Source organism: Capra hircus, chromosome 2 (assembly GCF_001704415.2).
Source record: "Capra hircus breed San Clemente chromosome 2, ASM170441v1, whole genome shotgun sequence".
Taxonomy (NCBI): Eukaryota; Metazoa; Chordata; class Mammalia; order Artiodactyla; family Bovidae; genus Capra; species Capra hircus.
The window spans coordinates 120,302,177-120,374,265 of NC_030809.1; positions in this window are offsets into that span (position 1 = coordinate 120,302,177).

Consider the following 72,089-nt stretch of genomic DNA (forward strand, 5'->3'; position numbering starts at 1 on the left):
GAAAAGGTTAAAAAATTTTGAATGATGTCTTCAAGATACATATCCCACATTTTCCCTAAATAGTCCCAATTTGCACCTATTTATAAGGTGTAGTTATTAATACAATCCCTTTTTACACTTAGAGTGTCTCAATTTAGAACAAAATGTTATGGGCATATAAAGAGCATGGAAGGGGAGAAAAGGTAAACAGGACAAGTGGAAATGAAGAAATAAATGTGGAAAAATCAGAAATAGAAGTTTGATTACTTGAATATAGTTTGTGTTGTCAATTTAACATTGAAAACATATAAAGATTTTAAATGTTAAATGAAGTCAATAAAACTAAAATTATGTTTATTAGTTAGTATAATGATACAGAAGCAATTTAGAATGACATAACAATGCAATAATAGTTTCTTAGTGGGTTAAGGAAAAAAGAATTGCAAACATCTCTTAAACCCTTTTCATGAGTTATATTATTGATACTGCTAGTATTATTCTAAGAAAGCTTTGTATGAAATACAGAATAAAGCAAATGAATAACTGTACTTATGTCATTAAGAACCAAGATTTTCAGCAGGAGAGAAGAGATGATGAAGAAGTAAGTTTCAGTAAATATTTAATTAGCTGTCAATTTGAATAAGAAGCTCCAATATGAACTCAGGGTAAATGTTTTATATGTGTGTGTATATATGTGTGTGTCTGTATGTGTAAATATATATATGTATATATATTTAAAGGACTTTAGGTTTCTAGAACAACTATAGATTCATAGCAAAATTGAGAGGAAAATACAGATATTTTCCCATATATGCCCTGCCTCCACATATGTGCAGCCTCCCCTGTTATCAATATCACTCACCAGAGTAGAATATTTGCTATAATTGATAAACCCACATTGATAGATCATAATCACCCAAAACCCATAAGTTATACTAGGATTTACTCTTGATGCTTTCCATTCTGCGTATGCTAAGTTGCTTCAGTTGTGTTTGACTCTTTGTGACGCTATGGACTGTAGCCCACCAGACTCCTCTGTCCATGAGATTCCCTAGGCAAGAATATTGGAATGGGTTGCCGTTCACTTCTCCAAGGGATCTCCCGACCCAGGGATCAAACCAACGTCTCATGTCTCCTGCATAGGCAGGTGGGTTCTTTACCAATAGGGCACCTGGGAAGCCCACATCCATTCTATGAGTTTGAATAAATATACACTGACATATTTTCATCATTATCATACAGACATTATAAAAATTCTTCATTCTCTACCTATACATTCCTCCAAATTCAACACCTGGCAGCTACAATCTTTTTACTATCTCCCTAATTTTGCTATTTCTAGAAGATCAAATAGCTAGAATTCTTTGTTATGCAGCTCTTCTCACAATAGTTTATTTCACGTAGTAATATGCATTTAGTATTTCTTCATATCTTTTAATGACTTGTTAGCTCATTTCTTTTAAACAGTGAATAATATTTTATCATTTGGATACACCACTGTTTATTTACCATTAATCTACTGAAGGGTATCTTGACTGCTTACAAGTTTTGGCCATTATAAATAAAACTGCTATAAATATCTATGTGCTGGTCTTTGTGTGGACATAAGTTTTCAACTTATGTGCTGTATGGATCACAACAAACTGTGGAAAATTCTTAAAGAGATGGGAATAGCAGACCACCTAACCTGCCTCCTGAGAAATCTGTATGAAGATCAAGAAGCAAAAGTTAGAACTAGACATGGAACAACAGACTGGTTCCAAATTGGCAAAGGAGTATGTCAAGACTGTATATTATCACCCTGTTTATTTAACTTCTATGCAGAGTACATCATGCAAAATGCCATGCTTTTTGAAACACAAGCTGAAATCAAGATTGGGAGAAATATCAATAACCTCAGATAGACAGGTGACACCACCTTTATGGCAGAAAGCAAGTTCAGTTCAGTTCAGTTCAGTCGCTCAGTCATGTCCGACTCTTTGCGACCCCATGAATCGCAGCACACCAGGCCTCCCTGTCCATCACCAACTCCCGGAATTCACTCAGACTCACGTCCATCGAGTCAGTGATGCCATCCAGCCATCTCATCCTCTGTCGTCCCCTTCTCCTACTGCCCCCAATCCCTCCCAGTATCAGAGTCTTTTCCAATGAGTCAACTCCCCTTCGCATGAGGTGGCCAAAGTACTGGAGCTTCAGCTTTAGCATCATTCCCTCCAAAGAAATCCCAGGGCTGATCTCCTTCAGAATGGACTGGTTGGATCTCCTTGCAGTCCAAGGGACTCTCAAGAGTCTTCTCCAACACCACAGTTCAAAAGCATCAATTCTTCAGTGCTCAGCCTTCTTCACAGGCCAATTCTCACATCCATACATGACCACTGGAAAAACCATAGCCTTGACTAGACGGACCTTTGTTGGCAAAGTAACGTCTCTGCTTTTGAATATGCTATCTAGGTTGGTCATAACTTTTCTTCCAAGGAGTAAGCATCTTTTAATTTAATGGCTGCAGTTACCATCTGCAGTGATTTTGGAGCCCCCAAAAATAAAGTCTGACACTATTTCCACTGTTTTCCCATCTATTCCCCATGAAGTGATGGGACCGGATGCCGTGATCTTCGTTTTCTAAATGTTGAGCTTTAAGCCAACTTTTTCACTCTCCTCTTTCACTTTCATCAAGAGGCTTTTGAGTTCCTCTTCACTTTCTGCCATAAGGGTGGTGTCATCTGCATATCTGAGGTTATTGATATTTCTCCCGGCAATCTTGATTCCAGCTTGTGCTTCTTCCAGCCCAGCATTTCTCATGATGTACTCTACATATAAGTTAAGTAAGCAGGGTGACAATATACAGCCTTGACGTATTCCTTTTCCTATTTGGAACCAGTCTGTTGTTCCATGTCCAGTTCTAACTGTTGCTTCCTGACCTGCATACAGATTTCTCAAGAGGCAGGTTAGGTGATCTGGTATTCCCATCTCTTTCAGAATTTTCCACAGTTTATTGTGATCCACACAGTCAAAGGCTTTGGCATAGTCAATAAAGCAGAAATAGATGCTTTTCTGCAACTCTTGCTTTTTCCACGATCCAGCGGATGTTGGCAATTTGATCTCTGAAGCAAAGAAGAACTAAAAATCCCCTTGATGAAAGTGAAAAAGTTGGCTTAAAACTCAACAATCAGAAAACTAAGATCATAGCATCTGGTCCCATCAATTCATTACAAATAGATGGGGAAACAATGGAAATAATGACAGACTTTATTTTGGGGGGGCTCCAAAATCACTGCAGATGATGACTGCAGCCATGAAATTAAAAGAGGCTTGCTCCTTGGAAGAAAAGTTGTGACCAACCTAGATAGCATATTAAAAAAACAGAGACATTATATTGCTGACAAACGTCTGTCTAGTTAAAGCTATGGTTTTTTCATTAGTCATGTTTGGATGTGAGTGTTGGACTATACAGAAAGCTGAGCACCGAATAATTTATGCTTTTGAACTGTGGTATTGGAGAAGACTCTTGAGCATCCCTTGGACTGCAAGGAGATCCAACCTGTCCATCCTAAAGGAGATCTGTCCTAAATATTCATTGGAAGGACTGATGCTGAAGCTGAAACTCTAATACTTTGGCCACCTGATACTAAGAACTGACTCTTTGGAAAAGACCTTGATGCTGGGGAAGATTGAAGGCAAGAGGAGAAGGGGACGACAGAAGGTGAGATGGTTGGATAGAATCACCAGCTCAATGGACATGAGTCTGAGCAAGCGCCAGTAGCTGGTGATGGACAGGGAAGCATGGCATGCTGCAGTCCATGGGGTTGCAAAGGGTCAGACATGACTGAGCTACTGAACTGAACTGAAGTGTTCAACTTCTTTGGGTAAATACAGGGAGCACTATTGCTGGGTCATATAATAAGAGTGTATTTAGTTCTGTAAGAAACTGTCCAACTCTCTTCCAGAGTGTCTGTACCATTCTCTATTTCAACCAGCAGAGAATGAAAGTTCCCGTGACTCCACATCCTCACCAGCATTTGCTGTCAGTATTACAGATTTTGGCCATATTTATAGGTGTGTAAATGCTGTTTCCCATCTGTATTTCTTTCTTTTTTTCACATCTGTATTTCTTCAGTTCGGTGTCTGTTAAGGTCTTTGGTCCATTTTTTCATCAGGTCTTTTTTTATTTTTTGAGTTTTAACCATTCTTTGTATATTTTAAGTAACAGTTCTTTTTTCAGATGTACTGTCTCCCAACCTGTGGGTTTGTTTTTTTTTTTTTTTTTTTCTCATTCTCTTGATATTGCCTTTTGCTGAGCAAATATATATATATTTAATTTTAGTGAAGTCTAGCTTATCAATTATTTCTTTCACGGATTATGCCTTTAAAGTTGTGTCTAAAAAGTCATTGTCACAGTCAAGTTCATCTAGTTTTTCTCCTTTTTATTTTCTGGGGGTTTTGTAGCTCTGTGTTTTACAGTTGGTCTATGATCCATTTTGAGTTAATTTGTAGTGAGTGTAAGGACTGTATCTAGATTTATTTTTGGCAAGTGAATTTTCAGTTGTGCCAGCACCATTTATTGAAAAACTGTGCTCCATTGTATTGCTTTTGCTCCTTTGTCCACGATCAGTTGGCCGTATTTATGGGGGTCTATTTCTGGGTTCTCTATTTTGTTCCTTCGATCTGTTTGTCTATTCTTTTGCCACACTCTTGATTACTATAGATTTATAGTGAATCTTGAAACTGGGTATTATGAGTCTCCCAGTTTTATTTTTCTTTTTCAATATTGTGCTGGCTATTTTGGGTCTTTCATTTCTGGATTTGTTTGTTGATACATGCAGATTAACTTATTGAAATTTCAGAATTGTGCTGAATCTATAGATCAAGTTGGGAAGACCTGACATCTTGTCAATATTGAGTTTTCCTATCCATGAATGTGTTATATTTCTTCATTTTTCATTTATCAGAGCTTTGTGGTTTTCCTTAAATAGGTCCTAAACATATTTTGTTATACATATACCAAAGTATTCATTCTTCTTGGGTGCTAAATGTAAATGTCATTGTGTTTTTTATTTCCAGTTCTATGTGTTTATTGCTGCTATATATTGATAAGGAAGCAATTGACTTTTGTATATAAACCTTTTATTCTACAACCTTGTTTATTAGTTCTAAGAGTTTTTGTTGAATCTTTCAGATTTTCTATATAGATGATTATGTCATCAGTGAACAAAGACAACTTTTATGTCTTCCTTTCCAATCTGTATACCTTTTCTTACTTATTACTTTAGCTAGAACATCCAATACATTGTTGAGAAGAAGTGGTGAGAGAAGTCATCCTTGCCTTGTACGTGATCTAGTGGGAAAGCTTCTAGCCTCTCACTATTAAGTATAAGGTTAGATGTGGGGTTTCTGGTGGTAGTCTATTGGGTTGAGAAATTTCTCCTCGATTTCTAAATTTTCATTAAAGGATATTGGATTTTGTTAAGTGCTTTTTCTTCAACTATTGGTATGATTATGTGATTTTCTTCTTTGTCTCATGATGTGATGGGTTACATTAGTTGATTTTCAAATGTTGAATCAGCCTTGCATATCTGGGGTAAATCCCACTTGGTCATGATGTATACGGAGAAGGCAATGGCAACCCTCTCCAGTACTCTTGCCTAGAAAATCCCATGGGCGGAGGAGCCTGGTAGGCTGCAGTCCATGAGGTCATGAAGAGTTGGACACGACTGAGCAACTTCACTTTCAATTTTCACTTTCACATGTTGGAGAAGGAAATGGCAGCCCACTCCAGTGTTCTTGCCTGAAGAATCCCAGGGACAGGGGAGCCTGGTGGGCTGCCGTCTATGGGGTTGCACAGAGTCAGACACGACTGAAGCGACTTAGCAGCAGCAGAAGCATGATGTATAATCATTCTTATATTTGGGGGAATTCCATTTGCTAATATTTCATTGAGAATTTTAGCATTTGTGTTCTAAGGGGTGATACTCTGTCATTTTGCTTTATTGTAATATCTTTGTCTGGATTTGGTATCAGGGTAATTCTGGTCTCATGAGTTGTGAAATATTCTCTCTGCTTCTATCTTCTGAAAGAGATTGTAGAGAATTGGCATAATTTATTCCTTAAATGTTTGGTGAAATTTACCAGAAACCCATCTGGGCCTGATGTTTTCTTTTTTGGAAGATTATTAATTAAAGATTCAATTTCTTTAATAGATATAGGCTTATTCAGAGGGTCTATTTCTTCTTTTGTGAATTTTGGTAGTTGGAGTCTTTCAAGGAATTGGTCTACTTCATCTAGGTTATCAAATTTGTAGATATAGAGTTGTGCAGAATATTCCCTGAATATTTTCCTTTTATTACCCATGGGATCTGTAGTGATGCCAACACTTCCATTTCTGATATTAGTAATTTGCGTTCTCTCCATTTTTGCTTAGTTAGTCTGGCTAAAGGCTGTCAATGTTATTTGATTTTTTTCCAGAGAACTATATTTTGGTTTTATTGATTTTCTCTGTTTATTTATTTTTCAGTTTTGTGGACTTCCACTCTAATTCTTAGTACTTCTGTTTTTCATTTGCTTACTTTGGATTTAAAATGCTCTTATTTTTCTAGTTTGCCAATATTTCTCAAAAACCAACAAAAACATACTTCTGAATTCTGTACACTGAAAAAAGCTAGAGACCAGTTCAGTATCTCTGAGCATCCCTAGTGTCCACATTGTGATCATTAATATAAATTATTTCTAAAAGGAGCAAGGATCCTTGGAGAAATAAGTGCCTCTAGGTCCAGGTTAGGAAAAGCCAAGGTAGCCTGGACTTCTTGATATGCCAGGAAGTAAAAAAGCTATCAATGATGACCAACATCTAGCAAAAGGGTTCAGGGGACACCTTGAATGGTCTTCCACTGACAAAAATGGATGGAGAGGAGGGAATTATGCATTTCTCCTGCCTTTCTTTAACTTTACCTCAGTGTAAGCAATTACTTTATGTTGGAAAACTTCTCTTTATGGAAGTGTTATATGTTAATAAAGAAGGTTTTTAAAACTAGAATATAGCTCTTTTGAATTCTTAATTTATTAGTCAAGCTGGGAAATAACCATAAATAGCTAAAATTGTAAAATTATTTTCCTTAGGTTGTTTATAACTCCAGAGGACATACAAACCACCACCTCTGAAGTAATCTGATAACACATTTTGATCTGACGATGCCACAGAATACCTGGGATGTCACAGGAATGCAATGATCACAATTCAGAAAGTGAGAAATCTGTAGGAAAATCACCTTTTTATTTTTATTCTATAAATCTAAAGGCACTTAAGAAACATATCAAACAATTGCAATATTTGAATTATTTGTATCTTGATTCAAACAAACAAATTATGAAAAACAAAACAAAAAAAAGTAATCACATAAGATTATAACCAGAGAAGTGTGAATACTAGTTGGATATTTTTTTCATCTATCGGTTCATCTTTTTATTTCTTGTAACGATATTTTGGTTACTTTTTTTTTAAGAGCCCTGCACATTTTTTATTGGGGGAAAAAGAAAATAAATGCAAGTAATTGTAAATAACCTCTCTTCTGTAGCAATCTAATGATATGGCTGCTTTTCTTAAATTTCTATATAAGGACAGAGCTTCTGGAACCCTGTCTCCAACTAACACCATCAATTTAAGCACTCAGCACAATCTGATCATAATATGCTTCACAGTTACAGCATGTAATTATGGTTAATGTACTCTGCAAACAAGCAAACAAAAGTCTCAAATACTCTATTGAAATTTCCTATAGATCAAAGAAACAATTTTTTTCTTCTATGGAACACGTGCCTCTTGGTCTTGTTACATTTTCTCCTGTAATATCCTATATATATGGTCAGATACAAAAGGACTGATGCCATAAAGGTAAGCTTTTAACTCTAGAAAGACGGTGAGCAAAGGATGGTTGTGCTGTTGTATTGCAAATAGGAACCAGAAAAAAAAAAAATTTCAGAATATGTGAGAGTAGTAGGTCCTGACTGTCATTGGGATATAGGAAAATCAGTTTACATACCAGAATGGGGTGGTTACAAACAGGAGGAAAGCTGGAACAGGTGCTGAGAATCTAAGTTTAGCTGAGCAATAAGAATGGAATCCAGGTTAAAGATAGAGTCAGGAGAACAGATGGAACAAAAGTCGAGCAGTGAGCAGTGGTGAATAACCAGAATGGGAACAGTGTCAGAACCAGAACAAAGGAAAATACAGAAATCAATTCTCTGAAGAAGCAACAGAGATCAGACTCTTACAGGCTTGCTATGAAGAAAATTTCTCTGAAGGCATGGGATAATTTTTGAAAAGCAATGGCCAGAGGCTGTTATTCACAACTCCACTTGCCTTAAAAGAAATTTGGTTCTCAGTAGCTAGGAAATTATATGCTGCTCACCATCATGACTGGGGTTTTCCAGGTGGTGCTAGTGGTAAAGGACCTGCCTGCTAATGCAGGAGACATAAGAGACACGGGGTCGATCCCTGGGCCCGGAAGGTCACCTGGAGAAGGCACTGCAACCCACTCCAGTGTTCTTGCCTGGAGAATCCAATGGACAGAGGAGCCTGGTGGACTGCAGTCCATAGGGTTGCACAGAGTCAGAAATAGTGTTCCAGACAGACTGAAGCAATTTAGCATGCACACTACAATTATACATTATTCATTATACATATTGGCTATAAAAAATGTAATGGCACAGTATCACAGGGTTTAGTTTAAGGATTAAATAAAATTAAGTATTTAAAGCACTCAGCACAATGCTCCTTAAAGTCTAGCTTCAACACAGTCACAACTAATACTGAAGGGAGGCTGTTTGTAAATTATATCTTATTAAAGCAAGTCACTAAATCCTGTCATTTCTACTCCTCTAAGGTCTTTAAACTTATTCCTCCCCTGACAACTCTGCTGATAAAAACTTATTTAAGCCAGTGGTTCTCTAAGTATAATCCAGGGATCCCTGTGGGACCCCAGTACTCTTTCGAGATCTCCAGGAGGTCAAAAATAATTTCATAATAACGTTAAGATGTTAATCGCCTGTTTCGCTCTCACTATCTCCCAAACATTCAGCAGAATTGTCTGCAAGCTACATGACAGGTGATGACATCATTACTCTGATGACTAATACAACAGGTGTTCTCTCCTATGCTTTAAAATTTCCTCACTTTTTGTTTCTGGTATGGTAGAGATAAATGGATAGATCCATATAAATGTAAGTTCTTTGAGGTCCTCTGGGGTTTTTAAGAGTATAAAGGGGTCCTAAAACCAAGAAGATTGAGAACAGCTGCTTTAAACAATCATTTATTGCTTTAACTTACACAACTATTTTCTAACATTTCCTTCCCTTTTTGTGATTTCTTCGAAGTATTCATTCAAAAATGTAAATCTGATCATGTTGCATCTCTGCTAAAAAATTTTATGTCTCTTGTAACCTAGAAGATGCAGAAGTCACAAAGCACAGTGGAACAAGCAAAAGAGGCTTTGGTTTCAACTAGGGCTAAATTCAAATTCCCTGTGTGTCAGACTCTGCTAATTGTCCCCTCAGTTCAGTTCAGTTCAGTCGCTCAGTCATGTCCGACTCTTTGCGACGCCATGAATCGCAGCACGCCAGGTCTCCCTGTCCATCACCATCTCCCGGAGTTCACTCAGACTCACGTCCATCCAGTCAGTGATGCCATCCAGCCATCATCCTTCGTCGCCCCCTTCTCCTCCTGTCCCCAATCCCTCCCAGCATCAGAGTCTTTTCCAATGAGTCAACTCTTCGCATGAGGTGGCCAAAGTACTGGAGTTTCAGCTTTAGCATCATTCCTTCCAAAGCACACCCAGGACTGATCTCCTTTAGGATGGACTGGTTGGATCTCCCTGCAGTCCAAGGGACTCTCAAGAGTCTTCTCCAACACCACAGTTCAAAAGCATCAATTCTTCGGCTCTCAGCTTTCTTCACAGGCCAATTCTCACATCCATACATGGCCACTGGAAAAAACATAGCTTTGACTAGACGGACCTTAGTCGGCAAAGTAATGTCTCTGCTTTTGAATATGCTGTCTAGGTTGGTCATAATTTTCCTTCCAAGGAGTAACCATCTTTTAATTTCATGGCTGCAATCACCATCTACAGTGATTTTGGAGCCCAAAAAAATAAAGTCTGCCACTGTTTCCACTGTTTCCCCATCTATTTGCCATGAAGTGATGGGACCAGATGCCATGATCTTCATTTTCTTAATGTTGAGCTTTAAGCCAACTTTTTCACTCTCCTCTTTCACTTCCATCAAGAAGCTTTTTAGTTTCTCTTCACTTTCTGCCATAAGAGTGGTGTCATCTGCATATCTGAGGTTATTTCTCCCGGCAATCTTGATGCTAGCTTGTGCTTCTTTCAGCTCAGTGTTTCTCATGATGTACTCTGCATATAAGTTAAATAAGCATAGAAGTTAAAGTGTCCCCTAGCAGCCATTTATCAGAGAAGGCAATGGCACCCCACTCCAGTACTCTTGCCTGGAAAATCCCATGGGCAGAGGAGCCTGGTAGGCTGCAGTCCATGGGGTTGAGAAGAGTAGGACACGACTGAACGACTTCACTTTCACTTCTCACTTTCATGCATTGGAGAAGGAAATGGCAACCCACTCCAGTGTTCTTGCCTGGAGAATCCCAGGGACGGTGGAGCTTGGTGGGCTGCCGTCTATGGGGTCGCACAGAGTCGGACACGACTGAAGTGACATAGCAGCAGCAGCAGCAGCCATTTTTCATTTTCACTTTTGTAATAAAACTCCTGAGTTTTAGCTTAGTGCATAGCTTTACCACTAGAAATTATACCCTTGAAGATGAGTGTAGTCATATTATGTTGGGCATTGGGAGATGATTAGAAGTGATATATATGCAATATCCAGGTCAAGTTGTTGAAAAAAAAGAAGCTGATTTCCTCCCACATCTTTCCTCTTTCCTGCAAGCTTCAAAGGGAGCTAGAAACTACTGAGGCAGCTTCAATAATGTGAATGAAGATCATACCTACCCACTTCAGATTGTCTGCCTAAGATCATACTGTTTCATGGGAAAAAATCAGCCTTTCTCTTGAGTCCATTTTGACCAAGTAGGCAAAGATTTGGGCTTAACCTCAATGAAGTGCCTGACATGACTTGAATCCCTTAAGTAAATTTGTATGAAATACTCTCTAAATATCTTTAGGTTTCTACTCTGAGTTCCCATTAACCTGGGCCTGCTCCAAATAATCTTTTTTTTTTTATCCTTTTTCTTTCATTTAATATGAATGAAGTATGCTAGGCACTATGCATAGTAGGATAGCAATATCTAGGCACTATTTCAAAACATCCTCTACACATGGGATTCAAAATGAAAAAACAAAAATAAGCAACAACAACAAAAATCAATGTCCTGATAGGCAAGCAAAGCAAAATGACCTGTTGAGGTACTGCTGCTTGTATGCATACCCGGAAACCATGTGATCCTCAACAAGTGACAGGGTTCCAGATTTATTAGAAAAGGCAGTAAAGAAAAAAATGGGACACTAATGCCTGACCCAGAATGTGAAGTGTAGAGCAGGGTCTGTATGGAGAGGTACCTGTGGGTGACTGAGAAATAACATAAACACATCTTTTAACAAGACTGGGCCATTCTAGAATCTAGGTGAGACTGAACATGAAAATAGAAGATGAATGACCCAAGCTCACCAAGACCTGGGCTAGCCATATAAGGAGAAGTACTTCTGCACTAACAGGGGATATGTATAGAATGTGGAATTATACCTTTCGCAGACATACTTTGGGACTTTTCTGGTGGCTCAGTGGTAAAGAATCTGTCCGCAATGCAGGAGATGTGAGTTTGATACCTGGATTGGGAAGATCCCCTGAGGAAATGGCAACCCACTTGTGTATTCTTGCCTGGAAAATCCCTATGGAGAGGAACCAGGCGGGCTTCAGTCCATGGGGTTGCAAAGACATGACTGAGCATGAGATTTGCTTTTCCATACGGAAAGGCACATACTTTCCCAGCCCATGTATTGTTTAAAATGGGAATATGGTCCATTTGGGTGATTGACAGTGTTACTGACACATTTTTACTGAAAATAGTTTCAAATTTTATATTGTTTTTAGGATAAGCCACATGAAATTTCTGCTTTGTGGATCAAATAGGGAATTAAAGATTCATACACCTGTAAGACGGAGAAAGCAATGGCATCCCACTCCAGTATTCTTGCCTGGAAAATCCCATGGACAGAAGAACCTGGTTAGGCTACAGTCCATGGGGTTGCAAAGAGTCAGACACAACTGAGCGACTTCACTCACTCAGGAAGATATCCAAATGCCAAAGGTAAAACTTTCTCTTCTGTCTACCAAAGGTCTGTTTAAACCTAAGCATTAATGGCCTTTCCTTTTCTTCCCCTTACAAAGTTAATGTAAATATCTTTCATTGATAGTTTGTAACTAGAATCCTGCTGGCAAGGGAATCTGTAGAACAGTTTCCAGATGTTATGCCCTGTGGTACAGGGAGGAAACTAGAAGACCATTAACCTATGTTAATATCATTTTTTATTAACTAGACTATGGGTAGTTTTCCCAGAGTAGAATAAATAAGAATTAAGAGCAGAAAGAGAAGGTAGGGGAAGTGTGTATCAACTCAGGGTCTTTGTCTGTTAAGTGGCCTTTTTCCCTTTGTTCCTCTCTACTGTGTATGAATGGAAATAAACACTAGCACTCATACCCCAAATGTGTGTGTGTGTGTGTGTACTTCCTTAGGATCCACAAAAGAAAAAGAGTTATTTTTCTCTTTGTCTCTCCACTTTCCTGTATTCAAGGAGTAAAGGTCATATCTATAATTTTTAAAATGTGGAAATTGGAATTGTTTCAAACTATGCAACATATTAACCAGGAAAAAGAGATATCTGGGAATCTATGCTATAACATTAAATATGTACTTTATTCATTATTGTCCATTTAAAATAAAAACTGATGTGTTATTGTTAATGAAAATGTAATCTTTCATTTGGCAAAGATGTCCCTATATCACTATTTCAGCTTTTCAGATTGATTATTTAAGAAACCCATGGCAGATCTAAGTCATGGGGCTTTTACTGTAATTATAGCTGATTCTTGGACATTATATTAATATTAGGCTGTTAGTATAATAATGGCCACTGATGTATTTTCATTTGTATTTACACAATAGTATCTATCTATGAAAAGCAGCTAATTTGTCATTATGGTAAGCTGGTGTTTTTCAGGTGCATTTTAAAAGGGTAATTCTTTATGACTTGACCACAATAGTTCATGTTGGGAAATTGTATTATTTTTTTCAATATGTCAGTGGTTAATCTATTTTGTGACCTGTTTAAGCCTGGTTTGGTGCTCATTTGTTAAAGTTATAATTGTCAAATGTCTAACACATTGTCACACATACATGCATACACAAAAAGATATTGAGGGAAATTATCTATGAGGATAATGTTGCTTGAAATTATAGAATTCTAAGAATTATTGACATTTGAAATGATTTTTTCCAGATTAAAAAAATGAGTAAAATTACTTAGGAGAAATAATAATACATTTCTTTCTGTAGATTATTTTTTGTAATTGTATTTTATTTATTTATCTTATGGTTGTGCTAGGTCTTTATTGCTGCATGGGCCTTTCTCTAGCTGCAGCAAGTGGGGGCTATTCTCTAGTTGTTATGCTCAGACTTATTGTGGTGGCTTCTCTTGCTGTGGAGCACACAACTCTTAAGACTCAAGGGCACACAGACTTCAGTAGTTACAGAACATGGGCTCAGTAGTTGTGGCACACAGGTTTAGTTATTCCACGGCATGTGAGATCTTTCCAAATCAGGGATCAAACCAATGTCCCCTCCATTGGCAAGCAGATTCTTTTTTACCACTCAGCCACTAAGGAAGCCCTCAGATTACTTTCTTTTACTTTATACCTAGATCTAAATATTTCAGCCCATTGTTGAAAGTGGAAAGTGAAAGTTAGCCACACAGTCGTGTCCAGCTCTTTGCCTTCCCATGAACTGTAGCCTGCCCAGCTCCTCTGTCCATGGGATTCCACCAGGCAAGAGTACTGGAGTAGGTAGCCATTCCCTTCTCCAGGGGATCTTCCTGACCCAAGGATGGACCCCAAGTCTCCTGCATTGCAGGCAGATTCTTTACCAACTGAGACATTAGGGAAGCCCTACGAGGTTTCTAATTTGAATTCTTAAAGAAAACACACACATCCATATTCACACGTGCACACAGCAACACACCTATCTACTTCCTCAGAGGTTTTAAAAAAAGAAAAGATATATTTTTTAAAATGGAGGTGTTTTTAAGAGGTAGAATTACATGTTAGCTAATATTTTGTTAAGGATTTTGTGTCTAAGGTATATTGGTCTATAGATTTGCTTTGTTTTGTTTTGTACTGTCTCCCTCTCATTTGGTATGAGGTTAATTAACATTGGCCTCATAAAACAAGTTGAGCATACTCTTCTGTATTCTGAAAGAGGTTGTGCTGAACTCATGTTAATTCTTCTTTAAATATCTAATAGAATTCTGCAATGAAACCATTTTGTCCTGAAGATATCTTCTTCAGGAGCTTTTAAATTATGAATTCAATTTCTTTAATGTTTATATGACTATTCAGATTATTTTGTCTTAGTTGAATTTTGGCAGTTTGTGATTTTCATGGAATTGGTCCATTTCTTCTACTTTGTTTAATTAAGGAGTATAAAATTGTTCATGGTATTTCATTATTATCTTTTTATTGGCTGCAAGAATCTGTAGTGATTCTTTTCAAAGAGGTAAATTTTGCAAAAGTAAAATTCACGGATCTGAGAAATACATTTTGATGAGTTTTGACAAACATATACACCCATCTGGGCTTCCCTGGTGGCTCAGACGGTAAAGCATCTGCCTGCAATGTGGGAGACCTGGGTTTGATCCCTGGGTCGGGAAGATCCTCTGGAGGAGGAAATGGCACTCCACTCCAGTACTCTTGCCTGGAAAATCCCATGGATGGAGGACCCTGGTAGGCTACAGTCCATGGGGTCGCAGAGTTGGACACGACTGAGCGACTTCACTTTCACTTTCATACACCCATCGGGGGCTTCCCAGGTGAAACTAGTGGTAAAGAATCAAGCCGCCAAGGCAGAAGATGCGAGATATGCGGGTTTGATCCCTGGGCCTGGAAGATCCCCGGGTCAGGAAGATCCCCTGGAGTAGGAAGTGGCAACCCACTCAAGAATCCTTGCCATGGAAAAATCTCCGGACAGAGAAGCCTGGCAGGCTATAGTCCATCAGGCCGCTTTAACCACTGCCCAGATAAAAAGTGGGGAGTATTTACCCCACTCTTGAAAGTTCACATGACTTCCTCGTCAGTCAATAAGCAGAACATCTGAGGAAACCATTGCAAAGTTTGCTTTCATGCTAGGACAGGGGTTGGCAAACCACAGCTCAGATCAGTTAAACCTGGCCTACAACTTATTTGTGTAAGTAAGGTTTTAATGAAATGAAGTCACACGCATTCTTTAGCAAGCTGCTGCTTTCACATCACAAGGGCAAGGCTGAGTACTTGAGATTAAGACATTACTGCCCTCACTGGAAAGTCAGTCTTTTCTGGATTTTCTAGTGTTCCTGCAGAGACCCAGCCTCCTGAGCTAGAAAAGTTGACAAGTCATAAAGATAGAATGCTTTCATTTGTCTCCTGGAAACATTTGTAACTTTACATTTGAAGGATATGAATTTACATTTAAAAAGGGACAAAACTAGGAGCCATTTGTTTTCATTTCAAAATAATGTGTAATAGGGGCCTTCTTCCTTTTCTTCCCCAGTGAAGATTTATTTACATTAGAGAGATAAGATATAGGTCCTTTTTCAGGAAGAGTGAAGGGTAGCTGCACAGCAGTTCCCAAATAAAATCCCAGACTTTCTGGGGTTCCTCTCTTGTGGTACAAAATTTCCTATTTGTACTGTAGCCCTGAACTTCTGGCTCTTACCACATTTCCCTGAAGGGAGAGAACAAAGCATAGGAAATTTATGTAAAGATTGCTACCAGCAATACTAGTCTGCCTTTATCCAGAAACTTCTTGTTTGCTTTCAGGACAAAAAAAATGAACACAGATACTAAAAATTTGTCACTACAAAGCCTAAAGTCTTTATTATCTGGCCTTTTACAGAAAAAGCTTGCCAACCCTTGCCCTAGAGTAGTATTACTGTTCTTGAACTGAAATACAAGGAATTATAAGTTTATACTCCATCTGGTTTCTTTTGTTCAACATAATGTTTTAGAGTCATGTCCATATTATTGTACATAAAACATTATGTTGACTAAACAGATGCACAACGTGAAAGCTGCAAGTTAAGTTTTACTTGGGGCAGCATGGAGATAGCACCTCAGATAGCTCTGAGAGACTTCTCCAAAAAGGCAGTGGGAGAAGGTTAATACATAAGATTTTGGTGACAAGGGAGTTCAATGCAATCAAGTGTTTACTTTACAAAAGGTTTTCTGCTAGTCAAGATGAGCTGATGTCACCGTGAAGGGATTTAGTGATTTTTTAGATATGAGGAGATGCAAGGATTGGGGTCATAAAATCAGTTCCTGAAAATATTGAACTGTCTAAAGACCTGTTTCACCAATTTCCCTGGGGCACAGAGTGCCTCAGTCTCCACCCTAAATTCCCCTCAGGGGGTGTTGAAGGTCAGCAGCTGCAGTTACACAGGGTTCAATCTCCACAGAGGCAGATGGCAAACACCCTTGTTGTTGTTCAGTAGCTGGCAAATGCTCTTGGCAAGTGCCAATTTGTAGTTGACAATATCAAATTTCTTCTTTTAATTTCTAAACAAATTCCATTATGTGGCTATTCTATAATTTAGTTATTCATTTTCTGTTTGATGAACATCTGAGCTGTTTTCAGTTTTGTATTATTAGGCACAAAGCTATTATGAACATTCTTGTACAACTCTTTGTAGATGTGATTTTCCTTTTCTTGGCTATAACTTCTGAGTTGTAGCAAAATACGTGTTCAACTATAGTTTTTAAATCTCAGTTGCCAACACACTGTCAGTGTCAATGTGTTAGTGTTCTAGTTGATCCAAACTGGTTTGTGTGTGTGTGTGTGTGTTCAGTCATGTCCAACTCTTTGCAACCCCATGGACTATAGCCCACCAGGCTCTTCTATCCATGGGATTATCCCAACAAGAATACTGGAATGGGTTGCCATTTCCTCCTGCAAGGGATCTCCCTGACCCACGGATCGAACTAGAGTCTCATGAGTCTCCTGAATTGGCAGGTGGATTCTTTACCACTGAACCACCTGAGAAGCCCCCATCCAAGTTGGTATCAGTACTTAATATGATCAGTCTTTTTACTCTAAGGCCATTCCATGGGTGTGAAGTGTTACCCTTTTCAAAGCTTAATTACATTATTCCAAAAAATAATGGTGTTGGGCTCCTTTTTGTGTGCTTATTAGTCAATCCTATGCCTTTTGTGAAGTGTGTGTCACTGTTGATCCTTTTAAATTCTATTTTTAGCAATTCACTTTGTGTTTTGGGTGAAAGTCAGATACATGTATTGTGAATATATTCCTCAATCTGTGACTGGCTTTTATATTTTCTTAAGAATATTTTTGAATGAGAAGTTGTTTTTTTTTTAATTTTGATAAAATCTCTATTTATTTTTTTTGTAGTGATAGTTTCTGTACCCAAATATTTGCCTATTTTATAGTGAGGAAGGTGTTCTCTTACATTTTCTTCCAGAAGCTATTTAGACTTGACATTTAGGTCTATGAGCTACTTTGAGTCAACTTTTATGTATGGTGTTAGGAATAGGTGTCCAAGTTTTGTTTTTGTTTTTCTACAGAACATCCAGTTTTCTCAGCAACATTTGCTGAAGGTGTTTTCCTTTCTTGCTTAATTTCTTTGGTACTTTTACTGAAACTCGGTTTGCCATATGTGTTTCAGTCTGTTTCTGAACTCTCTATTCTGTCTGTTGATCTGTCTTTGTTGTTGTTTAGTTACCCAGCCATATCTGACTCTTTTGTGACCCCATGGATTAAGATTTTTCAGGTAAGAACACTGGAGAGGATTGTCATTTTGAGGGAATCTCCCAGACCCAGGGATCTAGCCAGTGTCTCGTGCATTACAGGCAGATTCTTTACTGCTGAGTCACCACTGATTAGTCTGTGTGTATGTGTGAAAGTTGTTCAGTCTTGTCTGACTCCTTGTGACCCCATGGACAGTAACCTGCCAGGCTCCTTTATTCATAATTGTCCAGGCCAGAATACTAGAGTGTGTAGCTATTTCCTTTTCATGGGGGTCTTCCCAACCCAGGGATCAAACCCAGGTCTCCTGCACCGTGGGCAGATTTTTTACCATCTGACCCTCCAAGGAAGCCCAGGAATAGTGGAGTGGAGAGCCTACCCCTTCTTCAGCAGATCTTCCCAACCCAGAAACTGAACTGGAGTCTCCTGCATTGCAGGTGGATTCTTTACTCTCTAAGCCGCCAGGGAAGCCCAATGGCTCCCTTTCTATGCTAACACTATACAAATTTAACGTTTGTGGCTTCGTGTGTGTGTGTGTGTGTGTGTGTGTGTGTGTGTGTGCTTGGTTGCTCAATGGTGTCTGATTCTTTGTGACGACATGGACTGTAACCTGCCAGGCTTCTGTGTCCATGGGATTCTCCAGACAAGAATTCTGGAGTGGGTAGCCATTCCCTTCTCCAGGGGATCTTCCTGACCCAGAGATTGAACCCATGTCTCCTACATTACAGGCAAATTCTTTACCAACTGAGCCATCAGGGAAGCTCTTGTGGCTTCATAGTTTATCTCAAAATTTAGTTGTCATGCAACTATTTTCTCTCTTCAAGATTTTCTTTACTATTCTAGTTCTTTTGCATTTAAATATGAATTTTAGAATGAGCTTGTCTTCTGTAAAACAATCTGCTAAGACTTGAATAAATTTGGGGATAATTAATGTCTAAAAATACTGAGCTTTTCCAATCTATGAATAAAATATATCTCTTCATTTATTTAGATCTTTTTTAATTTCTCTAAGTAACATGTAGCAATTTTCAGATTTTCTGTGCACAAGTCTTGTCAACTTTTTGTTAAATTTATTCTTAAGAGTTTGATAGGGATCTTTTAAATGCTGGTTTTTTGTTTTGTTTTGTTTTGTTTTAATCTTAAATTGACCAATGCTAGAATTTAAAAATTCTATTTATTTTTGTAAATGGACCTTGTCTCATACAATCTTACTAAACTCTCTTATTAGTTCCAATAGTTTGCTTATAGATTTATCCGGATTTTCTCTGTACATAACCAAATCTTACTCTTCTACAAATAAAGGCAATTTTGCATTCCTTTCCAAATAAGACATGTATGCAGGCTGGATTCACCTCACAGGTTACTAATTGACACCCTTAAGAATCCAGCCTCTTCCATGTGGGGAAAAAAAAAAACAAAACAAAAACTGAAGTCCAAGAAATGACATAATGAGTTAAGTGCTTAGCTGAGCAAATACGCAGTCCTCTCATTTATAGGCCAGAAGTTTCTCTGTGACCAAACTGCCATCATATGAGTACAGGACAGCTCTCAGCGTGAATGTCCCATTTCTGTGCCTCACAAGTTTAGCTACTTTTCCACAGCAGGTCTAGCCCTAGGGTGCTCCTCAGCAGGGTCTGCTTCCTTTATCTAGGAAAGTTATAAAAAGGGTGTTGAAATGCTTGTAAATATTTTTTACTCTTGGAATTAAAAGAAATTCAAAGAGTAAAAGAAATTCCAAATATCTGCAGGTGTGAGTCTCTTGATATGGGTTCAAACTAGCCTGTATCTTTCAATCCAGATGTGTAAATCTTATTTTAGCCCAAGAACTTTTCGTTGCTTGATTTTAATTTTCATCAGTGTTCCTCCAATCATTAGATTTTACTTTACTAATTCTGTTCATTCATTCAAAAATTGTTCAGTCTGTACATTCCTAACACTGTAGTTGGTCCAGATTATGAAATGTCAGTACAAACAGATCTATTTCCTACTTTTATGGTACTTAAAGTGAGGGGACTATTATTCTATTTTGTACTTGGTTCAAATTCTCAATTCCTGAGCTATAGGCCAGAGAATAGAGAAGAAATAAAATACCAACTCCCTGCCACTTTTCTTTTTTTTCCAAGCAAGTGAGTTTGCTGGGTCAGACACAAGGCAAATATAGACAAGCCATTAATCTCATGCTTAGTAGATCTTATCCTCAAGTTACATTAACAGCATGTCAGACAGCTTTGGTTTTCAGTATTATTGAGTTTTCATCTCTTTTTAGTGGGAAACCAAGAGAAGATGTGTCAAAACCTATAAGACAGACATTATTTTAAGAAAGAATTTTAAATGACTTTATAATATAATCAATTAATCTTCCTAAATATTATTTCTAATTTCTAATGCTTTCTGATATTTTTTCATTATATTTTATTTGAACTTGCCTGGAAATAAGCATCACATTACTCAAATGAGTTATCCTTTCTGAACAATTTTGGAATGCATTGCTTTTAAAAAATAGTCCACTCTCTGTTACTATTACTGAAACCATGTAACTCAGATTGGGACTTGGACCCATGATCTTTTAAACGGAATCACACCTGGTCTTGGGACTTAATGAAGTTCAGGTGCTTAATGTCTCATCACAGTGTTGTAGCCCCACGTTCCAGGAAACAAACTCACTCAGAAGGACAATGCAGATAGTGGAGTGCAGTTTATTATACCAGCGGGCCCAAGGCAGAGTCTCCTCTTAGCCAAGGTCCCCGATCAGCATTTGTGAAAATCTTTTATACCCCATGTGTACATGTCTGAACCTACCACTCCAAATTCCTTGAGACTTACATAAACCAAGGAAAATACAATCCCAATAACCCCATCATTCACGTGTTATGTGCTCATGTGCTCAAATGGCAACCCACTTCAGTATTCTTGCCTGGAAAATCCTATGGATGGAGGAGCCTGGTAAACTCTGGTAAGCCCTGGTAAGTTCATGGCTCCTCAGAGTTGAACACGACTGAGCGACTTCACTTTTTTCTTTTCTTTCTTTGGAACTGTCATGGCCCCTATGACTGTCATTTAGCATGCTAATATGTTACAGTGAGTGTATACTGAGGTTCAAGGTCTGGTGGAAGTCAACTTGTCTGTCATCTTGGAACTATTTGGTCTTAAACAGCTTATGTCATGTCCTCGGGCTATGTCATCCTTTTAAAAGTTGTGTTCTGCCCCCTTCCCTCCTGTTTCCTTACTATCACTATTTCTAAAATGTATTTCTTATTTTGAATCAAAACAGACACGACTGAGCAACTGAACTGAACTGAATCTAGCTGATGTTGAACTCTAGGTGAAAGTATTTTGTGAATCAATATCAAGTCTCTTTTGGCAGACTTCTCTTCATTTTGTTACTAAATTGGATATATTATTTTCAAAAGAATTATATGCAGATTATTCCATGTAGTATCATTTATTCTTTTTTATTTTACACATTTCTCCATGAGTTCTGGAATTATTTACATTATAAAAGATATGCACAGGAAGGAAAAATTACTTTACTTTCATTCTAAGCACCAGAATCCTCTGTCCTAATGTTATGTCAAACTTGTTCCATGGCTGACCTTGACCTCATCAACAGGATGATAAGGTGAAAGGAACTTCCTCTGTCCAAGAAGTCTGAGCTACAGTTCTAGAAGGTGAGCTTGGAGCAATAGAGCATTATTTTGAATTTTAGCTAGCAGAAGGAAAACAAAATGAAGTAGAGAATAGTTTAATGTAGTTTGATGTTAAAGATCATTGTGTCTGAGAATCTGCTGTTCATGGAAGAATAGATTGTATATTTTAGCATTTAAAGAAAGAATTTTTAGTTACATGCCTGTCTCCCTCCAAAACAAACTAATGGTGATTTTTCTCTATTTATTCTTTCTGCTAACTGGCTTCTGATTTGACTGAAGAAAAGAAGTATAATCTAATGCACTGTTCCTTACCAGTGAGTTTGGATGTCTGTGTGCATTAAGAAAGAATTGATGTCTCAGAATATTCATGGGTTTTTCATTTTTCCTTGCTGACTTATTTCAGGGATACAAAGTTATATGCCTATACAGCCCAAGCAGGCAATAAAGGCCATGATTCCAGCTTGGTATAAAACACTAGAGACTGGTGAGTCCTAGAGACTATGACCCAAATCTAAAGACTCTCAAATCCTAATTTTTAAACATTCCTTTAGCTAAATCAAACACTTTAGGAAGGATGGGGGCGGGGGGGGATATGGCAGTTTCAACCATGAAGTTAATAGTTTTTACTCTTATCTAGGGGGCTGGTCCTATATATCTTTCCTCTTTAATTTTATCAATGACTCTAAGAAAGAAGTGAAGAGAGAGAGCAGGAAGGTACGAAAGTGAAAGCGTTAGTCATTCAGTGTCCAATTCTTTTCAACCCCATGGACTGCAGCCCACCAAGCTCTTCTGTCCATGTAATTTTCCAGGCAAGAACACCAGAGTGGATTGCCATGCCCTTCTCCAGGGAATCTTCCCAACCCCAGGGATTGAACCTGGGTCTCCTGCATGGCAGGTAGACTACCATGAAGGTACATATGCACTTAAAATATGTAAAAATAAGTGTGTCTCTATGTATTTATATAGATTATTACGTGTGTGGCTGTATGAAAGGTAGAATTACATAGCAAAAGTAACATCAAATCCAGAGACAGCCAAACTGGACTCTGCCACCAATTCATATACAATATGGCAGAGTCATTTAACCCCTTTCTGCCTCACTTTTCATCTGTAAAATGGGGGTTTTCATGTTTTTTAACAATCAAGAGAGGTAATATGTGTGAAAATACTGATTAAACATAAAAAAGCAAAAGCAAACCGAGGGATGAATTAACCTTCACATGGTGCAAACATCCAAGGCTACGTAGAGATGGCATGACAGCGGATGGGGAGACGTGTGCCTACAACACTATGTTAGCGAGAATAACGATCTCCAAAGATGTCCCCATCCTAATCCCAGGATTTATGAACATGTTAGGGTACATGGCATGAGGGGATTAAGATGCAGATGGAAACTGAATACTGATCAAATGTCCTTCAGATAAGGAGATTATACTGGATTTTCTGGGTAGGCCCCTGTAATCACATGGGTCTTTAAAAGAGGAACAGAGAAACGGAAGCAAAGCTCAGGTCAGAGAAGGAGACGTGATGACTGAAGAGGAGGGTGGAACATTGTGATATGAGAAGGACTCAACCTGCCACTGTGGACTCTGCTGCCAGTGACTGCAGGCGGCCTCTAGTAGCTGAGAAAGATGAGGACATGGATTTTCCCTCCCCTAAAGCCCCCAGAGAGGAATGAAGTCCAGCTGACAACTTGATTTCAGCCCAGTGCGACTGATTTCCGAACTTTAACCTCCAGAACAGTGCAATAATAAATTCACGTTGTTTAAGCCACCAAGATTCGGGTAATTTGTTACAGCAGCAATAGAAAACCAATACAGGAGCAGACTGAGGGCCAGCATGATGTTCTCTGCCATGCCTCCGAGAAATTCAGGGAAGTCAGAGACAGCACAACTGAACCAAGCCTATCCCAGCAAGGCTGCTGGCTTTCCAGCCACCTTGTTTGGGTTATTTCGCCACTGAGGGATGCACTGCAGAGATCAGAGAGAATTCTCTGGACCAGAACTCCTAAAGCAAGGATACTTTTGAAGGTGATAAATAACGTCACTCTCTTAATCATGCCAGTGGTTTCAGGGATGTATATATTTGTTGAAACCCATCGGTTGTACACTTTAAATATTTGCCTTTTATTGTAAATAAGTTATACTTCAATCAAGCAGCTTTTAAAAAATGAAATGTGGACTCCTGATCTCAAGTGTCTCTCACTGTGCCGAGTGCAGCAGGGGGCTGAGACGTATCGGTGGTGCTGTCCCGTGATGTGGGCCCTGATTTTATATGTTCGCAGCTTGCTTCCCAGCATAAATTCTGAACTGTAAATTCTTGGTGGCTGTAAAAATGAGATTTGGGGTTTCACTTGGCACTTTATTTCCTTAATGTGGCAGGAACTAAGTCCTTCTTTTCCCTTCGTGGCTTTCATGTGGTGCAGAGAAGCAGAAAAGCATCCATGTGCCTCCCACTGAGTTTCTTGTGTCTTACCCTGTCACGACCAGGAGGGAAAGGCTGTTCTTGTCTCAGGAGGCGTGTGTGGGAAATAAACTGCCAAGTCAATCCAGCTTCCTTATTGGGTTAACTCCACTCATTGACTGTCAGTCCCTCTGGGCTCGACTGCATTCCTAGAATTCACAGTTCAAGATGTGGAGCTGCCTCTGTGCGTGACAGTCCTGCCATGTGAGAAGGAACTAATTCCTCGTGTTCCCTTTTCCTTTCTCTTTACAAGCCTGACCTCTCACCTCCAAAAACACATCACTGATTTAATTTCCAGCATCTAGGATTTACAAGTGCAAGAGTGAGTTTTGCCTAATCAAGTTCTAAAATTTCCATATTTATCCACCTACTCACTCCAGGTCCTCTCTATGAACTTGAAAAACCAGTTTCTATTCCTTGTCTATAAAATGGGAATGATTTTTCCTGGCTGCTCCTCCCTCATTTTAATAAATGGGATCAATAATGGAAGTTGGAAACATTCACAGTTCTGAGTTGCTCAGAGATGTGGCTAAATAGAAATTATGTGATCCATATAAGTGTTCTTTATAGACAAGCCTAATGAAAAAAGAAAAAGCTAAATGAAGAAAGAGAGTGTTACGGACATTAGGGAGAGTTATTACAAATTCCACAAGTTCCTTTTAAAGCTGAGATTAAGCCTGAGCCTCATTAGTGAAAGTGCCTGAACCACTGGATCACGTAACCTCTGGGAGAGTCTGATAACAGTAGTGCTTCTTTTGGTTTCTTTTGCTTCCTCTGGATACCTCCAAATTTCATTTAGGATTTTCACAAAAAAAGAATATTTTTATGCAGCCCAGTGTTTTTCTCTTTTCATTATTATTTTTCCCTTGAGTATAAACTTATTCATTTAAATACTCTTGTATCAGTAGTGATGGACTTGCTGTGATATTTCAAAATTCTACTTTGCGTTATAGCAAGTATGTTTAAAAGCTGTCTTTCTAGTCTCTCTTTAGAGTCAAAAAGAAGGGTAGTGTTTGAAACAAGACTATGATGAAAACCTTTTTTCTCTCTGATAGGCACATGTGTACATGCACATATGCCTACACAGATGCAAGCACCCCACCCTCAGTGTTAGATGGCTGTATATTGAACTTGAAGAAAACCTCAGCTACCACTCACTCCTTGGAATCTTTAGTATTCAATATTCGCTTATGCCTTTAGAGTTCAATGTTGTTTTTATCTGCTTTCTTTCCAGATAATGAAAGAGATACACACAACATTCTGTATATTAATGCCATAAATGTTTGCCTCTGGCGAAGCCTTAACGTATGAACAAAGAAAGGAATTGTTCACACAGCAAAACATACAATGAGAAATGAATATCAGTAGTGGAAACCTCTCTGTTAGAGGGAATTTCAGAACATTTCAGTGTTTACATTTGCAACTCAAGCATATTGACAGAGCAATGTAAATAGATGTACACTAGGAGATGCAGGAAGAAAATTATTTGCACAGATACTACAAAGATTTTCTAGCTGTGTGAGAAATGAAAATGCATATTTGCCATATTTGGTAAACTGAATGTTATTAAAAGGACAAACCTCATGTAAAAAGGAGATAAGCAGAAATTGATTTGAATATTATTGCAGGGCAAAGTAAATAATCATAATGTATTCACCCTTTATAACTGTGCAAAACCAGATTAATTTTCCCAATTGCAAACTTTAATAATATTGAATTACTTTTAAAATGTGAAATAGGATAAGAGACTGATGGTAATGATAATCTCCCTGATAATCTCCCTAGAACAACAAATGCCTTCTAAGGCAAATTAATAAGTGTTTGGTCAAAAAAAGTAGGAAGGGGATGGAGAAGAGAGAAAATATTGTGTTAAAGTTAGAGGTATCCTTAAGACTTCCCAAATCTCAAAAGGCTAATATATGCATTAAGTCGTGTCTGACTCTAGCGACCCTATGGAGTATAGCCCGCCAGACTCCTTTGTCCATTACATTCTAAATCTCTAAACATAAATAGAATGTGTGATATTTTCAAACATTTTAGACCTGGAAACTTAAGCCTTTGATGAATGAAGAGTTCCAAGGAACACATAAGTAATTGAATGCTTTCTCAGTTGATTTAGATTAAAGCTGAACTCACATTCTACTCTATTCTAAACTGTCACCTCGTTACAGTGCCAACTACTGAAACTTTATTTTCTACAAATGAAAAGGGTTTATAGAAATTCAATAGAGACATCATTGTTCTGCTGAATAATGGTTTGGTTCCCAAAATGCAGGTTTCCATTGCTGGGAGTTATAGAGGTTATACCAGAGAAATGCTGACCCAAAGAGGCATTTCCAGGAGGTCTCACAATATGTTGGAGAAGTCGCCATAATACATGCCCAGAAACTTGACTCTGTCATGACCAATATCATAATATCAATCCCTAAGGTCAGGTTCAGATTAGTTCTTAACAATTTACTTATTGGTAATGAAAAACAAAGTTGTCAAGCATTCATATCCTTTGCCTAGTACCTCTTCTCTTTGGAGTTCAGTCTATCTGGGAAATCAAATTAAACTCAGAAGGTTATTTGGTGAGCATGGACCAGAGCAAGAGGAGCTAGCGGTATGACTGGCATCATTAGTGGCAGGAGTTCTAGCTTCAGTCAAAAGAGAGTATTATGGGAGCATTGCCAATTGCTTCCCCTTCCCCACTATTCTGCAATACTTTTTTGCTAAATACTTCAGTCTAACTGGTTGCACGTGAACTGAACTGAACTGATGCCTCTTTAGTTATGATAATACAATTTAATCTGTATCAGCAAGCTTAGCCATGACTTTATAGTTAGACTTCACCTAAAGCTACACCCAAGTAAGCAGATTGGAGGAATCTATTACTGCCTGCTATGATTTTCCATAATATCACTCTCATGATCACTTTATCTTCACATTCTGAGAATATCTTGCTATCATATCTTTTTAACTGCTATGGGTTGAACCTGGTAAATTCAGACTTCCCTATTGCACTATTGCTTGTCTAGAGGTATTAAGCAATCATTTAGACATTGCCACACATACATGTGTATAGTACAGGTGAGTATGTGCCACCCACATCCATTAGAATTTTCTCTAGTCACAGCCAAGAGGAGGGAAGATCAGAAGTTCCAAAGAGCTAATACCTATGGGAGAAGCTCACAACTAATGACAAACTCCATCATCTGCGTCCCCAGATATGACAATTCTGAGGTTTGTTTTATATCATCCCCCAGAAGTTTCCAGTGGAACTGAGTTACAATTGCCCACATCAGTCACCTGCTTGAAGCACATCATTCTTTCCCTGTCTCACTTAACCACTTCTGGACTGATGCTTCCCAAATAAACTACCTGCACCTCAAATTCTAGTCTCAGAGCCCCAAACTAAGACCATATGTAACTATACAGCTGACTTAGAAGTCTCATCTAGACCCAGAAATGTTTCATTTCTTCCTGGCAGGTCAACTCAAGTCATTTTAATTACCTAAACCTGGACTTACGTAACTGTGGATTTTGTACTTGCTTAATATATTGTTCGCTAATATATGACATGCAGTAACTACACTACCTGCTTGAGAAAATTATCCTTATATCAAATGAGCCAACATTCTGCCTGTGGTTTGGTCCATGAAGAACCTACTGTTTATGTCATGCTGCTGCTGCTGCTGCTAAGTCACTTCAGTCGTGTCCGACTCTGTGCAACCCCGTAGATGGCAGCCCACCAGGCTCCCCGTCCCTGGGATTCTCCAGGCAAGAACACCAGAGTGGGTTGCCATTTCCTTCTCCTTATGTCATGGAGGAAAGTCAAAAGACAGTATTCAAAAGAGCCTGGCTGACCTACACTGTTGGTAATACAGCAATAATATAGCTCAACAGAACTCAGTCTCTTTTCCCTTTCTCTTGCCTAGGGACCTAGTTTTCCATAAATATAGTTCAGTTTCTAATTGGAGTGCATAATTTTCAGTAGAATATAATTTTTATTATGTTATTCATGCTGAAGGATTCATCTCATTTTTGGAAATTGAACAAAACATAAATGACTGAAACATGGGTCAAGTTGAGATCCAGACACTGCCCTCACTGCCTGAAACCTACTTATAACACAGGAAGGATCTTCTAGTCTTTTCTTAAGGAATATTTCCAACCCTAAAAATTTAATTTCTGTGAATCTAGCTACCAAAATTTACTGACAGCTATTATAAAAATGATAGAAATTATTATTATTAAAACCAAAGGGAAAGATTTGTTTCTAGAGTTTAGGAACTAGAATATGCAAGATTTTTCATACATTTTTGCATTTGAAAATTAGCTTTAGGTTCATTTTAGGTTAACAATGTTTTAAAAATAACTTCTCATTTAGGGCAGGATAAAACATCAGAAAGAATGTGTGTGTTTTTGTAATTTTAGATTTTAAACTTAAATATCCAACTTGAAATGTTTATTATAGTGATTCCTAATGTTGGGATGTAAAAAGAAACACAGTAAAGTCATGTTGAGATTTAAAAGAACAGCTAATCTGATTGAATCATTATTCTTTAATTGGAGGGCAAGGGAGCTGGACCCTGGGAATTACATAGTTGGTTATGTTACAATATATCTCCACATCTTTGTTGTGAGAGTTAAGGTTTGACTAATTTTTAGGACGAAATAGACTTTACCATGAAAGGACCTCTCAGAATTGTTAAAAGGTCTTTAAAAGTCCTTAAACTTTACATGGCTCTGATTTTATTTATGTAAATTAATCAGAAATATATTAATTTTGTTATTTTAAACTATACTTTTATTTTTAAAATGAAGTTTTTTCACAAGAGCTTCTTTTAAAATAACAATTTTATGATGTTTAAGAAGCTACAAGCACAGCAGGGAGCTATTTAACTAAACAGAAATCATCCTTTGAAAGGTGTCATCACTGACCATGGGAGACTGTGGCATTTTATTTTGTAAGCTTCAATCTTCCCCAGAAAATGAAAGGCCAGCTTCGAAGTCAATGTTTTTCTGTAGCTTGTAAGTAGAAAATGAATAAGTAAAAGAGAACCCAAGCTAGCACTCAGTGACCTGAGAGCACTCTATCACAACTAGAGTCTAAATGGAGCTCATCCTTGGACCAGTCTGACACCTGCTGGAATGTCCGGTGACCTTGGTGAATCTCCATTGTGTTGCTCTTTACAGTGGCTTCTCTGGATCCTTGTTATGTGATGCTTAGCCCATCTTCTCTCAGCAAGGACCTATTTGCCCTACTTTGTTTTCTCATATATACCAAGTCTTTATCCTATATTTCAATTCTCAGCAAAAGAACCCTGTTCTTCAGAAACAATCTGTTTGTGTCCTATACTTTTTCATGAATGAAATGTAGAACTCCTTTCTGAATACTTCTGGATGCAGGAAACAGTTAGACATCTGCCAAATGGATTCCTAAAACAACTAGCAATGAAAGCAATAATTATTGTGATATTCTCTATTTTGTATCACATAATCTTAAGACACCCATGGCCTGGTCTCACTACTTATGACATATAGAAACGTTTCAGGGAGGAACTAAAAGAACTGAAACTAAATAAAATTTGTTTGCCTGGACTCTCATAAATCCTAGATTACATGATAGATGTCTTTTATACAGAATAATGTTTATTCACATGTTTCTTTCTCAGACTGTGTGCTAATAGTTGCTCACCATTACTCTGCTAATTTAAGCTTATTAGGACCTGTGACATCCTGAATTTGGTCATAATATGACATCAGAATATTTATATTTTCTTTACCCCTTGAGACTTTAAATATCTAGATATAGTGAAACTAGACAGGATAATAAGAGCAGATTATATTTATTGAATATTCATCAGAAGGACTGATGCTGAAGCTGAAGCTCCAATACTTTGGCCACCTGATGCAAAAAGCTGGCTCATTGGAAAAGACCTGACTCATTGGAAAAGACCCTGTTGCTGGGAAAGATTGAATGCAGGTGGAGAAAGGGACGACAGGGGATGAGATGGTTGGATGGCATCATTGACTCGGTGGATATGAGTTTGAGCAAGCTCCAGGAGATGATGAAGGATAGGGAAGCCTGGCGTGCTGCAGTCCACGGGGTCGCAGAGTAGGACATGACTGAGCAGCTGAACAATATTTACTGAGTGCTTATTATTTGCAAGTACTGTACTAAATCCTTTCCATACGTGATTTTACTTAATCTTCTAAGTATCCCTGTAAGGTAGGTCTTAACTAACCACATCCTATGAAAATGAAAGCTAAGGCCTAGATTCTAAGTATCAAGCCCAAGGTTACATAGCTAGTCCCTTTTTGAACCAGAACTCAAACTCACATTAACTAAAAAGCTTTAAATAGGGAATTTTATCTCAAGTCCTCCTAAACAAATAATTTTCAAGGATATACTTGGAAAATATTAATAAACTAGAAATATATTACCAGCTGTCATGATCCTCTTATAGTTCACAGATTGCTCCCTTCCACTATATAAATACACATTAACAACAAACACTTGGATATGTTTCAGTGTCAATTAAAAGAAATTGGGGGATGGAAAGCTCTACGTGAGCATTTCAAATTCAAAGTTGTGTTTCAGTATTGCCCCCACAAATGCCTTTTTCTCCTCCAAACCTCTTTCAACTAGTAGTGGTTACCTGTTCACTTTAGTTTTTTAAAATTATTCCTTTCTTTTCTGGTTTTAAAAATTACAGCTTAGGTCTTATTTGTCAAACATTTGTGTTTGCCTCTTATGTGACTGAAATGATCAAATGAATCAGTTGCCCTCCACTGGCATGCTGGGGCATATACCACAAATGTTTCCTTAGCATGCTGCCAAATTTTCAGCAATGTGTAAAATGTATTTTGGTTACAACTAAGGATGCATATGGTCACTGAGATATCTGTCAGATAGAATACAGAGCAAAGGAGGTCCCATACTTTGCTCTGGAGCAGGTTAGGACATATTGAGAGGAGGGGAAGAAATAAAAGTTGTTTGGTGTGTTTTCAAAGTGGCTTCAGAGTAACATGGAGAGTTCCATAGCAAATTATAGGTTTTTGTCGCTTGGATTTTTAAGAAAGCATTTATCTGCAATTATCAGTTATTCTCAAGCAGAGACTCAGTGCAAAAGGTCAACCTCTTGAATCCTGAGTTGACTATGGCTGCATTGATAGATTAGGAGATGTTGTTACACTTTGAACATGATCATGTGATAATCACTCTAAGTAGTGACACAAATCCAAAACATTCAAGACCTGCTGAAATAGACTGACTTCTGAAATAGACAGATTTTGGGGATATGGGATTGACTTTAGAAAAAATTATCTTCCATCCTTTTCCTTCCAGAAACTTTCTTATTCTTCAAAAAACCAGTGCTTTCTTGCTACCCTAGAATTTTCCATGTTCTCACTATTCTACCACACCTGAGTCTGAGCTCCTAAATATAATCTTCATTGTCAAACTAAGTTTTTCACTATGTCTCAGCAACCCAACACAATGTAATTGCTTGGAATAATTGATTACCTGATAGTCTGCTAGCATTAGCAGCCTAAATATCTGAGGTCTACATATTTAATAATCAACTCTATTTTATCAGTTAGACAAAATAGTCAAATTGACTTTGTAAGCCTACATACTGCCATTGATTGAAAGATGCCTACCTAGCCGAGCGACAAAAATGATCAATCCGTAAATAATCCTGTATAACGTATACACATATTCAACCATTACTATTTGGGGGGAAAGACAATCAATCTCTATATTTTTATGAAGAAAGCATGATTCTTATCTAAATTATTAAACACTGAGTAATTGAATAACATTTTCTCAAATGTAAGGAAAAAACCTAAACACTATTTGAAACATAAAAAAATGATGAAGTGTATGCTGCACTGTTTTTGAACCACATTTTGACAAGCACGCACACCTTCCTTCCACCTATTTTCATAAAAGCTTTCACTTTCATTTTTTAATCAAATACAAAAACTGCTAGGCAAATGTGAGCCTATATTTGCCTATAAATGTGACATTCCTAGGCAAAAGCAAAAGTTTATATTTATATGGCTCATCTCCAAATCTCACTAGTTGCCCTCAGTGAATGTGCTAATTGCATTTCTTAGCTCTTTATTTTCTTATTTTAGCCTTTGTGGTTTCAGGCACATTTTACATGTTACACGTTCTTATGTTTAGGTTTTATTTGCATGACACCAAAGTGTGAGTCAGTTGGCTCATTGCATTTTGCATACATCGCGCATAATGAATACTAAAGTGAAGATTTTCTTTTCACATGAGTAAAACTGAAAACGTTTTTCTCTGCCAAATCTGCTTTGATGAAAAACAGAAACCTAAAATGTTGGGCAGTATATGGTAAAGTAATCTTTCCACAATCCAATCTTCTGAGCCATGGGAGACTTTGTTTCTTGCCTTTTTTATGTTATACATACTTCAATATTCTTTAAATTTGACAAGTGAGATAAAAGAAAACCATACTCAAATTCTCTAATTTAATCAAAGTGTGAGGTGCAACATTTGTGTATGTATGTTTGTGTATTTGCGTAGGTACGATTGCCATATGATTTTATACTTTATAAAATATGCTATATATGTTACCTTATAATAATTCAGACCATTTCTTAAAAATGTAGAAAAAAGAAATAATTATAAAGGTAGAAAACTGAAATAGCCCCAAATCTTAATACGGATAGCACATTAAAAAATAATAATAACACTTTTCTTATGCTAAGCTCTTGTCAGCCTCTGTCTATTCTCACTTCCTTCCATGTCTTGTTTTCACTCTTTTCAGTTTACAATATGTTTTAATATCTAGTATTGCAGATATAGCCCTCATTACTTTAAGTGGAATTGCATTGCCTCTCTGGAATAATATGTGAGAGAACTTTGTGGCACATCCTGTGTACAGGGGAACAATCTTCCTGGGGGTTTTCTTTTGCTTTAGCATCCCAATTCAGAAACTCAGCCTGTTCAGTTTCTTGGAGAAACACCCTCCACTGTGTTTTTCATCTGCTTGCTGACTTGCTTGTTGTGGCCCCTCCTCAATGACACTGCCCTACCTTCACCAAATTATGAGCTGTTCAGGTTTTCTCAAATTATTGCCCAGATGTTCCACACTTTCACAAGAAGGCGAACATAAACCTCTTTAATGAGTCCCCCTGCATAGCTCTAGAAGAAAGTTCCCAAGTTTAGGGTCCAGAGATAGTAGCCTTCAAATTTTCCAGCATGGATGTAAATCATGGTTGGCAGAATAACAGCCCCTCAAAGGTGTCCATGTATCAGGAATCTCTGAATATGTTACCTTGCGTAGCAAACGTCACTTTGAAGATCTGATTAAGTTCAGAACCTTGAGATGGGGAACTTATCCTAGGTTAACCAGGTGACTCCAACTTAATTTATGTGTGCTTACAAGTAAAAAAGCTTCTATTATGGAACTCAGGTTTGGTTGTCTACTGCTCAAGTCAGTAATTCAAGAGGCAAGTGTCAGTAGAAAGGAAAGGCATTTTAATCAGAAAAGTCAGCAACCTAGAGAAGGTGGGCTCATGTCCAGGGAGCAGCTCCAAAGATTCTGCTCAGCCATGAGTTATTAAAGGGAAAAATAGAGAGGAGGGTGGCAAATCTCAGTGAGTCATTGAGGCAGGATGTTGGGATCTGAGTCATTCTCCATTGTGTGAAGACTGGCTTACTCTGTCTTCGTATGTTATATTTCCCAAGTGATCTGCTCACAGGATTCCTTAGGTGGGTGTTGGGAGCAGAAAGCCAGTAATTTTTTTATGACTTAATTCTTCTTTCCATACTTCTTTTTATCTAGGAAAAAACTGACAGGTTAGGTAAGGCATGGCGTGCATTCAGGAAAACAGAAGTCAGGAGTTAGTTTCAATTGCTCAATGACCTAATGCCTATAATTAGGTTCTTGTAAGGTTAGAGGGGAACAGACATGGGCAAACAGGAAAGGGGCAAAAAGCTGTTTTCATTTTCACAGCTGTGGTCAGAGGAAGATGAGACTAGGAAAATGACTCAAAGAATGCTTTGAAGACAGAGGAAGGTGCCTTAAGCCAAGCAATGTGAGAGTTCTCTAGAAGCTGGAAAAAGGCAAGGGATCAAATTCTCTCAGCGTATGCAGGAAGAAACGTGGCTCTGCCAGCACCTCGATTTTACCCCAGTGAGACCTGTATGAGATTTCTGATTTATAGCACTGCAGACAATTAAGTTTGTTGTTTTAAGCTCTTAAGTTTGTGGTAATTTGTTACAGCAGCAATGGAAAATTAATACCCAGGTTTCTTCAAGGTTTGTTGTTGTTGTTGTTGTTGTTGTTGTTGTTGTGTGTGTGTGTTTCAATTATCATATTGGACCTTCCCCTGGGATTACTGGGGAAAAGAGGAGGTGCAAGGGAGTTAGATACTTGTACTCTTTGCCCACAGTACCACAAAGTTCTGTAGTGGGAGCTTTCAGAGAAGGAGGGAAGGAGAGGAAAAGGAAGTGTTGCAGGAAGGGGGACCCTTTCCAGGGCCCGAAACTGGGCTCTTGTCTAACACTTGGACATGAATTATCCGAGGAGACACATGTGCTCACAAAGCAAGAGATTTTATTGGGAAAGGGCACCCGGGTGGAGAGCAGTAGGGTAAAGCCAGGAGAACTGCTCTGCCACATGGCTTGCAGTCTCAGGTTTTATGGTGATGGGATTAGTTTCCGGGTGGTCTTTGGCCAATCATTCTAATTCAGAGTCTTTCCTGGTGGTGCACGCATCGCTCAGCCAAGATGGATACTGGCGAGAGGGATTCTGGGAAGTGGATGGACATGCAGTGTCTCCTTTCCACCTTTCCTGAACTCTTCCAGTTGGTGGTGGCATATTAGTTCTGTATTCCTTATCAGGATCTCCTGTCATAAAACAACTCATGCAAATGGTTACTATGGTGCCTGGCCAGGGTGGGCGGCTTCAATCAGTGTGCTTCCCCTAACAACTCCCCCCTGAGAGACTTCATACTCAAGATATCTCTTGGGAATTGGGGCGGAGGTCTCTTTCTTCTGTAACTTCTTCCTGCTGTGCATGGGTATAGGCCTGCCTCGCAGAGCAGAAGTCTCTCTCTACCTGATCTAAGTTGGGGTGTTCCACATTTGAAACCAGCTTCCACCCTTGTAGTAACAGCAATTTAATTTGAAACTGTTGGCTCCTCTCAGAGACGAAATAGAAAGGGGCCAAACAGGAGACCCAAAAGGATGGTCATCACTGGTCCCCAGAAACAGGAGGCAACATTTGGGGTGAGGGCTGCAGGGTTTGTGACTTTTTTTTTTTTTTTGATTGGTTGCTGGTGAAGCAACAGAGCTGTGTTCCTGGAATCTTGTGTTCAGTCTCCATCCTCCACCTGGGTGGGGGCTCAAAGACATTGTTATGCATATTTCTTTGAGTAGGAACCTGGACTCTGTCTGGAGGCTGTACCAACAACCTTTGATTGTTTCTCCTGTTTCTGTATCCTCTCCCTTCTCTGATTAGCAACTGTTTGAATCCACCCTTTGGAATTCAGGGAAGGTCAAGGAGGCTGAATGAAGCCTATATCCTACAGATAAGAAATGGAGAACACAGAACTGATCTCTACTCCAGAGCCCCACAGAGTCCCACTCAGTTTTAATTGAGGGAACTAGGCAACTATGACTGTGATAACTTCCTGTCAAAATGGAGCATAGGACTGCCTCAACTTGGAGTATAGACACTGAATTGGAAGTATTTCTGAGTTCCAAGTTCTAGAGCTGAGTCTTGTATGATTAAAAATCTCAATCTCCTGGTCTGCCATTTTTGTGTAACAGACCAATAAGAAGTAGTTGGAGGAGTGATCACTAGAATTTAGTAGACAAATAAATCTCATTTCTTTTTAGAAGAATAAGCCTGAAATGCAGTCTGGACCTGGCACTTCAGGGAGACTTGTAGCCAGGTAACCAGTTGCCTAGTTTTATATAAAGTAAGGTTGCAGTTACTAGCTTCCAGCAGACGTTGTTTTGAGAATGGTGGCATCTAAGCCTGACACGACTCAGAAAACTCAACTGTTTGGCAATACAAGGTTTAATATGAAAATACACCCATAGCATCACCTAGTTATTTCCCAGGATATCTGAACCACAGCTACTGTATTTTGACTTTTAATTGTAAACTTTTCCTTAATAGCCAAAGCAGAGTTCACCATTAACGACATCAATGTTTTTCTAAGTATGAGAAGATGCAAGAATTGGGACTCATAAAATCTTCTCCTGAAAAGATTTAACTATCTGAACGCCTATTCTGCCAGTTTTTCCCAGAACGCAGACTGCCTCATTCTGATTTTCACCCTGAACTCCTTTCAGGGGCATTGAAAGTCAGCAGTTGCAGCGGCCATGATTTAATCTTTGTAGATGTAGATGGCAAGTGTCAGTCTTCAGTTGGCAGAGCCTCTTTTTGTTCATAAACTTGACCATGATTTTGAGGGGGGCATTTCATGACCATTTTATCTTATGGTGCTGAGAATGTCCATTCTCAGGTTTGGCAAAGTTTTGGTTGACACTTAATGTGCTGTTACTGGACTAGGCCATAAAACAGTATCCAAAATTCTCTGGACCACCTGTCTTACTTGCCTCTTGGTCCAGGAAAATATTCCCTCTTGTTGCTTCTTCCCATATCTAGAGTTACACTGTTACCATCATCAATCTCATATGGGACTATATATTATTCTATTAGAGGCCTCAGACACACATTTGACAGTGTAAGAAACAGCAATTTTTTAAAACAGGTGAAATACAAATAACATAGCCAGCAGTATTAGTAAAGTCACAAGAAAGACCTAAGTTAAGGACTTAGTCTGCTCTGTAGAATCTTTATCTTCCAGGGAAACTATATATTGGCACCGTCTATAAGGCACATAGCCCAGTTTTCTAGTGTTTCTAGACTGATTGTCCTTAGTATGATTTAATTGTTTCTAACACAGAGGAGACTTTAAGCCTCAATTACCATAGCCTGGTGTTATCTATATAAATCCATCCCATAATTGTGGGAGATTTTTTCCTCCTTTGCTGAAACTTTTCTTGTTGCTCTGATTGAGCTTGAGTAACAGAAAAAAGCTCAAATTTATGGCCAGAGTCAGAGCAGGCATTATTAATTGGCCTGGTGTGGGGATCCCATCTAGTAATATCACAGTGACCTGAATATGACTATAATTTTTTTTTTTAAGTAAATTTTCTCAGGGCCAACCAATTAGAGTCTTGTAGTAGAGAAATTTAGCAAGGTAACCCAGAACTGGACACAGGTAATTGGCCACAAACCCAACAATTGTATTGATTTCTAAAACTAGCATAGAATCGGGCCTATGGTAGAAAAGCATTTGATTTATATGCAAAGGTCTAAGAAGTCAAGAAAACTTAAATGATCATACTAATCAGGTCCAGTCTCTTGGGCAAGTTGTCTACCTCTGATGTAGTCATCTTCTCATCCTGGTGCAGTGTAGTTTCTCCTGTTTGAGCATCATTTTAAGGTGAGATCAGGTCAGCTGTCTTCTCTATAGACCAGTCCAGTGTAGGGGCCTTTGGAAGTGGGAATTAATCTAAGAGTTAATTTCCCTTCAGTTTCATTGTGCATGAGCTAGTTAAGAGTACCAATTAAAAAGTCCTTCCATCCAGGTTGGAGACAGTCCCTTAAATTATGTCTTTTTCCAGTCCTGGTTGCAGATCATGAGGCATCTGATCTTCATCCAAAGATAGATTACTGAGATAAGCTTCAGAAACAAACTTAGGGTGTTCTTTAAGAATTCAATTAAATTTTACATTAATATCACATAACAGCAAAGAACTATCTAAGAGATGAGTCTTACTAGATGCAGAACTCCATTAACAAACTGGGATTTAACATTTTTTTAAGTATCTTTTTCTCCTTAAACTTACCCTCATTTTTATCAAATATAACCAAATTAAGGCTAGTTTATTTGCAAAATAGATCTGTTCTCACTAATTTTGGCCTGATGATTTATATAACCATAATTGATTATAGACTTTTTATTTAGCTGAAACATTTATAAAGTCTCAGACTGAACTTTTAAAATAAAACAGGGCTGAGAAACTCACACCAAAGGCTTATCACAGATTTTGCCTAACAAATCTAGGTGAATTCTTCCCTTTTTAAGGTCTCAAAAATTTCCTGAGATTTTTGTACCTGTGAGATAACCTTCCTAACTCATTTGATAAGCTTACTGGAAACCTAAGAATTTCCAATTTTCAGAGGAGTCAGATAGAGAGAAAATATAATTGCTTTGTTTATAACATTTACTTTTACCAAAGTATTGTCATAATTAGTTTGAGAGGAAGGTTTTCCCTACACTCTGAAAACATAATATTCAAACCTGTAATTTTTCAGATAGAAACCATAAAAGTTATAAGCATATTTGCTGGTTCATTCAGTCCTTTTGTTAACTTTTCTGAAGTCATCAGGTTTTCCATTAGAATACCAGGACATATCAGAATGTTAAGAACTCCATATAATTTCTAGGATATCTGTATTAGTAATTTTACCATACATTATAACATGAGCGGATTTATTACTCATTTGATAATCTTTTTCATGTAATTTAACCAACCAAATAAACACAGTTTAATATCTCTCTTTGGGATGTTTCAGGTGCCCTCTGAAGCACCCCAAAGTTAGCTAGAGGTCAAAAGAACTTCGAAAGAATTCTATTCAGGAAGTTTTATCAAAAAGACCAATTAAAAGGGTTTACAACATTTGGTCAGATTTAGTCAATGTTGATGGGTGTATCATTTAGCTTGTTGATTTGTCACAATAGGCCTAAATACCAAGGCTCAAGATCTAGTGAAAGTCAGCTCCGCCATCTTGGACCTAGGTAGCTCTAACCAGTTTTCTTATGGCTGTGTCATTTCTAACAAAACCCATTTATCTAACTAATTGTAATCCAATTTCAGAAAATCCTGATCATGCATAACTCTTTTTAGTATTTTTTCATACCTTTTTCTTTTTTTTTTTTTTTTACTGAAAACACACTTCCTACTTTCCTTTAGCAACCAAGAACTAACTTTTTTATTAGCATTTTATAGACTGGTGAACATAAATACTAGTGATAATTTCTAAAACCCTTGCTTCCTTAGAACATTTTTAGGATGGCACCAAACATTATTCATTTATAATCCCAAATCTCTTTAGTTTCTCTGTAAAAGGAAATTAGTGTTTAGTAGTAAATGTTTCAAAATCTTATTTTATTTGGAGATGACCTAACTATTCAATAGACTTCCAACACTTAGCACACTTGGCACAACCCTTAGAAATTTAAGTTATGCCAGTCTGGAGAGACTATTTTAGACAGATATTTCTAAAGAATAATTATTCTTAATAGAGTTTATATAAAAGCTCATATCTCATTTACATCTTTTTAGAAGTTTCTTCACTCAAGGTAATTTCCTTGTTGATAAACTTGTAACAGATATAATATTTAACTTATATTAAACCTAGGTACAATGAAAATATTCTACTTAATGTTAATTACTCTAAGACATGTCTATATTAGATAGGTCTACAAACAAACATTAATATCAGGTATTTAATACTGAATATTTCCAAGTTCACATGAACCTGGAATTTATTGTTTAATTTAGAATTACTTGATTTATAAGCACTTACCTTTTTTTAAGCCAAATAAATAGAGCTCATTTACAAATTAACCTCAAAAATATTACCCAGAGACAAAGACATACCAAGACATATTTAGACAGACAGAGTGCAAGATCTAGCTTCATTTTCTAAGTTTAGTCATGAATTAGATATTACAATATAAAATTTACTAGTTTATAAAAAACAGTTGAAATAAATAAAAAATTTAAAATCTTTTCCCCCTTTTCCCTCAGTCTCAGGAGTTAGAGATGGTCTAGATAAGTGTTCCTGAGAGCCTTGGTCTCGAGGCAAAGGGAAAGAAAATCAAGTTCTAAAAAAATGGAGGCAGGTATAAACCAAATGGTGGCCACACAAAGCAAAATGGGCATCAAAAATCACAACACAGAACACAGAGTTAAAACACACACAGATAAACCTGGCAGTCCTCATCAGACACTCCCTTAAATACAAGAATACAGTCTCTCAGAAAACCTCCTATAGAGACACAGAACTTCAGATCCAAGCACTAAGAGCTTCCAAGATTTCAAAGGGAGGAAAGGAAGTCAGGTTGAAAGAAGAAGGGGGAGGAGGCTTGGGAGGGTGGCAAAAGGGGTGGCCTTACAGACATCTCCTGCCACCTGCAGATACCCAGGCATTCTGGGACTTTACCCTGGGCCTCCAGAGAAGGGAGGACTGGAACTCGGCCCTACCAGAAATCAAACCAGACCAAAACCAGAATTCAGGTTCTCTGCCAAGAGGAGGTGATCAGTCTCCAATCCTCAGCTCAGGCTGAGGCCTTTCGACCAGATTCCTGTGTCTAGAACCAGGGGACTAGAAAAACGGGGAAGGATAGGAAGGGTTAAGGAGAAGAAAAAGAGAGGGAAGAGGAGAGAGGTCAATAAAGTCTGTTCCTTACCGGGCAGGGCACTCTGGCCAGTTGTCCGTGTCAGGAGGAGACCAGGGACAAAAGGGTCCCAGTTGTGGCCGCTGGGTCTGGTCCTTACCCTGAGTGGTCAGGATGTCAGTCTCAGCGAAGAAGAGTCCCGCCAGAGTCACCATTTGAGTTGTTAGGGGAAGCACACTGATTGAAACCGCCCACCCTGGACCCAGCACCATAGTAACCATTTGCATGAGTTGTTTTATGACAGGAGATCCTGATAAGGAATACGGAACTAAAAAGTCACCACAGACAGGAAGAGTTTGGGAAAGGTGGAAAGGAGACACCACATGTCTGTCCACTTTCCAGAATCCCCCTCACCAGCATCCATCTTAGCTGAGCAATGCGTGCACCACCAGCAAAGACCCTGAATTAGAATGATTGGCCAAAGACCACCCAGAAACTAATCCCTTCAACATAAAACCTGGAGACTGTGAGCCATGTGGCGGAGCAGTTCTCCTGGGTTCCCTTACCCTACTGCTCTCCACCCAGGTGACCTTTCCCAATAAAATCTCTTGCTTTGTCAGCACATGTGTCTCCTTGGACAATTCATGTCCAAGTGTTAGACAAGAGCCCAGTTTTGGGCCCTGGAAGGGGTCCCCCTTCCTGCAACAGAAGGAAAGAAGAAGGAAAAAAGAGAGACAAGGAAAATGAGGGAGGGAGAAAGGCAGAGAAAGAGGTTGGTTCTTCTAATATTATGGTTACTTTCCAGGAAGTTTTGCCCCCAACGAAATTGAAACTTGCCAAATAGCCCTTTTAGTTTTTTGGAGAGTCTTAGATGGAGTCGCTAAGAGTCGAACACGACTGAGCGACTTCCCTTTCACTTTTCAGTTTCATGCATTGGAGAAGGAAATGGCAACCCACTCCAGTGTTCTTGCCTGGAGAATCCCAGGGACAGCGGAGCCTGGTGGGCTGCCATCTATGGGGTCACACAGAGTCGGACACGACTGAAGCGACTTAGCAGCAGCAGCAGTCTGATGCATAGCAGCAGAGTGATCTCTACAATAGTACTTGGGTCACTGGCAGAAAACAGGAAAGCTTATGGTCTACATTGTCATGTATAAAGATTTGGCTGCTAGTTTTATCAACACTTAAAAAAAAAAAGATTCCCAAATTCTCTTCTTTTATGATACTGAAATACACAGAATTCTCTTTTCCAAAGTCATCAGCTTTGGTAAAAACTTGTATCAAATTAAAGAATGACATTATATATATCCCAAGGGTTTCCAAAGAAATAATCTATGGTCTTTTATTATAATAAAGAGTCTACTTAAAAAAAAAATTCTTATAAAAAATTCTAAAATGTAATACATCTTTTCTGTTTAAAAAAAAAAAGTATCCAAAACTTGAGAATAAGAAAAAGAATGGCTGCATGACCTTTCAATGACATCCAAGGATTATTTAATTGTATAGGGAATGCACTTTTGTTGCACTCAGTATTTACTATTGATTAAGACTCACAATAAACTGTGGGAAATTCTGAAAGAGATGGGAATACCAGACCACCTTACCTGCCTCTTGAGAAATCTGTATGCAAGTCAGGAAACAACAATTAGAACTGGACATGGAACAACAGAGTGGTTCCAAATAGGAAAAGGAGTACGTCAAGGCTGTATATTGTCACCCTGCTTATTTAACTTATATGCAGAGTACATCATGAGAAATGCTGGACTGGAAGAAACACAAGCTGGAATCAAGACTGCCGGGAGAAATATCAATAACCTCAGATATGCAGATGACACCACCCTTATGGCAGAAAGTGAAGAGGAGCTAAAAAGCCTCTTGATGAAAGTGAAAGAGGAGAGTGAAAAAGTTGGCTTAAAGCTCAACATTCAGAAAGTGAAGATCATGGCATCCGGTCCCATCACTTCATGGGAAATAGATGGGGAAACAGTGGAAACAGTGTCAGGCTTTATTTTTTTGGGCTCCAAAATCACCGCTGATGGTGACTGCAGCCATGAAATTAAAAGACGCTTACTCCTTGGAAGAAAAGTTATGACCAACCTAGATAGCATATTCAAAAGCAGAGACATTACTTTGTCGACTAAAGTCCATCTAGTCAAGGCTATGGTTTTTCCTGCGGTCATGTATGGATGTGAGAGTTGGACTGTGAAGAAGGCTGAGCGCCAAAGAATTGATGCTTTTGAACTGTGGTGTTGGAGAAGACTCTTGAGAGTCCCTTGGACTGCAAGGAGATCCAACCAGTCCATTCTGAAGGAGATCAGCCCTGGGATTTCTTTGGAGGGAATGATGCTGAAGCTGAAACTCCAGTACTTTGGCCACATCATGCGAAGAGTTGACTCATTGGAAAAGACTCTGATGGTGCGAGGGATTGGGGGCAGTAGGAGAAGGGGACGACAGAGGATGAGATGGCTGGATGGCATCACGGACTCAACGGACATGAGTCTGAGTGAACTCCGGGAGGTGGTGATGGACAGGGAGGCCTGGCGTGCTGCGATTCATGGGGTCACAAAGAGTTGGACACGACTGAGCGACTTGAACTGAACTGAACTGAAGACCCAACTTCATAAGTTGCATATGAAACTGTATATTTTTGTCCAATAGAGATGCAAATCACTTCTTTATGGTAGAAAAGGTAGCCACAAAGATTATGTTTTATTGCCCTATAGGACATTAACCAGTTTTGTCTCTAATAACTTATTTCAGTTCCTTCAGAGTTCCTTTTCTTACTGATAATGTAAATTGATGTTCATAAAATTCTCTTCTTAATCAGCATACCATTCTGCTGGTATACTCCTTAATGGGTTAAATATTTTTGACATGTGTTCATTTTATATTTGTGTGAATCATGCTCTTTAAGTTTTTGAAAATTATATTTTGGCATTCCAAAATATTTTAGTCATGGGTCTATGTGCATGTGTATGTGTGTGTGAAATGATTAATGATGTCATTTAAGCAACATTAATAAAGGGAGACTGTGTTGGTCTTAACTATATATGTAATTATGTGTATATATGTGTGCATACATATATATGTTGGAAATATTAGAGAAAGTCTAGACAATGTCTGAAATTCAGATGCCAAAAAACTGCTAAATGTAATAAATTATATAGTTACATACCATTTCTTATTCTGGGATAAAAATATTTACAAAAATATATTTTAAAGACTAAAATATAGAATCTAACTTTTGAGTTGGGTCTGAGAAAATTATTTCTTATTCTCTTTTACCCTCCATATAGAGTATATGCAACATTTTAAATCAATTTTTAATTTATAATTTAAATACTAAGTAATGAAGAGATTTACATAAAAGATTTTATAACTGTAGTCATTTACAGTGTAAAAATGTGATTTCTTATTATTTCTAGCTCTTAAAATGTTAATGTAATACATAGCTGTGTAATTTTACAGGACAGTTTAATTCCCCTGAAAATATGGAGCTCAGCAAAGAGTCCAAATTAAAAAGAAATTAATGTGTTTTAAATATTAAGTTATTTTTCTGGTCTTTTGAGTTCTGTAATATCTTAGCCTGGTGAAAACTTTACTTAAAAGAAGTCACCAACAATCAATTCTAGTTGGGGATTTTTCATACTATCAGAAAATAAAAATGTTTTTAAGACGAATGTTCCATATTTGTTTTATTATTTTAATTACCATCAAATATCAAAAAAATCAAAATTTTGTTGGCATGGAAACTAATAGAACCATATCCAAAAATACATTAGTATTTTCTCAGCTCTTTCTACATAGGATAAAAATCTTCATTTGCTCTGCTCAGAATCTTTCTAGTTTTGGACTCCAGGCTATGTAAAAGATAAAGTTAATTCATATATGTGAAAAGTTTACTTGGTAAATTTTAATAATAGACAGTATATGAACTTCAAGTTTGATATACCCGTTTTATAGAAGCAAGTTCAGTTCAGTTCATTCGCTCAGTTACGGCCAACTCTTTGCAATGCCATGAACATAGAGAAATGGTCTCTGTATGTAAGAATAAACAAACACAGTTCAGTTCACTTCAGCTCAGTTCAGTCGCTAAGTTCTGTATGACTCTTTGCAACCCCATGAATCGCAGCATGCCAGGCCTCCTTGTTCATCACCAACTCCTGGAGATTAACCAAACTCATGTCCATTGAGTCAGTGATACCATCCAACCATCTCATCCTCTGTCTTCCCCTTCTTCTCCTGCCTTTAATCTTTCCCAGAATCAGGGTCTTTTCAAATGAATCAGTTCTTCACATCAGGTGGCCAAAGTATTGGAGTTTCAGCTTCAACATCAGTCCTTCCAATGAACACTAAGGATTGATCTCCTTTAGGATGGACTGGTTGGATCTCCTTGCAGTCCAAAGGACTCTCAAGAGTCTTCTCCAACACCACAGTTCAAAAGCATCAATTCTTTGGCGCTCAGCTTTCTTTGTAGTCCAACTCTCACATCCATACACTACCACTAGAAAAACCATAGCCTTGACTAGACAGACCTTTGTTGACAAAGTGATGTCTCTGCTTTTTAATATGCTGTCTAGGTTGGTCATAACTTTCCTTCGAAGGAGTAGGCATCTTTTAATTTCATGGTTGTAATCACCATCTGCAGTGATTTTGGAGCCCAGAAAAATAAAGTCTGACACTGTTTCTACTGTTTCCCCATCTATTCGCCATAAAGTGATGGGCCAGATGCCATGATCTTAGTTTTCTGAATGTTGAGCTTTGAGTCGACTTTTTCACTCTCCTCTTTCACTTTCATCAAGAGGCTTTTTAGTTCCTCTTCACTTTCTACCATAAGGGTGGTGTCATCTGCATATCTGAGGTTATTGATAGTTCTCCTGGCAATCTTGATTCCAGCTTGCGCTTCCTCCAGTCCAGCATTTCTCATGATGTACTCTGCATAGAAGCAAGAGTTTCATTGAAATTATGAAAACAGATTTTAGTTTTAATGACAAATTTGGAAAACCTATGCACTGTCCAAAATGCAAACCCCTAGCCACATGCTATATTTGTACATAAGATTTAAATTAATTAAAATTAAACAAAATGTAAAATTCAGTCCTTTATTTTACTAGCCATATTTCTAATGCTCAATATATTCATGTTGTAGGTAGCTCTTGTATTGCACAGGGAAGATAAAGAATATTTCCATTACTGCAGAAAATTCTCCTTGACAGCACTTTCTAGACTTTATCATGTTGATCATACTTCTTTCTCTTTTCAGATGTTAAAAATAAATTTTATCTTATCCAAAGCTTAAGCAATATAAAATATGACAGACATCCTACAGGAGACAAGCCCAACATCCTTAATTCATGGGGCAGAGAATTTCAGTGTGCTTCACATTAACCTATGTTTTAAGTACATAAAACATTCTCTACTTATTCTTTAAATTAAAATACATAGAATGTACTTTACTCATTCTTAATATTTCTTAAAATCGCTTTGATTTGGAGTGAGAAATATTTATCATATTAATGAAAATTTATAACTAACCAATTAAATATCTGAGACATCTATAGAAAATAAATGGTATTTTATCAATTCAGAATTCACTACTCTTGACAACAGCCTAGTAATAATCAGAATATGGATAATTTTACCTCATGATGCTTTATTTTCCAGACTGAAAATTATTTACTAATTACCTTTAATACATCTGTGATTGCCATTTCTTAGGCCAGATTCAGTAGTCATTATTCATATGAATAAGCAAGAATAAAAGTTTAAATCAATTATGGTTCCAGGCATCCTTTTTCCCATCCATTTTAATCATAGGCCAGTGAGTCATACTGATAGTAATAATGATAGCTTTCAAATAACTTAAATAATTTCTGATACTGTAAAATAAATGTAAAATGGAATATCTACTATTTTAAGCTAGAGATTTTACATGACTTTTATCACTTCTTCTTTCTTTTACCTTTTTATTCTATATTAGAGTATAGCCAATTAACAATTTTGCGATAGTTTCAGGTGAACATCAGAGGGCCTCAGCCATACATATATATGTATGCATTCTCACATTCTTCCACAAACTCACCTCCATCCAGGCTGCCACATAATGTTGAGCGGAGTTCCTGTGCTATATAGTAGGTCTTTTTGGTTATCCACTTAAAGTACAGCAGGACATTCATTACTTAATATTAATCCTGTGTTTTAGCAGACAAGATAGATGATAAAATGACAATAAATGATATGTAAATATTTCCTATGTGCATCTGTGTTTAATGTAATTTCTCATGCAAAAAGAGCCTAATTGAGTAATTTTAAAACCAAATATTAGCAATAGGGGAAACATTTAACTTAAACTGAGATTAAAATATGTGTTTTTCATTAAATTATATTGATTTAAATAAAACCACTTTCATTTAAATCACTGATGTAACTTTCACTGTTTCATAATCTTGCCTAATTATAGCAATCAAAAAGTGAAGTTCTGAGCCTGAGAAAATGATTATATCTCTTGTAAAACACATGAAATGCACATAATCTTGAGTTAAAAGCACTCTAATTTCCAACTGTGTGTTTAAAACAAAACAAAGTGCTGGCATGAAAGAATGGTTAACTATCAGAAGATTTATCAATGTAATTAACTGCATTAATGGATTGAAGCAAAAAATTGTGTTTAGCATTTCATAAGATGCAGGAAAAAAGGATTTTATATAATAGATATTCAATTATGATTTTAAAATAAAAATCTTTGTAAATAAGAAACAGAAGGAAATTGCCCTAACCTTATAAAGCATATTTAGCAGAAAATATATGGTAAACTCCATAGTAAGTAGTAAAATTTTAGAAGCAGCCTTATCAAAGTAAAGAGGGAGATAATTATGACTGTAAAGTCAAGTGAAATACATGTTGTACTGGAGGTTCTTACAATAAAACAAGAGAAAGGGGGAAAAGCGTAAAAAAAAATAATAAAAGAGGCAAAAACTTTGTGTTCAGGCAATATAACTGAATGTAGAAAAAATCAAAAGACATTCATAAACTTTTATTAATAAGAGAACAAAAATGTTCTTGGATGCAAGACTGACTTTCAAGAATTAATAGCTTTTCAGTACATAAGTAGAAACTAATTAGAAAATATAATAGTAACAACAATCAAAAGAGATTGATTGAAATCAACCTAGCAAAAGATGAGCAAGACTTTTGTTGAGAAAATTGTGCCTGTTACTGAAGGACATAAAAGAAGATCTGAATAAATGTCAAGATGCACTAAGTTCACTAATGGGGTGACACTATATTGAAATTAAGTCTCCACTAACTCATATAGAAATGTAATGAAATAAAATAATTGCACAGGATTCTATGACACAGCCAGGTACGTTGAGTCTAAAATTCATATGAAATTTGAATTCGCTAAACAATTTTATATCAAATGAAACAATTTGCTTTGTCAGACATCAAGATCTATGAAAAAAAGAATAATAAAGAAAAGAGCATATATTACTTACCAGGGCAAAGATAATGTAATGAATAAGACTGAAAGCCCAGAAAGGTCCACACATGTTCAGAAGGTATCTGGCACATGACTAAATTAATAACTGACCATCAATAATAGAAAAAGATAGGTATTCACCTCATCACATATCAAACATAGATTACCAGTATATTAAGACTAAACATTTTTGCAATTAAAGCTAATACTTTTAGAAGACATCAAGATAAGAAAGAATTTCTTAAACAAGACAGGAAGGTCATAACCATAACAGAAAATATTTGTACATTTCAGTTCAGTTCAGTCACTCAATCGTGTCTGACTCTGTGACCCCGTGGACTGTAGCACACCAGGCTTCCCTCTCCATCACCAACTCCCAGAGCTTACACAAACTCATGCCGATCGAGTCGGTGATGCCATCCAACCATCTCATCCTCTGTCATCCCCTTCTCCTCCCGCCTTCAATCTTTCCCAGCAACAGGCTCTTTTCAAATGAGTCAGTTCTTCACATCAGGTGGCCAAAGTATTGGAGTTTCAGCTTCAACATCAATCCTACCAGTGAACACTCAGGACTGATCTCCTTCAGAATGGACTGGTTGGATCTCCTTGCAGTCCAAGGGACTCTCAAGAGTCTTCTCCAACACCACAGTTCAAAAGCATCAATTCTTCGGTGCTCAGCTTTCTTTATTGTCCAACTCTCACATCCATACATGACCACAAGAAAAACCATAGCCTTGACTAGACAGACCTTTGTTGGCAAAGTAATATCTCTGTTTTTTAATATGCTGTCTAGGTTGGTCATAACTTTTCTTCCAAAGGAGCAAGCATCTTTTAATTTCATGGCTGCAGTCACCATCTGCAGTTATTTTAACCCCCCCAAAAATAAAGTCTCTCACTGTCTCCATTGTTTCCCCATCTATTTCCAATGAAGTGATGGGACCGGATGCCATTTGCATATTTATCTGCTTTCAAATTTTAGTAAAAGTTATGTAAATATATTGTAAGACAGACTGCAATATGGGGTAAGATATTACAATGTAATTTTTTATAAAGTTAAGTGCCTAGAATCCATATAAAGCTCTTCCAAATTAGTTCATTGACAGCAATGACTGAATGGCCTGTAAATATACAAAAAGATGCTCAGTTTTGCTAGTAGTCAGTGAAATGCACATTAATACAGTAAAATGCCATTTAATAACCATGAAATTGGCAGCTTTTAAGAAACTTCCCAATACCAAATTTTGTCAAAGATTAAGGAAGAGAGTGAGTTCAGCTATACTTCTTTGGAAATATAAATCAGTTAAAACCACTTTGAGGAGCAATTTAATTAGAAACAGTGTCAGACTGTATTTTTTTTGGGCTCCAATATCACTGCAGATGGTGACTGCAGCCATGAAATTAAAAGACGCTTACTCCTTGGAAGAAAAGTTATGACCAACCTAGATAGTATATTCAAAAGCAGAGATATTACTTTGCCGACTTAGGTCCGCCTAGTCAAGGCTATGGTTTTTCTTGTGGTCATGTATGGATGTGAGAGTTGGACAGTGAAGAAACCTGAGCGCTGAATAATTGATGCGTTTGAACTGTGGTGTTGGAGAAGACTCCTGAGGGTCCCTTGGACTGCAAAGAGATCCAACCAGTCTATTCTGAAGGAGATCAACCCTGGGATTTCTTTGGAAGGAATGATGCTAAAGCTGAAGCTCCAGTACTTTGGCCACCTCATGTGAAGAGTTGACTCATTGGAAAAGACTCTGATGCTGGGAGGGATTGGGGGCAGGAGGAGAAGGGGCTGACAGACGATGAGATGGCTGGATGGCATCACTGACTCGATGGACATAAGTCTAAGTGAACTCCAGGAGATGGTGATGGACAGGGGGGCCTGGCATGCTGCTATTCATGGGGTCGCAAAGAGTCGGACATGACTGAGCGACTGAACTGAACTGAACTGAACTGAATAAATGTGAAAACATACATTAATCCAACAATTCTACTTCTAAGGATAAAGAAGTCTCTCAGTATGTAGAAATTCTCACTTATGCACATAAAGAGAAGTAAGGATAATTATTAAGATATTATTTATAATATTTAAAACTTAAAAACAACTTTGACATCCATCAATAGGAAAATAAATAAGCAAATTGTTGTATGTTTATACCAAGGAATACTACTGAGCAGTAAGGCTATGGTTTGGCAATAAATTCCTGAGCATAACTACAATTCAGAAAAATGATTTTTATGTAAATTTTTCAAAGTTTTAAGTTTCTTAAAGAAAGAGTTTTCAGATACTTTAACCAAAATGAAAGAAAAATGCGTGTATTCCTCCCATACTGTAGGAAATAGTAGGCTCAAACTCAGAGGCTCCCTCTTAGAGAAAGCACATGCTTTCACATTCACATTGCTCCCCATTCTACCCTTCTACAAAATGGAAGCCAAGTACCAGTTGCTCTTTTATATCATTTTAGTGGAGTTTTTCTTATGATATACATATGTTTTTCTTTATGTGTCTCTATCAAAAATACATGGAGAAATCTTTTGATATAAAGTTGTAAAATACAGAAGCTAACACATTTTTTGTAAACATTTAACACAAGTTATTAAATTACACAATTGTAAAATTGTTGAAAACATGGGTAGGACCAATATATTTCTTAAGGAAATTGCTTATTTCTAAAGAAGGAAGGAGTGGATTTGATTAGAGTAGAATAAAACTTTACCTCAACATTTGATTAAATGCACTGATAGAAGATCAGCAAATCTAGCCAAACACTGACGTTAGTTAAATCTATGTGCCTAGTTGCTCAGTTGTGTCCGATTGTTTGCAACCCCATGGACTATAACACACCAGGCTCCTCTGTCCATGAGGATTCTCCCAGCAAGAATACTAGAATGGGTTGCCATGCCCCCCTCCAGGGGATCTTCCCAATCCAGGGATCAAAACCAGGTCTCCCACATTGCAGGAGAGCAATTTCTTTACCATTTAGAAGCCCAGTTAAATCTAGATGGATATTTAGGTGTTCATGACATTATTCTTATTTGTACATTTTGAATTATTGAATTAGTGTGAAATGATTAAAAATAATTTAAAAAGCATTCTGTGCAAACAGAAAAATAGTAGAAAAATAAAGAGAAGGCTTTTTGAAAAGATCGATAAATAAATCTCTAGCAAGACTGTCAAGAGAGAGACAAAGGGAAAGAGAAAAAGAAGACTGAAATTATCAACATCTGGAATGAAATAGAGGATATCACTATGAACCCTCCAGATATCAAAAAAATAATAAGAAAATACTACAAACAAGTCTACATACATATATTTGACAGCTTAGATAAAACTGATCAATTCTTTAAAAAATGCAAACAATAATCTATTCAATACACAGCAGACTGTCTGAAGAGCCATGTCACTATCAAGGAAAGTGAATTTATAATTTTATAATCCCCTCAAAGTAACAGCAATTCTACACAATTACTTTCAAAAAATAGGAGAGGAGGCTGCTACTGCTGTTGCTAAGTCGCATCAGTCGTGTCTGACTCTGTGAGACCCCATAGATGGCAGCCCACCAGCCTCCCCCATCCCTGGGATTCTCCAGGCAAGAACAGTGGAGTGGGTTGCCATTTCCTTCTCCAACGCATGAAAGTGAGAAGTGAAAGTGAATTCGCTCAGTAGTGTCTGACTCTTTGCAACCCCATGGACTATATAGCCTACCAGGCTCCTCTGCCCATGGGATTTTCCAGGCAAGAGTACTGGAGTGGGGTGCCATTGCCTTCTCCAAGAAGAGGGGAAAACATTTCTTAATTCATTTTATGAATCTTTTCTAACCTATCTATATCAAAATCAAATAAAGAGAGTATAACAACAATAAAAACAAAACCTGCTGAACAATATCTTTCATGATTAAGGGTACAAAATGTAAAGCTATAAAATCCCTAGAAGATAACATAGGAAAAAAAAAAACTATATAACCTTAGGTATGGCAATGCCTTTTTAGATATAACACCAAAAACATGATCTATAAAAGAAATAATTGATAAATTGGATTTCATTAAAATAAAAATTTCTGTTCTATGAATGACTCTGTCAAGAAAGTGAGTAGACAAGCCACAGACTGGGAGAAAATATTTGCAAAAAACCTGTCTGGTAAAGGATTGTTATTCAAAATACTCAAAGAACTCTTAAAACTCAACAATAAGAAAGCAAATGATCCAACTAAAAAAGGGCCAAAAACTTTAACAGACACTTCATCAAAAGAGAAGTACAGAAGGCAAATAAACATGTGAAAAGATGTTCCTCATCAAATGTCACTGGGAAATGCAAATCAAAATGAGATAGCACTGCACACCTACTAGAATGGCCAAAATCTGGAACACTGACACCACCAAATGCTGGTGAAGATGTGGAGCCAGTCAAACTGTCACACATTATTGGTGGAAATGCAAAATGGTATAGCCATTTTGGAAGACAGTTTGTCAGTTTCTTACAAAACTAAGCATACTCTTGCTATACGATACAGCTACCACATTTTCTGGTATTTATCCAAAGAAGTTGAAAATCTGTGTGCACATAAAACCTGCACATGGATATTTATACCAGCTTTATTTATATTTGGCAAAGTTGAAAACAACTAAGATGTCGCTCAGTAGGTGAATGTATAAATAAACTGTGGGACATCCTGACAATGGAGCATTACTCAGCACTCAAAGGAAGAAAGTATCAAGTCATGAAAGACACGAAGGGACCTTAAATGCATACTACTAAGTGCAAGAAGCTAATCTGTAAAGGCTATATACTGTGTAATTCCAGCTATATGACATTCTGGAAATGGCAAGACTATGGAAATAGTAAAGCCAGAAGTGGTTCCTAAAGATGAGGAGGAAAAACTGGAACACAGAAGATTTTATGGTAGTGAAAATACTCTGTAAGATAATATAATGGTGGATACATATCATTATACATTTGTTTAAACCAATAGAATGTACAACACCAAGAGTGAGCTATAGTATAAAGTACAGACTTGAGGTAATAATGATGTGTCAAGATATTGTCATCAGTTGTAACAAATGTGCCATTCTGGTGAGGAATGTTGATAATGAGGGAGGCTATGCATGTATAGGGGCAAGAGGAAATATGGAATATATGTATACCTTTTTCTCAATTTTCCTGTGAATCTAAAACTGCCCTTAAAACTTCTCTTAAAAAAACTTAGTAAAATGCCCAAGCATGGAATAAATATTTGAACTCAAACATATGCTAATCTACAGCAGCTTCTCCTTGCTTAACATTCAGTTGCAAACTCCTTACGCTGGTCTGTCAGTGATATGAATCTGGCTCACTGCCCACTGCTTTCCCCTACATCCAGTCTTTGTCTACTTCATCTGAGCTATGGATTCTTGCTGAGTCCAAGTTCAGACTGCTCACCACATGATACATTTTTTTCTTTTTTTGTATATTCACTGGCACCTGCTTCTTTCATTCAGTTCCGTCACTCAGTCGTGTCCAACTCTTTGCGACCCATGGACTACAGCACGCCAGGCCTCCCTGTCCATTACCAACTCTCAGAGTTTACTCAAACTCATGTCCATTGAGTCGGTGATGCCATCTAACCATCTCATCCTCTGTTGTCCTTTTCTCCCCTTTCCTTCAATTTTCCCAGCATCAGGGTCTGTTCCAGTGAGTCAGTTCTTTGCATCAGGTGGCTAAAATATTGGAGTTTCAGCTTCAGCATCAGTCCTTCCAAGGAATATTCAGGCCTGATTTCCTTTAGGATGGACTGGTTGGATCTCCTTGCTGTCCAAGGGACTCTCAAGAGTCTTTTCCAACAACACAATTCAAAATCGTCAGTTCTTCAGCATTCAGCTTTCTTTATAGTCCAACTCTCACATTCATACATGTCTACTGGAAAAACCATAGCTTTGACTAGATGGACCATTGTTACCAAAGTAATGTCTCTGCTTTTTAATATGCTGTCTAGGTTGGTCATAGCTTTTCTTCCAAGGATTAAGTGCCTTTTAATTTCATGGCTGCAGTCACCATCTGGAGTGATTTTGGAGCCCCCAAAAATAAAGTCTCTCACTGTTTCCACTGTTTACCCATCTGTTTGCCATGAAGTGGTGGGACTGGATGCCTTGATCTTCATTTTTTTAATGTTGAGCTTTAAGCCAGCTTTTTCACTCTTTTCTTTCACTTTCATCAAGAGGTCCTTCAGTTTTTCTTTGCTTTCAGCCATAAAGGTGGTGTCATCTGTACATCTGAGGTTATTGATATTTCTCCCAGCAATCCTGATTCCAGCTTAGAGTGCCTGGAGTAACAGACAAATTTGGCCTTGGAGTGCAGAATGAAGCAGGGCGAAGGCTAATAGAGTTTTGCCAAGAGAATGCAAAAACAGGTCATAACAAACACCCCTTTCCAACAACACAAAAGACAGCTCTAAACATGGACATCACCAGATGGTCAACACTGAAATCAGATTGATTATATTCTTTGCAGCCAAAGATGGAAAAGCTCTATACAGTCAACAAAAACAAGACTGGGAGCGGACTGTGGCTCAGATCATGAGCCACATGATTTGGTTCCCTATTGCCAAATTCAGACTTAAATTGAAGAAAGGAGGGAAAACCACTAGACCATTCAGCTACGACCTAAATCAAATCCCTTATGATTATACAGTGGAAGTGAGAAATAGATTCAAGGGATTAGATCTGAGAGACAGTGTGCCTGAAGAACTATGGATGGAGGTTCGTGACATTGTACAGGAAGCAGGGATCAAGACCATCTCCAACAAAAAGAAATGCAAAAAGATTATCTGAGGAGCCCTTACAAATAGCTGTGAAAAGAAGAGAAGCCAAAGGCAAAGGAGAAAAGTAAAGGTATACCCATTTGAATGCAAGAGTTCCAAAAAATAGCAAGGAGAGATAAGAAAGCCTTCTTTAGTGATCAATGCAAAGAAATAGAGGCAAACAACAGAGTGGGAAAGACTAGAGATCTCGTCAAGAAAATTAGAGGTACCAAGGGAACATTTCATGCAAAGATGGGCTCGATAAAGGACAGAAATGGTCTGGACCTAACAGAAGCAGAAGATATTAGGAAGATATGGCAAGAATACACAGAAGAACTGTACAAAAAAGATCTTCAAGACCCAGATAATCATGATGGTGTGATCACTCACCTAGAGCCAAACATCCTGGAATGATCACCACATGACAGGCCAATAAATCAAGAGATGAGGTGTTGTCACAAGGAATAGAAACTTTATTCAGAAAGCTAGCAGAAAGAGAAGATGGTAGACTAGGGTCCCAAAGAACCATCTTACTTGAATTAGAATCCAAGCTTCTTTAATTCAAAAGGAAAAATGTGAGGTTGGCTGTTGCAAACTTTTTGGTGTCAGAAGCTTTTGTTCCTACAACAGGTCAGGTCAGGTCACAGATGTTCCTGTAAACGTCCAACAAGACAAATGTTTTTCTCTGTTCCACAATTTTTTTTATCTCTATGTGAATGGGAAAGTGTTATGACTTTAAAGGTCAGAGCCTTGAGAATGAGCTATCTTGAATATTTCAGACTATAGGCAATATTCTTTACCTGTAGCTGAAGCAAGAGAATACAAAGGTTAAAGCAAAAGAAACAGACACAATATGGAGTCAGATTTGCTCTTCACTATTACAATCTCACAGTTCCTGCCCCTGTGCTTTTCCCAGTGGAAATTTTTCCACAAATGTCCTAGCTTCTCATCATATCTATCTGGCAAGTGTTTGTCCACTCATAATCATTCTTCTCCTGGTTCTTTCTTCCTGAGGTGTTTCTCTTCTTATAACTAGAAATTGTCACCCTTTTCTCTAAAAACCTTCCCACTGCCATTGAAACTCTTCTTAGGCACCAAAAGAAGAGACACTCCCATGTGTGATGTGTGTGTGTGTTCAACTGATGTTAGTCCATTGTTTATCTCCGAGGAGATTTCCTGGCAGTGAGTAAGCAATAAACACATTATTAAGTAGCACTTTTTTTAAAAATTTGTTTAAAATGTGCTTTTTTCCCCTGGAAAATCATTTCCTGCAGAGGAATAACAATTTCTTGAACATTTTAAAGTGGCTTAAATTATGGCATTGCAAATGGTATGGAAATGCTGCAGTATAAAAATAGTTGCCCATTTCATAAAACTGTAATGAACATAGCAAAAGGAGGTAAACCAGCTTTATCATTTGTATGTCACTTGAAATATTTGCGTAAAATTAAAACATTTGAGAAGTACTTAGTTGCATGTTTGGAATGCTTATCGTCAGCAATGCTAAATATAACTTTCTTCTAGATAATAAAGGAAAATACAAATAAAATAGTTTCCTGTGACTACTAACCTAGAATGATTTTATGTGTCAGATAACAGGAAGTAAATTAGTATATCTGTTATCTGCATTAGCTCTATATGACTGTTGCCATTCATATCAGCTACTTTGCTCTGTTTATTTTGCTACTCTCTGTATAGTAGATCAGAGAGGTTTTGATTTAAAGTAGGTCAATTGTTGTTTTATTGGGAAAAAAAATACATTGTGATATGTGTGCTTTGCTCATTGTACAGCATGAAGTTAAGATTTAAATAAAAAGGTTTTTTTCACCTTATAGATACTACAATTACCAGTCACTCAATATGAGTTATAATAATATTTAGATATATTCAAGCATGTACATTACTGAGAAAAGATACTTATCCATTACAGTTAGTAATACAATATTCATCTAGAAAGTAACAGTCTTATATTCCTCATTAGTACTTTAATTTTATAGGTTAACATAGGAGTATAAACATTATAACTGTGGATCCTTTTGGTCAAGAATATTATAACATGTTATTTTTGGAGAAGAGTTCTTCAGGTTATATGGAAGGATTCAGAAGTGTTACCATCTGAAAATGCATCCTTAGTTCTGGGAGTTAAATGCCTAGCAAACAAGAAGTACCACTAGTCAGGATAATTGGTTTTACTTTAGTAAAATTTTACTTTACTGAGATGTCTTATTTACATTCAGTGGTCTGTCTGAGTAAAATGATTGTTATTTTTTCAAAAACTGCACCAAGTAAAATCAACATAACATGAAGTTCGGCCTTATTAACATCAACAGCAAAAGTGTTTCAGAATGACAGTGCCACTGTGAAACCTATCTTATTAGGCTTGAATCCTTTTCCTATTCAAATGCTTCATTCATTCATTCATGTAACAAATATGTATATACCCCAGGTACTGTGATATAGAAAGGTACTAGTATTCAAGAAACTCAATCTAGTGGGGAATATATATTTACAGAAAAATTATAATGAAAGTGGTCCATGCAATTCATTAAACCATTCAACAAAAGTATACTGAATACTCACTATGTATGCCTAGTAGTGAGTATTCAAAGAACCAGAAGTAATATCACAAGCAAATAGTCACAATCATTGTCTTTAGGGAGACTGTAGTGTAGAAAGTTCTTTAAAAAATAAATAGAAGACAAAATTGATGATTATTGGTAGCTATTAATAACTAGGTTATATAATTGATCATTGGCAGTTTAAAGTTGAAGAACACACAAACAACTGCTTTCAAGATTCTAACGTGTTTGCCCAAAACAATAAAGTAAATGGTAACGGGATCACACTTATCAATAATTACCTTAAACGTAAATGGGTTGAACGCCCCAACCAAAAGACAAAGACTGGCCGAATGGATACAAAAACAAGACCCCTCTATATGCTGCTTACAAGAGACCCACCTCAAAACAAGGGACACATACAGACTGAAAGTGAAGGGCTGGAAAAAGATATACCACGCAAATAGAGACCAAAAGAAAGCAGGAGTGGCAATACTCATATCCGATAAAATAGACTTTAAAACAAAGGCTGTGAAAAGAGACAAAGAAGGCCACTACATAATGATCAAAGGAACAATCCAAGAAGAAGATATAACAATTATAAATATATATGCCCCCAATATAGGAGCCCCACAATATGTAAGACAAATGCTAACAAGTATGAAAGGGGAAATCAACAATAACAAAATAATAGTGGGAGACTTTAATACCCCACTCACACCTATGGACAGATCAACTAAACAGAAAATTAACAAAGAAACGCAAACTTTAAATGATACATTAGATCAGTTAGACCTAATTGATATCTATAGGACATTTCACCCCAAAACAATGAATTTCACTTTTTTTTCAAGTGCTCATGGAACCTTCTCCAGGATAGATCACATCCTGGGCCATAAATCTAAACTTGATAAATTCAAAAAAATCAAAATCATTCCAAGCATCTTTTCTGACCATAATGCATTAAGATTAGATCTCAATTACAGGAGAAAAACTATTAAAAATTCCAACATATGGAGGTTGAACAACAGACTTCTGAATAACCAACAAATCACAGAAGAAATCAAAAAAGAAATCAAAATATGCATAGAAACTAATGAAAATGAAAACACAACAACCCAAAACCTGTGGGACACTATAAAAGCAGTGCTAAGAGGAAAGTTCATAGCAATACAGGCATACCTCAAGAAACAAGAAAAAAGTCAAATAAATAACCTAACTCTGCAACTAAAGCAACTAGAAAAGGAAGAGTTGGAGAACCCCAGAGTTAGTAGAAGGAAACAAATCTTAAAAATTAGGGCAGAAATAAATGCAAAAGAAACAAAAGAGACCATAGCAAAAATCAACAAAGCCAAAAGCTGGTTCTTTGAAAGGATAAATAAAATTGACAAACCATTAGCCAGACTCATCAAGAAGCAAAGAGAGAAAAATCAAATCAATAAAATTAGAAATGAAAATGGAGAGATCACAAAAGACAACACAGAAATACAAAGGATCATAAGAGACTACTATCAGCAGTTGTATGCCGATAAAATGAACAACGTGGAAGAAATGGACAAATTCTTAGAAAAGTACAATTTTCCAAAACTGAACCAGGAAGAAATAGAAAATCTTAACAGACCCATCACAAGCACGGAAATTGAAATGGTAATCAGAAATCTTCCAGCAAACAAAAGCCCAGGTCCAGACGGCTTCACAGCTGAATTCTACCAAAAATTTCGAGAAGAGCTGACACCTATCCTCCTCAAACTCTTCCAGAAAATTGCAGAGGAAGGTAAACTTCCAAACTCATTCTATGAGGCCACCATCACCCTAATACCAAAACCTGACAAAGATGTCATAAAAAAGGAAAACTACAGGCCAATATCACTGATGAACATAGATGCAAAAATCCTCAACAAAATTCTAGCAATCAGAATCCAAAAACACATTAAAAAGATCATACACCATGACCAAGTGGGCTTTATCCCAGGGATGCAAGGATTCTTCAATATCCGCAAATCAATCAATGTAATTCACCACATTAACAAATTGAAAAATAAAAACCATATGATTATCTCAATAGATGCAGAGAAGGCCTTTGACAAAATTCAACATCCATTTATGATAAAAACTCCAGAAAGCAGGAATAGAAGGAACATACCTCAACATAATAAAAGCTATATATGACAAACCCACAGCAAACATTATCCTCAATGGTGAAAAATTGAAAGCATTTCCACTAAAGTCAGGAACAAGACAAGGGTGTCCACTTTCACCGCTACTATTCAACATAGTTCTGGAAGTTTTGGCCACAGCAATCAGAGCAGAAAAAGAAATAAAAGGAATCCAAATTGGAAAAGAAGAAGTAAAACTCTCACTGTTTGCAGATGACATGATCCTCTACATGGAAAACCCTAAAGACTCCACCAGAAAATTACTAGAGCTAATCAATGAATATGAAAGTTGCAGGATATAAAATCAACACACAGAAATCCCTTGCATTGCTATACACGAATAATGAGAAAGTAGAAAAAGAAATTAAGGAAACAATTCCATTCACCATTGCAACGAAAAGAATAAAATACTTAGGAATATATCTACCTAAAGAAAATAAAGACCTATATATAGAAAACTATAAAACACTGATGAAAGAAATCAAAGAGGACACTAATAGATGGAGAAATATACCATGTTCATGGATCGGAAGAATCAATATAGTGAAAATGAGTATACTACCCAAAGCAATTTACAAATTCAATGCAATCCCTATCAAGCTACCAGCCACATTTTTCACAGAACTAGAACAAATAATTTCAAGATTTGTATGGAAATACAAAAAACCTCGAATAGCCAAAGCAATCTTGAGAAAGAAGAATGGAACTGGAGGAATCAACTTGCCTGACTTCAGGCTCTACTACAAAGCCACAGTCATCAAGACAGTATGGTACTGGCACAAAGACAGACATATAGATCAATGGAACAAAATAGAAAGCCCAGAGATAAATCCACACACATATGGACACCTTATCTTTGACAAAGGAGGCAAGAATATACAATGGAGTAAAGACAATCTCTTTAACAAGTGGTGCTGGGAAAACTGGTCAACCACTTGTAAAAGAATGAAACTAGATCACTTTCTATCACCGTACACAAAAATAAACTCAAAATGGATTAAAGATCTAAATGTAAGATCAGAAACTATAAAACTCCTAGAGGAGAACATAGGCAAAACACTCTCAGACATAAATCACAGCAGGATCCTCTATGATCCACCTCCCAGAATTCTGGAAATAAAAGCAAAAATAAACAAATGGGATCTAATTAAAATTAAAAGCTTCTGTACAACAAAGGAAAATATAAGCAAGGTGAAAAGACAGCCTTCTGAATGGGAGAAAATAATAGCAAATGAAACAACTGACAAACAACTAATCTCAAAAATATACAAGCAACTTCTGCAGCTCAATTCCAGAAAAATAAACGACCCAATCAAAAAATGGGCCAAAGAACTAAATAGACATTTCTCCAAAGAAGACATACGGATGGCTAACAAACACATGAAAAGATGCTCAACATCACTCATTACTAGAGAAATGCAAATCAAAACCACAATGAGGTACCACTTCACACCAGTCAGAATGGCTGCGATCCAAAAATCTGCAAGCAATAAATGCTGGAGAGGGTGTGGAGAAAAGGGAACCCTCCTACACTGTTGGTGGGAATGCAAACTAGTACAGCCACTATGGAGAACAGTGTGGAGATTCCTTAAAAAATTGCAAATAGAACTACCTTATGACCCAGCAATCCCACTTCTGGGCATACACACCGAGGAAACCAGAATTGAAAGAGACACATGTACCCCAATGTTCATCGCAGCACTGTTTATAATAGCCAGGACATGGAAACAACCTAGATGTCCATCAGCAGATGAATGGATAAGAAAGCTGTGGTACATATACACAATGGAGTATTACTCAGCCATTAAAAAGAATTCATTTGAATCAGTTCTGATGAGATGGGTGAAACTGGAGCCAATTATACAGAGTGAAGTAAGCCAGAAAGAAAAACACCAATACAGTATACTAACACATATATATGGAATTTAGGAAGATGGCAATGACGACCCTGTATGCAAGACAGGAAAAAAGACACAGATGTGTATACCAGACTTTTGGACTCAGAGGGAGAGGGAGAGGGTGGGATGATTTGGGAGAATGGGAATTCTAACATGTATACTGTCATGTAAGAAATGAATCGCCAGTCCATGTCTGACGTAGGGTGCAGCTTGCTTGGGGCTGGTGCATGGGGATGACCCAGAGAGATGTTGTGGGGAGGGAGGTGGGAGGGGGGTTCATGTTTGGGAACGCATGTAAGAATTAAAGATTTTAAAATTAAAAAAAAAATTAAAAATTAAAAAAAAAAAAGATTCTAACGTGTTTGCTTATTTGATTGTTCATTTCTAGGTTCTGTTATAAGCACTTATTAATTCATTGACTCTCCCATAACCCTACTGCTACTTATCCCTGTCTGTGAATGAGAAGGCAGGCAACTTCCTAGTCACAGAGCTATTAAGTGTTAATATTAGAACTCCACCCAGGCAATCTGACTCATGGATTATTTCTAACTGCTCGTATAGGCTGCCTTTCATAAGTCACATGCAGGCATGTTCTATGGCCTGTTGCCATGGAAAATAGAAAGGGATGGCTCTGGTGGGAAGATGTCAGTCTGAGAACATACTATTGGTAGGTAGCTTGCTGGATGTGAGTCTTAAATTTAAGAAAAAGGGCCAGTCTAAAGACAGAGATTCCAGAATTGCCAACCTATAGAAATTAGTGAAAGCCGTGAAAGCCTTGAAATTAGGTGAGCCCACTTAGTGGTTGCCAATGCTGATCCGTAGACCATTTCAGGTCCATGTTGAAAGCAGGTAAAGTAGATAAATAAAGATTGTTGAGGGCTTTCATACCTGTGATGGTTATTACTATATGTTGACTGGGCTGAGGGATGCCCAGATGGCTGATAAACTCTTGTTTCTGGGTTTGTCTATGAGAGTGTTTCTGGAGAGATTAGCATGTGGATTGGAGGCCTTAATAAAGTAAATGTGCTGTGCTAAGTTGCTTCAGTCATGTCCCACTCCTTGTGACGCTATGGACTGTAGCCCACCAAGCTCCTCTGTCCATGGGATTCTCCAGGCAAGAACACCAGAATGGGTTACCATGCCTTTCTCCAAGGAATCTTCCAGACCCAGGAATTGAACCTACATCTCTTATGTCTCCTGCATTGGCAGGTACGTTCTTTACCACTAGTGCACCTAGGAAAGCAAGTAATGCAAATGACCCTTCCCAAAGTAGTTGCTTGTTTTTCGGTCGTTAAGTCATGTATGACTCTTTGTGACCCCATGGATTGCAGCATGCCACAGTCCTCCGCTATCTCCTGGAGTTTGCTCAAACTCACATCCACTGGGTCAGTGATGCCATCCAACCATCTCATCCTCCATTGCCCCCTTCTCATCTTGTTTTCAGTCTTTCCCAGCACTGGGGTCTTTTCCAGTGAGTCAGCTCTTCACATCAGGTGGCCAAAGTATTGGAGCTTCAGCTTCAACATCAGCCTTTCCAATGAATAGTCAGGGTTGATTTCCTTTAGGATTCACTGGTCTGATTTCCTTGCTGTCCAAAGGACTCTCCAGAGTCTTCTTTAGCACTGAGCTTCATAAATCCATTGAGGGCTTGAAAGAACAAAAATGCTAAAGAAAGTCAAATTCTCTCTCTGCTTGAATACTTGAGCTGGGACATCAATCTCCTCTGGACGCTGACATTTCTAGTTCTCAGGCCTTCTGACTCAGACTGGCATCTATACTATTAGCTCTCTGCCTCTCAGGCCTTAGGATGACCACTGGCTTTCCTGGGTCTCCAGCTGGTAGCTGGGACTTCTCAGTCTCCTGAATCACATGAGGCAATAGCTTATATAAACCACTTTCTAGATAGATGGAAAGATAGGTAGGTGGATAGATGAATAGATATGGATATATAGGTATACCACTTATTGGTTCTGTTTCTTTCAGATCAGTTCAGTCGCTCAGTCATGTCTGACTCTTTGTGACCCCATGAAGCACAGCACACCAGGCCTCCCTGTCCATCACCAACTCCCAGAGTCCATCCAAACCCCTGTCCATTGAGTTGGTGATGCCATGCAACCATCTCATTCTCTGTCGTCCACTTCTCCTGCCTTCAATCTTTCCCAGAATCAGGGTCTTTTCAAATGAGTCAACTGTTTGCATCAAGTGGCCGAAGTTGGAGTTGTAGCTTCAACATCATTCCTTCCAATGAACACCCAGGACTGATTTCCTTTAGGATGGACTGGTTGGATCTCCTTGCAGTCCAAGGGACAGTCAGAGTCTTCTCCAACACCACAGTTCAAAAACATAAATTCTTTGGCGCTCAGCTTTCTTTATAGTCCAACTCTCACATCCATACATGACCACTAGAAAAACCATAGCCTTGACTAGATGGACTTTTGTTGACAAAGTGATGTCTCTGCTTTTTAATATGCTGTCTAGGTTGGTCATAACTTTCCTTCCAAAGAGTAAGCATCTTTTAATTTCATGGCTGCAATCAACATCTGCAGTGATTTTGGAGCCTAGAAAAATAAAGTCAGCCATTGTTTCCACTGTTTCCCCATCTATTTCCCATGAAGTGATGGGCCAGATGACATGATCTTCGTTTTCTGAATGTTGAGCTTTAAGCCAACTTTGTCACTCTCCTCTTTCACTTTCATCAAGAGGCTTTTTAGCTCCACTTCAATTTCTGCCATAAGAGTGGTGCCATCTACATATCTGAGGTTATTGATATTTCTCCTGGCATTCTTTATTCCAGCTTGTGCTTCATCCAGTCCAGCATTTTTCATGATGTACTCTGCATAGAAGTTAAATAAGCAGGGTGACAATATACAGCCTTGATGTACTCCTTTTCCTATTTGGAACCAGTCTGTTGTTCCATGTCCTGTTCTAACTGTTGCTTCCTGACCTGCATACAGGTTTCTCAAGAGGGAAGTTAGGTGGTCTGGTATTCCCATCTCTTTCAGAATTTCCCACGGTTTATTGTGATCCACACAGTCAAAGGCTTTGGCATAGTCAGTAAAGCAGAAATAGATGTTTTTCTGGAACTCTTTGGTTTTTTCAATGATGCAATGGATGTTGGCAATTTGATCTCTGGTTCCTCTGCCTTTTCTAAAACCAGCTTGAATTTGGAGGTTCATGGTTCACGTATTGATGAAGCCTGGCTTGGAGAATTTTAAGCATCACTTTATGAGCGTGTGAGATGAGTGCAATTGTGCGATAGTTGGAGCATTCCTTAACATTGCCTTTCTTTGGGATTGGAATGAAAACTGACTTTTTCCAGTCCTGTGGCCACTGCTGAGTTTCCAAATTTGCTGGTATATTGAGTACCGCACTTTCACAGCATCATCTTTCAGGATTTGAAATAGCTCAACTGGAATTCCATCACCTCTGCTAGCTTTGTTCATAGTGATGCTTTCTAAGGCCCACTTGACTTCACATTCCGGGATGTCTGGCTTAAGGTGAGTGAACACACCATCATGATTATCTGGGTTGTGAAGATCTTTTTTGTACAGTTCTGTGTATTCTTGCCATGTCTTGTTAATATCCTCTGCTTCTGTTAGGTCCATACCATTTCTGTCCTTTATTGAGACCATTTTGCATGAAATGTTCCTTTGGTATCTCTAATTTTCTTGAAGAGATCTCTAGTCTTTCCCATTCTGTTCTTTCCCTCTATTTATTTGCATTGATGACTGAGGAAGTCTTTCTTATCTCTCCTTGCTATCCTTTGGAACTCTTGCCTTCAGACGAGTATATCTTTCCTTTTGTCCTTTGCTTTTTGCTTCCCTTCTTTTCACAGCTATCTGTAAGGCCTCCCCAACAGCCATTTTGCTTTTTGCATTTCCTTTTCTTGAAGATGGTCTTGATTCCTGTCTTCTGCAATGTCACAAATCTCTGTCCATAGTTCACCAGGCACTCTGTCTATCAGATTTAGTCCCTTAAATCTATTTCTCACTTTCACTGTATAGGCACAAGAGATTTGATTTAGGTCATACCTGAATGGTCTCGTGGTTTTCTCCACTTTATTCAATGTCAGTCTGAATTTGGCAATAAAAGGGGACTGGAATGCAAAAGTAAGAAGTCAAGAAACACCTGGAATAACAGGCAAATTTGGCCCTGGAGTACAGAATGAAGCAGGGCAAAGTCTAATAGAGTTCTGCCAAGAGAATGCATTGGTCATAGCAAACACCCTCTTCCAACAACACAAGAGAAGACTCTACACATGGACATCACCAGATGGTCAACACCAAAATCAGATTGATTATATTCTTTGCAGCCAAAGATGGAGAAGCTCTATACAGTCAGCAAAAACAAGACCAGGATCTGACTGTGGCTCAGATCATGAACTCCTTATTGCCAAATTCCTTTTCTCTAGCAAGCTCTAATACAGAGTCCAAATGCCACCATACTTTTCCCTTTACATAATTATACTCAATCGAGAATGCACAGAGTCATTATAACCTAGCTAAGTCCTGAGGTCAAATGGACCCCATTGCTCACTCTTCACATTTAAAACCTAGAATCCAACAGAGGAAGTAATTATTTTGGATGGGACCCTGTCTTACCCACCTAGGTATAAGCTAAGCCCCTAGAGGGAAATGGCTGTTCAAATTGATTACCATGTAGCAGGTCTAGAGAAAGAACTGGTCAGCCCAGGACATACTTATAATCATCGTATTAACAAAGTATCTAATATATTTGAACATACTGAGTGATATTTACATACCCTGCTATAGCTTAGAGGTACATTATTAATAGGACATGGAAAATTAAGTGAATACAATAAATGCAATTATTAATCTCATAGAAAATACACTTGTTACACAGCAAAAGTAATCATAGTATATTATATGGTCCAGTTTTAAAGATGCAATAATGAAATAATGCATGTTTTATAACCAAAATTATTATATAACCATACTGATGGGATGTAGTTAGAAAATGTATTAAAGAGGGAAGAGTTATGGGATAGAAGGGTAAAAGCACTAAATTTTTATATTCCAAATTGTCAAGTCAGTTCAGTTCAGTTCAGTCACTCAGTTGTGTCCGACTCTTTGTGACCCCATGAATTGCAGCATGCCAGGCCTCCCTGTCCATCACCAACTCCCGGAGTTCACTCAGACTCATGTTCATCAAGTCAGTGATGCCATCCAGCCATCTCATCCTCTGTCGTCCCCTTCTCCTCCTGTCCCCAATCCCTCCCAGCATCAAAGTCTTTTCCAATGAGTCAACTCTTTGCATGAGGCAGCCAAAGTACTGGAGTTTCAGCTTTAACATCATTCCTTCCAAAGAAATCCCAGGGCTGATCTCCTTCAGAATGGACTGGCTAGATCTCCTTGCAGTCCAAGGCACTCTCAAGAGTCTCCTCCAACACCACAGTTCAAAAGCATCAATTCTTTAGCACTCAGCCTTCTTCACAGTCCAACTCTCACATCCATACATGACCACAGGAAAAACCATAGCCTTGACTAGACAGGCCTTAGTTGGCAAAGTAATGTCTCTGTTTTTGAATATGCTATCTAGGTTGGTCATAACTTTTCTTCCAAGGAGTAAGTTAGTACCTAAAACTCAAAAAACAAGAACTGACACATTTTATTTAGAACTATAAAGATAAACATCAAATAATAATTTAAGAATTGAGTGCGGTGGTTTCTAGAAAGGAAGGAAGAATTCTTGGGGATTACTGTTTTTCATAACATAATCTACAGTGTTAGTAAATCCCATTTAATTTTATATCCATGCAGCTTTTATTTTAAAATTAAATGATACATAAACTTGAAGAAGGAAAGAACAATGAAAACCATAGACACAAGAATTTGTATTGGAAAATATCAAAATAGTAAGCTCCTGGAATATACATAAAGTTCTAATATCTAGCAAATACATAAAGTTCAGAAACATAAAGTTCTAATATCTAGCAAATAGGAGCTTCCATAGAAGAGGGTAAAAAATAAAGATTAAAAAAGATTGAATGGATATTCTTAGGATAACAAAAATAATAGATAACAAGTATCCTGTACCTGATTCATTATAGTAAAATTCAAGATTATCAAAGACAAAGAAGAATACTAAAGATAAAGAGCAGATCACTCATCAAGAGAAAAATGTTAATCAGATTGACATCTGACTCCCCAACAAAACCCTAGGAAATAGGACGATGGAGGAATAATTTCAAAATATGGAAGAAAAAGAACTCTGATTTTAGAATATGATATCTTCCTAGACTGTCATTTAAATGTAAAAGTAAAATTAAGACAGTCTCATGCATTCAAGGCATCAGAGGTTTTGTATAACAAAGTTCCTCTGAAAACACTCTTTGAAGGAGCTGACAATAAAAAATAGAGTACTAATAGAAATATGAAAATAATTGGTGAACAGATAACTTAGTAACTTTATTGTGGTATAAGATAGCAAGGACCAAAATTTAAAAAAAAAAAAAAAGTAGAAGTCAGAAAAACTAAAAATGGAAATCCATTTCAACACAAAACTGAATACCTAGAAAGTATATTCTATCAACAAAATAGCAAACCAAAGGAGTAGAGAGGGGAAGTATAAAATATTTATCTTGTGTGAAAGAATATATAGATATTGAAAAAATCATAAAATTTACAAGAAAAGTTAACCTTACATGTGCCTTAGAATGTTAGTGACAGAATGTGGTCCACTGGAGAAGGGAATGGCAAGCCATTTCAGTATTGTTGCCTTGAGAACCCCATAAACAGTATGAAAAGGCAAAATGATAGGATACCAAAAGAGGAACTCCCCAGGTCAGTAGGTGCCCAATATGCTACTGGAGATCAGTGGAGAAATAACTCCAGAATGAAGGGATGGAGCCAAAGCAAAAACAATACCCAGCTGTGGATGTGACTGGTGATAGAAGCAAGGTCCGATGCTGTAAAGAGCAATATTGCAAAGAAGCCTGGAATGTCAGGTCCATGAATCAAGGCAAATTGGAAGTGGTCAAACAGGAGATGGCAAGAGTGAGCATCGACATTCTAGGAATCAGCGAACTAAAAGGATTGGAATGGGTGAATTTAACTCAGGTGACCATTATACCTACTACTGCAGGCAGGAATCCCTCAGAAGAAATGGAGTAGCCATCATGGTCAACAAAAGAGTCTGAAATGCAGTACTTGGATGCAATCTCAAAAATGACAGAATGATCTCTGTTCATCTCCAAGGCAAACCATTCAATATCACAGTTATCCAGGTCTATGCCCCAACCAGTAACACTGAAGAAGCTGAAGTAGAACGGTTTTATGAAGACCTACAATACCTTTTAGAACTAACACCCAAAAAAGATGTCTTTTCCATTATAGGGGACTAGAATGCAAAAGTAGGAAGTCAAGAAACACCTGGAGTAACAGGCAAATTTGGCCTTGGAATGAGGAATGAAGCAGGGCAAAGACTAATAGAGTTTTGCCAAGAAAATGCACTGGTCATAGCAAACACCCTCTTCCAACAATATAAGAGAAGACTCTACACATGGACATCACCAGAAGGTCAACACCAAAATCAGATTGATTATATTCTATGCAGCCAAAGATGGAAAAGCTCTATACAGTCAGCAAAAACAAGACTGGGATCTGACTGTGGTTCAGATTATGAACTCCTTATTACCAAATTCATACTCAAATTGAAGAAAGTAGGGAAAACCACTGGACCATTCAGGTGACCAATCAAATCCCTTATGATTATACAGTGGAAGTGAGAAATAGGTTTAAGGGCTTAGATCTGATAGATAGAATGCCTGATGAACTCTGGAATGAGGTTCGTGACATTGTACAGGAGACAGGGATCAAGACCATCCCCATGGAAAAGAAATGCAAAAAAGCAAAATGGCTGTCTGGGGAAGCCTTACAAATAGCTGTGAAAAGAAGAGAAGTGAAAAGCAAAAGAGAAAAGGAAAGATATAAGCATCTGAATGCAGAGTTCCAAAGAATAGCAAGAAGAGATAAGAAAGCCTTCTTTAGAGATTAATGCAAAGAAATAGAGGAAAAGAACAGAATGGGAAAGACTAGAGATCTCTTCAAGAAAATTAGAGATACCAAGGGAACATTTCATGCAAGGATGGGCTCGATAAAGGACAGAAATGGTCTGGACCTCACAGAAGCAGAAGATATTAAGAAGAGGTGGCAAGAATACACGGAAGAACTGTACAAAAAAGATCTTCACGACCCAGATAATCATGATGATGTTATCACTAATCTAGAGCCAGACATCTTGGAAAGTGAAGTCAAGTGGGCCTTAGAAAGCATCACTATGACCAAAGCTAGTGGAGGTGATGGAATTCCAGTTGAGCTCTTTCAAATCCTGAAAGATGATGCTGTGAAAGTGCTGCACTCAATATGGCAGCAAATTTGGAAAACTCAGCAGCGGCCACAGGACTGGAAAAGTCAGTTTTCATTCCAATTCCAAACAAAGGCAATACCAAAGAATGCTCAAACTACTGCACAATTGCACTCATCTCACATGCTAGTAAAGTAATGCTCAAAATTCTCCAAGCCAGGCTTCAGCAATACGTGAACCGTGAACTCCCTGATGTTCAAGCTGGTTTTAGAAAAGGCAGAGGAAGCAGAAATCAAATTGCCAACATCTGTTGGATCATGGAAAAAGCAAGAGAGTTCCAGAAAAACCTCTATTTCTGCTTTACTGACTATGCCAAAGCCTTTGACTGTGTGGATCACAATAAACTGTGGAAAATTCTGAAAGAGATGGGAATACCAGACCACCTGACCTGCCTCTTGAGAAATCTGTATGCAGGTCAGGAAGCAACAGTTAAGAACTGGACATGGAACAACAGACTGGTTCCAAATAGGAAAAAGAGTACGTCAAGGCTGTATATTGTCACCCTGCTTATTTAACTTATATGCAAAGTACTTCATGAGAAACGCTGGACTGGAAGAAACACAAGCTGGAATCAAGTTTGCCGGGAGAAATATCAATAACCTCAGATATCTAGATGACACCACCCTTATGGCAGAAAGTGAAGAAGAGCTAAAAAGCCTCTTGATGAAAGTGAAAGAGGAGAGTGAAAAAGTTGGCTTAAAGCTCAACATTCAGAAAATGAAGATCATGGCATCCGGTCCCATCACTTCATGGGAAATAGATGGGGAAACAGTGGAAACAACGGCTGACTTTATTTTTCTAGGCTCCAAAATCACTGCAGATGTTGATTGCAGCCATGAAATTAAAAGACGCTTACTCCTTGGAAGAAAAGTTATGACCAACCTAGATAGTATATTCAAAGGCAGAGACATCACTTTGCTGACTAAAGTCCGGCTAGTCAAGGCTATGGTTTTTCCAGTGGTCATGTATGGATGTGAGAGCTGGACTGTGAAGAAGGCTGAGCGCTGAAGAATTGATGCTTTTGAACTGTGGTGTTGGAGAAGACTCTTGAGAGTGCCTTGGACTGCAAGAAGATCCAACCAGTCCATTCTGAAGGAGACCAGCCGTGGGATTTCTTTAGAAGGAATGATGCTAAAGCTGAAACTCCAGTACTTTGGACACCTCATGTGAAGAGTTGACACATTGGAAAAGACTTTGATGCTGGGAGGGATTGGGGACAGGAGGAGAAGGGGACGACCAAGGATGAGATGGCTGGATGGCATCACTGACTCAATGGACTTGAGTCTGAGTGAACTCCGGAAGATGGTGATGAACAGGGAGGCCTGGCGTGCTGTGATTCATGGGGTCGCAAAGAGTCGGACACGACTGAGTGACTGAACTGAACTGAGAATGTTAGTGACTATGAAAACAAGGAAAAAAATTGCATATTGCATTTTAATCAATGAAAAAATTGGCTTATCTAATGCAAAACAAGAAAGGATGAAAAACAAATTTACAGTAAAGAGAAAATATAAAAGACATTTTTAAAGTTTCAATATAGAAATAAGTTTTTGTTGTTGATGCTGTTCAGTTACTCAGTCATGTCTGACTCTTTACAACCTTATGGACTGCAACACACCAGGATTTCCTGTCCCTCACTATCTTCCAGAGTCTGCTCCAATTCATGTCCATTGAGTCAGTGATGCCATCCAACCATCTCATCCTCCTTTGCCCCCTTCTCCTCCTTTCTTCAATCTTAACTAGCATCAGGGTCTTTTCCGATTAGTCAGCTCTTCACATCAAGTGGCTGAAGTATTGGAGTTTCATCTCCGGCATCAGTGCTTCTAATGAATATTTGGGGTTGACTTCCTTTAGGATTGACTGGTTTGATTTCCTTGCTGTCCAAGGGACTCTCAAGAGTTCTCCAGCACCACAATTCGAAAGCATCAATTCACTGATGCTCAGCTCTCACATCCATACATGACTCACGTAATGGCCCAACTCTCACGTCTGTATATGACTACTGGAAATACCAGGGCTTTGACTATATGGACCTTTGTCAACAAAGTGATGTCTCTGCTCTTTAACAGGCTGTCTAGGTTTGTCATTCCAAGAAACAAGCATAATAACTATAAATTGAACTCTCCAATAAAAAGAGACCATCAGATTAGATTTTAAAAGCAGCATCCAGCAATATGGGGCTTCCCAGGTGACCTACTGGTAAAGTATCTGCCTGCCAAAGCAAGTGACTTAGGAGACTCAAGTTCCATCCCTGGGTTGAGAAGATCCCTTGGAGTAGG